Source organism: Cucumis melo, chromosome 5 (assembly GCF_025177605.1).
Source record: "Cucumis melo cultivar AY chromosome 5, USDA_Cmelo_AY_1.0, whole genome shotgun sequence".
Classification (NCBI taxonomy): Eukaryota; Viridiplantae; Streptophyta; class Magnoliopsida; order Cucurbitales; family Cucurbitaceae; genus Cucumis; species Cucumis melo.
In genome coordinates, this window is record NC_066861.1 from 5,944,921 (window position 1) to 6,017,009 (window position 72,089).

The 72,089-nt window shown below is 32.1% G+C and overlaps 2 protein-coding genes and 1 long non-coding RNA gene across 3 annotated transcripts; 2 read left to right on the plus strand and 1 right to left on the minus strand.

Annotated features, from left to right (window-relative positions):
* Positions 1-27,936: 27,936 nt before the first annotated feature.
* LOC103499442 (lectin-like) lies at positions 27,937-28,868 on the plus strand. The gene is made up of 2 exons (XM_008462451.3): positions 27,937-28,156; positions 28,332-28,868. Exons 1-2 carry the CDS (start codon positions 28,053-28,055, stop codon positions 28,690-28,692), a joined length of 465 nt encoding a protein of 154 aa, XP_008460673.2. The 5' UTR covers positions 27,937-28,052; the 3' UTR covers positions 28,693-28,868.
* Positions 28,869-32,454: 3,586 nt separating this feature from the next.
* On the minus strand, positions 32,455-33,149 carry LOC103499443 (uncharacterized). Its single transcript, XR_007821305.1, has 2 exons — positions 32,830-33,149; positions 32,455-32,736 (listed from the first exon to the last, which is right to left on the minus strand). It is a non-coding gene; the product is annotated as an uncharacterized LOC103499443 (long non-coding RNA).
* Positions 33,150-51,691: 18,542 nt separating this feature from the next.
* On the plus strand, positions 51,692-60,184 carry LOC127149434 (uncharacterized). Its single transcript, XM_051084938.1, is given in 11 exon segments — positions 51,692-51,777; positions 52,098-52,221; positions 53,097-53,159; positions 53,284-53,343; positions 53,439-53,540; positions 53,543-53,602; positions 59,009-59,082; positions 59,188-59,281; positions 59,417-59,553; positions 59,848-59,953; positions 60,104-60,184. Coding segments are annotated over 11 exon segments (987 nt in total).
* The last annotated feature ends 11,905 nt before the right edge of the window (positions 60,185-72,089 follow it).

Sequence of the window (72,089 nt, forward strand, 5' to 3'; positions counted from 1 at the left end):
ACTATTTTTTAAACATTCTTTGGTACACAATCGTTTAGATTTAACTATTTTGGTACATGATCATAAACAACGTTTTTTTCAAGATCTCTTATATTTAGTACACGATCTTGAATAACCAAATAAAAATTTGAAAAAAAAAAAGTAATCTTTTATATTTGGTACACGATCTTGAACCAAATAACAGTTTGAAAAAAAAAAAGAAGAGAAAGAGAAGAAAGGCGATGGAAAGGAAGTGCAAATCTGAAATATTAAAAAAAATGACAACGTTCGTGGGCTTTTTCATTATTACACGAACCGTGAATATTTTGCGTGGTTATATTTATAAAAATTTCTCTTTTTAAAATGATCATATTTACAAATTATTTATTTTCGAGACGTATTTATAAACACAAGAACCGAACAACCAAAATCTTATCTTTATATTGTATTTCAAAAAGGAAAGTTGGCCATTACAAAACAGGTTTTCTTAAAGTTGTGTAAACGTAATTAATATTCTTAAAGTATTATTTAAGGATATCCTAATTCTAGAATTAGGCCATGCTTCTACTTCCCTTCCACAAATGGAAGAATTCACTTCATCTCTCAAGGAGCATCAATTTAGAGAGAGAAAATAAGCTCTTATCCTTATTCAAGTTCTACACAATAATTTTGAAAGTAAAACAACAAACCTATATTTCTTCAAGTTTAGAAAGGAATTCAAAGGCTTTATCAGATCGTGGGGGAATTAGTGTGGCCCCCATGGTTCTTTCTTCCTTTACTTATTTGTCTTTTCTAGTAGATTTATCATGGATTTTGTGACGTTTGAGTTTGATGGATGTTTCTGTATTGTAACACTTATATTTATGCAATATACTTTCAATACTTTTAATCTTTACATAAAATTGTGGACCTCCCGACGCATACAATCTCGAGAGATATACAAAAAATGCATCAGAAAAAGATATCTCGACACATAAATGTGCGTCGGGATATGAGTCAGGCAAAGTGAATCGGAAGAGGATCTCCCGACGCCGAGAAATGTAGTGTCGAGAGATCCTAAAACTTCTGGCGTTGCATAATAGTGCATCGCGGGAGATTCTATATTATTTTTTTTAAAAAAAAATACCTTCCAAAAGTACAATAGCAGCCACCAAAATACCTTCCTTCAACAAAATCTTAACTACAACACCAAAAATATCTTTAGTGATCTCTCCCTTCCTTCCACCACCAATAACCTCTTTAGTTTTTCAAAAATATATACCAAGACAATATAGAAACAAGAAAATTTCAAGAAGATGACAAAAGAAGAGCATAAACTAGAACAAATATAAACATAACTATGTTCTTCTTTTGCTGATCATAACTCTCATAATCAATGAATAATGTTTGGATATTGCTTGTGGTGGTGGGGTTGTTGTCAAGTCTTCTTCCTTATTGTCTGCCAGTTCAGAAATAAATAAATAAATAAATAAATAAAACTAACCTTGATTCCCAAATTTGTTCAACTCATACAATAAGAAAACATATCTTAATGCTTTTAAGAAAATGGTCAGTATAAGACAAGATTTCCACATCTGTTTACTTTCCATGAATTCACACATATGCAAGCATCAAACTAATACAGCAGATATTAAGAAGTAACTTAAAAATTTCATGAGAATCAAGAAAAGTTAAACTTGTTGATACACCCACAAGTAGAGTAAAACAACCTACAACACGCAAATAAGTTAGAAATTTGAAAACCACCTTTAGAAACCATCATAATATGCTTATACTTTGTCGCCACGTACCCGAGACAACACGGAGCGGCCGACATCCTTAAAAAGGTTTATTTTTTTTTAAAAAAATAACAGGAGTCGCCATCAATCTTTTTTACGGTATGATTGGACACCGAAATAAAGTGAATCATTTTAAATAAAATAAAAACTGATCTACGAAAAAATTAGAGTTGAGTTCGAGAGTCATTTGTGTACGGGAAAGGTATTAGCACCCCATAACACCCGTTTCAGAAAACGGTGGCCAAATTTAATGTCTTGAATAAAATTTATTTTTTTAGAAAAAGAACTATGTCTTATTTCATTGCTCACCACTCCAATATTTGGAGCAATGATCCCATAAAATAAGTGGGATACACCCATTAATTAGACTATATTGGGGAAAAATCCTCACCTTAAGAGAATGAGAAATTGTTACAATTTCTCAAATTCTATTATAGGCTAGTCTTCGAATAAAGTTTTTTTTTAAAACATTGATTAAATATATTTTCTCTTGGGATCAAATCTCGGACTTCCTAAGATATTGATCCCTCACCTCAAGAATTTAGAAATAACGGATTCCCAGAAATTTCTAGATTCCATCGTAGGTTTTTTTTATCGAAATCGGCATGGTTATTATAAAAAAAATGTAGATTAGGAAACCTTACGAAATATCTATTTAATTTTGAGTTTTAAAATAAATAATTTTAAAGCAAAAAAAAAATTCTAAATGGTTTAAAGAGAAAAAAATAAAAAAAAAGATTTCAAAATTAAATACAATTATGATTAAAAGTATCTTAAAATTTTCAAGAAATTTTTAATGAAAGTCAAATAGAAATAAAAAAATATACCACACAATAAATTAGACAAATAATTTAGGATATCAATGTATGCATATACTAAATATAACAATAATAATAAAAAATAAATTAAAAGAAAAGGAAAAGAAAAGATACATAATAACGATAAAGAAAATAAGAAAAAAATGAAAAAAAGAACTAAATGAAGTAATAAACAAATGAATATGTAAAAAAGAAATTAAATAAATAAGTGAAGAAAAGAGGACATAGGGATGATAGTAAGTTAAAAGAGATAAAAAAAATTATGAAAGGAAATAACGATAATGGTATAAGAATAAAAATAGCAAAAAGTTTTTTTTAAAAAAATCATAAATATAAAAAAAAACTAAATAAATAAATAAATAAATAAAGTTATATATAAAAAATAAATATAATAATAATAATAATAATAATAATAATAATAATAATAATAATAAAATAATAATAATAATAAAATTACAAATAAAATTAAATCTAAATAAGTAAATAAAAAATAGAAAAAAAAAAAAAAGAAACAGAGGGCTGACAACAAGGTTTGCCGCCACCCTAAAAGAAAAAAAAATATAATAATAATAATAATAATAATTAATAATAATAATAATAAAAATGGTAATAATAGAAATTTTTTTTATAACTTTTTCTTTTTCTCTATTGTTTTAGAGAGAAGAAAAATGTTAAAAGACTTTTTTTTTTCTTTTAGCATGATGATAAAAAGGTAGTAAAAATGAAAAAAAGAATTTTTCCTTATACATTTTTTTCTTTCTCTCTACATTTGAAAAGAGAAGAACAAAAATAAGGATTCAATCCCGAAGAAAATTACTTGTTGTACGAGGTGCGGATCATTGGGAGTAAACCCTACCTAATGTAACCTCCAACTAAGTTTTTCCTTCCTTATGGGATTAGAATTAGGCAAATAAAAGGACGATATGAAGATAAAAATAAAAATAATAAAGCGAAAAAGCTAATGACCCACATTTTTGCAGAGGAATACGTTTCTTCAAATTCTCTCAAAGCACTCTTTTTTCGTAGAGATTCTCTCTAAAACAATTTTTTTCCTAAAGAATTTCTCTAAAACAATTTCTTCTCCCATTTTCCAAATGACAAAGGCTCCTATTTATAGACCCGGGGTGTGCCACAAATTAAGAAAATTTAATAAGTATAAAATCAAATTAGATATTATGTAATTTAATTTTCTTTTTTCTAAAATAGTAAAAATATGATATTGAAAAATTTTGTCCAAAATAAATTTGTTGCTTTTTCCTAAAGTGATAAAAATAAATCAAATATGGTATTAAAAGAATTTTGTATAAAATAAATTATTTGCTTTTCCTAATATGATAAATCAAAATAGATTTTGTATATTAATTTGCTTTTTTGCTTAAAGTGATAAGATAAATCAAATATGGTAAAAAAATTTGTATAAAATAAATTATTTTGTTTTTCCTAATATGATAAATCAAAATAGATTTTGTATACATAAATTAATTTGATTTTTTCCTAAAGTGATAAGTTAAAATGATTTGATTTTTTTTTGTAAATAATAGATATTCTCATTAATGACTTTATTTTTCATTTTAATAAAGAGATAAGAAAAAAACATAAGATTTCATATTATTACAAAAAGATTTTACCTTTTTCTTTTTTTAACAAAATAAATTAATGAAATATCTTAACCATTGCCGCAATTAATAATTTAAAGAATAATAAAAAATGTAGGATAAAATTAAGTGGCTACATACTTTGATCTCCAAAAAAGAACTAATTTAAAAAATGGCACAAATATGTGTTGAACATCTATCTATACCTTCCAAATTAGTTAGCAAACTATATAGAAAAGCGAGGAAATCTCACTGGATTTCAGTACTAGTGACATATTGCAGGGTTGAGGAACTCCTTGCACGGTGGTTATGAGCGGGATTAGATCTGCAAAGAAGGGTGCTGAGAGAGAGTAACCAGATGCTAGTAAATGAAGCACTGCTACTCAAATGGTTCAGTCACCGTCGAGCCTAAATGTGCTGCCATGTGAGAAATCGCGCCGACTAGGACCAAAACAAGCCAGAAGATATCCCCTTCCGCTTCTTTGCAGTGTCTCTCGTTTTCCTTCCCCCTTTCTTCACAGATCTAAGAGATAGAGATCTAGGGTTTTTAAAGGACAAGTTTCGATGCTGCTGTCATGCCCCACCCCAACTGTCACTTCATGCGACTAGATGAGGTCGTGCCGCCTAGACATCCTTCGCATACCTCTCCACTAGATGACGCGGGCGAACACCCAGTGAGCAGAATAACTCATTCTCACTTGTCTCCTCGGAAAGTTCTTTACTTGGACCTTAGAGACCTTAACTCTTTGCAGCAGAAAACAATTCTTAAACTTAGTTCCGTCGCCTAGTACCTAATCCTTAATTCTAAACAACTTTTAACTTCTAGGAAATAAGCACAAAAGATAATGCAGTAGAATAAATAAACTTCTTCTCTTTATTAACTCAACACTTTACACATAGTTTATAAATTACAAGTACATTCATTTTTCTTGCAAGTATGAAAATAAAACCAAGTTTTACACGCCTTTCTTCTTCCACGATGGTGCTTCTCTTTGCATCAAGATGTTCAGGAGTACAAGATTCCTTTTCTTTCTTCATCGCTTCAGTTGCTTCTTTGATGTGGGGTACCTAGAGGTGTAAAGTCCTCCTTCCCCTCTTCACCTCGGTCGCCCAACAACTCCAACTTATGAGACAATCTTTAGGGTTTCCTTTCTCTACCTTAGTTCTCTGACTCTTTTGCTCTCTGGATTGGCCTCACCAACCCAGTGAGCGATAAGTTTGCAAAATACCTTTTGGGGAATACACAACATCAGATACAACAACAAGGTCAAATCACAAAACATAAAGTTCTCATATCGCATCAAACCACAATCAATCAAACCATAATTGGAACACACGAGATAAGTTCCACGCGCTTAAGTCATCATGCAATTGAAACTTATCACTGGAACCTAGGATTCACATTGAACCAGCGTCAAGCGAGTTACTTTGGGATTTTCATTAGCGTCTCGCCACAATTTTTTCTCATACCTTGGATTCACATTCAACCAACGTCTCATACAACATTCCTCGCCAATATTTGGGATTCACATTCAACCAGCATCCAGCGTCAATAACACATCATAGCTCACCCCAACCTGGAATTCTCCCCTCGCCTGGACCTAGGATTCACATTCAACCTACATTGCATGAGTTACTTGGGATTCCACTAACATCTTGCGATATGTCTCATCTTTCTCACTTCATACAATCATTACAATCAGCAAACAGAAAGGTTAGCTATCTAGCTTCCTTGCATAAAGTCACAGTGGTAACAATATCATGTAATAACCATCAAGGAAGGAATACTTTCAAACGATCATCAATAGAATACATCTTTTACTTATCAAGGTCACATATACAACATTAACTATTCATGGAAATCATTCATAAAACATTTTTACCAATGATGAAAGATTCACAAATATTTTGTTTATGAAAGTTTACTATATGAAAAATGACCTACCACGACAGTTAAAGTCTATCGTATTTAAAATTCTTGATAGTATTTTTATAGTCATTGAATCACTTATAAAGGTATGACTGACTATGATAGATTGAAAAAGCTGTCACAATAAGTATTTTTATGACAAAAAATAAATGTCACATACCCATTATTATTGAAAAATAATGAATGTCATTATTTTATATTTTATGACAATAACTAACTATCATCAGTTCACACATATTCGAGTAAGTATATGTCATTCTGTGCATATCGACGATTGTTATAAAGCGTCACGAACTTATATAATTTGTCATTTTTTTCCTATCAAGAACATGCCAATCTTGACAATTGTTTTTAAAAAATGAAATGTCATATACTCTTCTATTACTACATTTTTTTACAAGAAAGTACATTAAATGACAATCCCTATTTTTCTTGTTGCTCTGCCATCATACAGACCACTTGAATTACAAAGTACTTCTAATACAACACACCCATATGGAAACAAACAGTCAACACACCCATATATATATCTATGTGTGTGTGCATCCAATGGATTCTTGCAAAACCTAGTAAGAAAATGAATCTTCATTCTAGAGTATGACTTTACACATCAATATAAGAATATAATAAGGTTTTACCCTTTGTAATATGCCAATACTGAAGAAATGGAATTCTCAAAGCGGAAGCGTATGAACGCCGTGGAAATGAAATTTAATTTGTAAAACCAAAAAATTCAGAGAAAACAAAACTAAAGCCTAAGCATACTTCTATGGAGAAAAAATGGGAAAAGAAACTAAGCTTTGTAGAAACTCCTAAAACTCTTCTTCAAATCATTCAAGAACACCATGAAGTCTTCCTCGTTATTCTCAGGGAAAGAATCACCAGAGTTGTGGGCTTCTCTAATTTGGTGAGAGAAACGTTTTGAGAGAGAATTCTTTTTCTTTTGGAACATAGAGAGGTCGATTAATAAAAAATAGAGAGAGCAAAAAAAAAAAAGAAAAATCTTTCTATTTTTTAAGATATAATCTTAACCATTGATGGAGAGGGAAGTTATTTGATAACTTCCTCCCTCTTTCTCACGTGGAAATTATTCTATTTATTTAAAACTATATTAATTAAAATAAAATAAAATAAATATAAATTTAATCTATATTATATCTCATATAATATAAACTTTATATCACATCATATATAATATAATCAATGATTTATATCTCTTATATGATTTATAGTTCTAATATGAATCGAATCCATATTAATTTTAACCTATAGTTTAATTATGAATTTTATTCATATTGTTATTATTACTTGAATCATATTCAAATATTAACTTCTCTCATAAAAACTTTATATTATAATGTATCAAATATATTATATTAATTGTATCATATGCAATTTATTCCCTTCAATCAATTTGAATAATTCAAATTAAACCAAAATAAATTCGATTTTCATTTATCCTTATTGAGCTAACAAGGGGACCTTATAGACCTACAGATTGAAGCGCCAATGATATGAGATTAATTAATTAAATTCATCTTTATTCATTAACTATTAGTCATTTCACTAAAGACTAATAGTTGCAATCTTGTTACTGTAGATATATTTTTGTGTTCATTAGATATAACCAATCAACAGTGCAATGACCCGTCACAAATTGCTCGTAAGTACAGATAGGCCAAAAAATACCATTTTGCCTCTGTAGTTACATCTAACTTCTTAAGTACCTCTGATTCCTTTAATGAAAAATAATTATAGTCCCACTATAACTGAACTCCTCTCGGGCCAAGAGAAGGTGTGACACCACATTGTTCAAGCCTTGGAATTAGCCCTTAAGAGAGCAATTTCTCTTCTTACTATATCTATAGAGAAGGAATGAATTCCCTCTTGTGTAGTTGTGTTCCCAACTCCCCAATCAAACGAATGCCCAAAATTGTAGGCATATTGAGTCGGCGACATAGGCTACTCTCACCCATGCAAATCAAATGACCGCCTTCATAGGCAGGAGTTCACAACTCACTCAGAATTCAAGTCAAGTCACCTATGGTCATCCCGGTGAAATGTAGTCTCAACTAATAACGGTGTTAATAAGAGAGACTATTTATTTCATGGTCTAGTCTTATACAACTATTTGTATAGAATACCCTCGCTTTAATCTCTCGACATGATTGATTAGGATCAGATCATTTGTAGCACTTTAGAACAATTGTAACAACTACAAAGCATGCTATATTCGTAGTGCATCAGGATAAGGTATCCAACCTTATCCATCTACTACAGACCATTTAGGTTATTACTTAAACATGATCCACTTGTATGTCTCCACATACATGTTTAAGTTACAGAAGATAACCTTGGATGTTGGTTTATTGGTTTTGTGGGTTAATGAAACTAAATGTCAAATAAAATAAAACACTTTATTTTATTAGATAAATAAAATGTTTGTATAATATATACAATTACAAATTACAAGACCACGAGATTTGGGGCATCATCCCCAACAAACATAAGGTACCAATTCTAGCCCTAGTTAAAATGAGAGATAAATCGAATCTACTCACCCAATTATTAGTTCATAATATATCTCAATATATCCACTCCACACCCTACACTCTCTCTTGACAGTTTTAAACTGTTAAGAATTATTATTCTTGACGGTTTTAGAACTGTCATTGAAGTCAGTGTTAAGAAAGTCAAAGTTCTTGACGGTTGGTAAAAAGTCAAGAATAGTGAACGTTGATAGTTTATAATCGTCAAGTATACAAATTTTCATGATAGTTTAAAATCGTCAAGAGTATAAGTATTCATGACAGTATAAAACCGTCAAGAATATGAGTATCCATGACAAAAACATCAAGAACATGAATATTTATGACATTTAATAACCATCAAGAGTATGCTTTTTCGTGATATTTAATAACCGTCAAGAAAGTGATTATTGATGACATTTAAAAACCGTCAAGAATGCAATTGTTTATGACATTTTAAAACCGTCAAGCATTTATATATATATATATATATATATATATATATATATATATATATATATATATATTAATTGTAATTCAATTATATTTTTGTTCATGTATTATGCTCCCATTTGTCCTGTATAGTAGTCCAACAATTATTCCATAAATACATATAATCGACAATAAATATAAAACCTTTCACCATATCATTTACAAAACCAATATAAAAAATTCCATCAGATTTTCAAGAATTCAACTCAACATTCTCTAATTAACTAACTTAACCCAAAAGTATATCATCTATATACATAAAGTTTCAGAATGGCAACCACAACAAAGTTTCAGAATGACTACCACAACAAAGTTTCAGAACAATTCAACTCTTATGAACAATTCACCTATCAACCCCGCTCCATATGAACAATTCACCTATATGAAAAATTCAACTCTTATGAATGTTATGTTCAGCAAAGTAAAAACTCAGCTTCCTTTAGAGCCTCATGCCATGTTTCATGCCAAAGTATGGTAACTCAAATCACAAGTTGAGCCTACAGGTAAACGTATGTATAGATCAATTATTAAATGAGGGCCAGCAGTAAAATAATATAAAATCTATTTTACTCTGAAATACCCTGATCAATAAGAACGCCACTATGTTGTCGAACTTTGTCAACAACTTCTTGAGCTGCAGCTCGTCGTAAATTGCTAATTGATTTACATGCTACAAGGAGAGGGTACATAAGCGCCTATTAAAATAAAAAGGTGAGATTTTAACACTTTCAAAAAAAAGTCATCCCATTGGACACCTTTCCATAAAAAAAAAATAAAAAAAATCAACATCCAAAGCAATCACAAGAGAGAATAGTAGGTGCAAGGAAAGACTACAGATCATTAACTAGCAGAAAGAACCTCATCCTATTGCAGAGCAGTCTATTTCTTTAGAAGCTTGACCTTATGTAGATTTTACCAACCAGTAGATTATGACAAAGAGATCAAGAATTATAACCAAGTTCAGATATCAAAATATCTTAATGACACGTAACAGTTTAATTAAATCAATGAACACTTGACTCTAGTAAACTTATGACTAAACACCTCCTTAAATACAAAGTAGCAAAAAAAGTTCTATGTCGACAAAATTTGATGTTACTGCTCCCAGTATGTGCTTTGATTTTCATTTTGTAGGTCTTTGATTTGGGATTTGGGAAGTTCCACTGCCTCTTGGATTAAGGACTTTTAGAAATTCCATATGGGATTCATCAGTTTAGTGCCTTTTGTTGCAAAAATGTTGTTTTAAGCTTATCCCCAAAATCTAAGTAAGAGTTATGCAGGATGCCTATTATTTTTTTTTTCTTTTTTTAAGGGAAACAAGCCTCTCTTATTAGATAAAAATGAGATTTAAGTTCATAGTACAAGAGAGTTATACAATGAGCAAAATAACCTAAGGATCAATATTCAAGATGCTTATTCAATTAACTATTATTATGAATTAAAATAAATAAAAGTTGTAAATTCCAAATTACACACAACAACCCAATAATTCAAATTTATATGAAGAGAAGGAAAATCTCATGTGCATAGGAAACCCTGATGTACCTACCCGAACCTAAACATAATGCAAAAGGATGATATAGGAAACAAACCTGAGGATGGCTTTGTCCAATTCTAACCAATAGTGACTGTATGAGTTCTCTTACTGCATGATTATTTGAATGTATCCTTGCAATTATCTGAGGTAAGACTACAAGCCACGTGTTGATATTTATATAAGCAAATTCTTTTTGTAGTGCCGTTTGGACATCTACAGTGACTCCATGGTTGAACCATAAAGTGAGAAGACAGAGGATATCCTAAAGAAGGTACAGAGAAGTTATGTGGTGAGTTGGAGAAAATAAGCACATAAACTAGTAAAAAGAGCTTAATCAAGGAAATGAGAAAAGCATGAGAAATGGTTCCTCTTAACATAGTATATGCTAAAACAAAGCTCGAATAAAGAGCTTTGCAACTCAAGATATTTAAATAATTAATTAAATATTTTTACTTCAACCCCAACTAAGCTAAACCGGGCATGTCTCCATATTTTTTCTGTAACATAATGAGCAAATACGAGGATAATAATAATGATGATGATAATGATATTCTTTCCCTCTATATTTTAGAGAAAAAAATAAGGGTTAAGAGTTGGGATTTTAAAAAAGAATAATGATAATAACGATAAATAAAACAAACATTTTCCTTATGTCTCTTTTTTTCTCTCTATTATTTAGGGAGAAGGAAAAGGCTAAAGATTTTCTTTTTTAAAAAAGAATAATGATACAAAAAAAAGTAGTAAGAGAAAAGAATAAAATCTTCTTTATACATCTTTTTCTTTTTGTCTACCTTTAAAAAAGAGAAGAACAAAAAATATGAATTCAGATCCCAAAGGAAATTATTTGTTGTATGAGATGTGAATCCTTGGAAGTAAATCTCTACCCAATACAACCTCCAACTAAGTTTGTCTTCATGATTAGATTAAATTGTTTAGAATAAAGAAAAAAGACAAAAAAAAAAAAAGTAATAGAGCGAATAAGTAAAATCCCACCTTTTGTAGAGAAATAGCAGAGGTTACTATACAAAGAATTTTTTTCTCTCTTAAAGATTCTCTATAAATAACTTTTTTAGATACTCTCTAAAGAATCTTTTTTTGTCTCCTCTCGTAGAGATTCTCTCTAAACAAATTTTTTTCTTCCCCTTCCAAATGACCAAAGGTCCCTACTTATAGACCGATGGTGTACCAAAAATTAGGAAAATTTAATAAGTATAAAATCAAATTAGATATTACGTGATTTTATTAATTTTATTTTTTCTGAAATAGTAAAAATAAATCAAATAAGATATTAAAAGATTTTGTCTAAAATAAATAATTTTTTTCTAAAATGATAAAAATAAATCAAAATTGATATTAAAAGCTTTTGTCTAAAACAAATTGATTTGTTTTATTTTAATGCTAGATATGCTCATTAATGGTTTTTATTTTTCCTTTTTATAAAAGAATTTTAAAAAATTATTATAAGTTTTTATGATATTACAAAAAATTTTCTTTTAAAAAATAAAAATCTTAGCCATTAGTACTATTATTATTTTTTAAAAGAAGTAAAAAATGTAGGATAAAAATAGGTGGCTACAAATATAATTATTTTTCTCTTCCAAACATTAATTATATACATTGATATATAATTAACCATAATTCCTTAAATCTCACCAATTTAATCAATCAATATCCAATTTTTAACAACACCAAATTTCGAACTTCCAAAATGAATTAAATATTCATCTAAAAGTATTTAATTAATTCTAATTTTCACAAACCAAACAATTCCCAATAAATATCTCAAATAACACCAAAAAATTTCAACTAACTTAATTAAATTAAACTAAGATAATTAATTGTAAAATTACCTTAATTTTTTGGGTGTTACAATCTTCCCTCCTTTGAGAAACTTTTGTCATAAAAAGCTCTAATCCTCGAACAGCTCGAGATATTAGGCTCTCATATTATCCTTTCTTTACCATGTGGCTTATTCAACATTGTGGTTTTGTCAAAGAATTTTAACCAATGCAATTCATTTGTTATTGAGCAGCTTGACCTTTCTTGCCAAAATTTCAACCGGTTGCTTGTCATAGCTTAAGTTCTCCTTAATATGCAATGACTCAAAGTCAACTATATGTGTTGGATCTGCTACATATTTCTTTAGCATAGAGGCATGGAATACAACGTGAACTGTAGGAAATGACTGAGTCAATGCCAAATGATATGCTACAGAGCCAATCCACTCAAGTATCTTAAATGACCCTACAAAATGTGGACTCAGCTTTCCCCTCTTCTCAAATCTCATAACACCAAACCATGTCTTCTGTGTCAAACTCAAGATCCTTACACCATACATCAACATAACTCTTCTGTCTGCTCTGTGCTGTCAACATACGGGCTCTAATCTTCTGTATGGTTTCATCAGTGGACTGAACTACCTTAAGGCCTAACATTCTCTGTTCACCACCTTAACAAATAGGGGATTTAACAACACTTACCATACAGAGCTTCAAATGGTGACATGTCAATGGTAGCTTGATAGTTGTTATTATAAGTGAACTCCATTAATTGCAAATAGGATTCTCAACTCCTTCAAAACTCTAGCACACAAGCTTGCAACATATCTTCCAACTTTTGGTTCAAATGCTCTGTTTGACCATCAGTCTAAGGGTGAAAGTTTGTGCTAAAATCCAATCTTGTGCCCAAGGCAGTCTGAAGTTATTCTTTCCAAAACTTAGAAGTGAAACGGACATCTTTGTTAGAAATAATCGATACGATCACTCTATGCAGTCTCACTATCTCAGTTAAGTACAATTGTGCCCACTTACTGGCAATATAAGTGGATTTTCGAGGGATGAAAAGTGCTGATTTCATGAGCCTGTCGACAATAACCCAAATAATTGTATGACCCTTTAAGGTCCTAAACGTTCGTATAATGAAGTCCATAGACACATTCTCCCACTTCCACTTTGGCACACTTAAAGATTGCAACAAACCTGTTGGTTTCGGTCTCAATGCCTTCACCTGTTGGCATACCAAACATTACTAACAATGTGTACCACTTCTCTGTTCATATTACGCCACCAGTAAACTCGCTTCAGGTCCTGGTACATCTTTGTGCTGCCTTGATGTATATAAAATAGGGAACTATGAGCCTCAGTCAACAATTATGTCTTAACTGCACTGTCTGCTAGTATACATAACTGTCTCTCAAACATAAGTCTATTATCAGAGGATATGGAGAACTGGTATTCGATTCTTAATGTGTTGCTTCAAACTTAGTGAGGTAAACTAAATTTCTTTTGTCATAATGTATAATTGATTCAAGATCATGACATACAAAATGCTCCTTGTGAATCTCTTGATTATGCATTTAGCATGATCATTGCATGCAAAATGCTCCTAATGTAGATACATCGCATTAAACCTAAGTCCTTGTCGTGTATAAGTTTTTCTATTGCTTGCCCAAGTATAATCGGAATAATAGGTTTATCTGCATGATCCAGAGTCAAACACAGGGAACTGATTTAAGAACTTAATTCTAGGGTTTACTCATCAATTAGGCGGTATAAAAAATAATGAATAATGAATAAATGAATGTAAGCAGAACTAAAACTACTTATGTACTCTAAACATTTTGTAAAGGGGAATTAGATGGATGAGAAATGGATATGCAAACTAACTTGTATGAAGAAGGGGTGAAAGAATGTCTATGCATAACTAGGCGAGTAGGCCATGAAAGCCTTGATGCGATATGACTCTCATAACTAGTTGATGATTAAGGCAAGCTCCTCTCAGAGTCTTTATACTTCACACTTGTTCTCCTTTCGGGGTACAAATGACTTAACCTAGTTAGGTGAGATATATCTACAAGGATCTACTTATTAAACCTATAGAGCTTCATGATTAAGGACAACAAATTCTCGACGCCTATTGCCCACACTTGTCCTCCTTTCGGGGTACAAATGATGGAAGTTATTTCGCCAAGGTGGAGTTTGTCTCCAAACTCCTCATGATGTGCGTTAGCCATATTCTTGCTACTTGTCCTCTCGGGTAGTTGGCGATAAGCTCTGGCTAAGTGATGAAAATAGTCAACTAACGCGGTAAAAGTTATAAGTAAAGAAATTTATCAAGAACTTATCACAAGGCTAAACTATAAATAAAATATTAACAGATGAACAGTAAGGAGATGAATGGATTGAAGAGATATGAAAATGTAATATATATTAAAGAATGTAGGCCTTTGGCTATTGTCCAATATAAACAACATATATTACAAAGAATACGAAAATGGGAAGAAAAGATAATGAAAAAATGTTTACAAGTTAGGGGAAGTGGGAAATGGACTTCCTTTCCTTCAAACTCTAAGCTCTCACTCATAGCTTGGTCGGAGAAGAAGAAGGAATCTCTTTACAGACGGCGGAAAGGCTACTCCTTTCCACCACTCTCTAGGTTTTGGCCTCTCTAGGCCTCTTGGTCCATTAATTTAGACCTCTCTTTCTTGGTGGTTGTCGCCACGTACCCGAGACGACGCGGAGTGGCCTACGTCCTTAAAAAGGATTTAATTTTAAAAACGAAAAAAAGGAGAGTCGCCACCAATATTTTTTACGGTGTGATTGGACACTGAAATAAAATAAATCATTTTAAATAAAATAAAAATTGGTTTCAATCACTAACACAAAAACGAGTACTTCATGCTTGATCTTCAATAGCTTCAACGATATTTGTTTTTCTTTTTTATCATTTATAACTAAGGATGTTGTTTTGTTGTATTTTCTTTTCTTATTTTACTAAAAAAAGGACAGGTCTTCTTCTTGTTGTTTGCATTTTTACCTCTTCTGTCTTTTTTTTTTTTTTTTTTGTATTGTGCTTCAGGTTATGAAATAGCTCTCCAAATAATGAGAGGGTCAAAGAATTTGAGGACCCACATGCAACAACTTGACCAATATTTGAAGAATTTTGATGAAAAGCTTCGTCACGGTAATATCTTTGTTTCTACTTAGCTTTGATATCTTTTATTATTATGATTCTCTAGGCACTATCTTCGTCGCGGTAATATCTTTGTTTGTATGAATGCAATTTTTTCTATATGTATTTTTACATGGCATGTCTACTTCTTCATCTTTTGAAGTGGACGTTAGTTGAAGTTTGACAAAGATTTGAGTGAAATCTTGAAGTCCTTGGAGTTACTGCTATAGAAGATAGGCTACAAGTAATTGTTTGTAGTTGCATTATCCAATTTCAAACTGTTATAGAGGAAAATGGTCATGAATAGTGGGTTACTATTTATCTTTCTTGTCTCTTTAACAATCACAATCTTCTTCTTTCTCATAGTCAATTGTTATTGTTTTATGTTGTGCAGTTTTCAGATATAAGTTCAAAAGCATCAGAACTGGGAGTTTGTCCATACACAGAGCAATGGTTTGAAATGGAAACCAATATGAGATGGTTGCCAAAAACATATACCTATAATATAATCTTAAACACTTATGGTGAATTTTGTTTGTATTTCAAGGGTTAACTTGTGTTGATAATACACACTTACTAAATACTTTATCTACCTTTGTATCATTTATAACACAACTTTATTTAAGTAAATTATTGAATACTTTATTTTGTTATTTTAATACATTATGAATGGATGAAGTTATTAGTATTTATTGTGCTATGGAGTATTTATGTGTGTAGCTTTAACTAAAGTTGAGTGCTTGAACTAAAATTTCTCAAAAATAATTAATGCTATCAAAATGTTAGATTAAATAGCATTATTATAGCTTAATATTACAATTATAAATACTATATTATAGTTTAATATTGTAGCTGTAAATACTTTATTATAGCATTGAGAAAATTATATTATATGTTAAAGATAACACATTATTTAAGCTATATAAATTTACTATAGCTCTAATGAAAAACGATATCCAATGTTTTTATAACATATATAAGCTATATCTTTATATTCTACAATATCACTCATTATAGCTTCAGAAAAACACTATAAAAAGCCTCGAACTTTTAATAACATGGGTTGTCAGGATATTCGAAAAAGGCTATAAAAATTTTGTTATAGCATTTTTTGTTAGCTATCATATATGTTATTTCTTGTAGTTGTGCCTCCTGTAAAAACTACTGTTGCCAACTCTAAATCATGTGTAGGGTACTTCTGCTCATGATTCTTCAGCTGAAGAGAAGTATAAGCAACCACCCTACCTTGTTGTATCAAGACACAACCCAGTTTCTTCTTAGAGGCATTACTATAAATCACAAAACTTCCAAATCCATCTAGCACTGTAAAGACTGGTGCAATAACAAGTTTCCGCTTAAGATTCTGGAAACTCGTTTCACGTGCTGGACTCCAAACAAAAGAAGTCCCTTTCCTGGTCAATTGAGTCAAAGGACTAGCTATACGAGAGAAACCTTCCACGAACCTTCTATAATAACCTACTAAACCCATAAAACTATAAACTTTACTGATTATAGAAAGTTGAGGTCAACTGGTAACAACTTCAATCTTTGCTGAGTCCACAAAAACTCCCCTGCTAGATACTACATGACTAAGGAAAGACACCAGTTTCAGCCAGAACTGACACTTTGAAAGCTTGATATATAGTTTATTGGTTTAAAAGGTCTCCAAAATCTAATGCAAATGCTCATTATATTCAGCCTCTGTCTTGGAGTAAACAAAGATATCATTAATAAAAACTATCACAAAAGTGTAAGAAATATGTAAACACACTGTTCATCAATTCTATGAATAGAGTAGAAGCATTTGTCAAGCCAAAAGACATTACAATGAACTCATGTTGTCCATATCTAGAACAAAAGGTCGTCTTAGGAATGTCACTGTCTCTCATCCTTAACTGATGGTAACCTAAACGTAAAACAACCTTAGAGAACACAGTGGCTCCTTGTAGGTGATCAAACAAATCATCAATTATTGGTAGTGGATATTTGTTCTTGACTGTCACCTTATTCATCTCTCTATAGTCAATTCACAAGTGCATTGACTCATCTTTCTTCTTGACAAACAATACTGGTGCTTCCCAAGGTGACACACCAGGTCAAATAAAACCATTGTTCAATAGTTTTTGCACTTGGACCTTCAGTTCTTTCAGCTTAGCTGGAGCCATTTTGTATGGGGCTCTAAATATAGGAACAGTGTCTGGCTCTAACTTCATAGTAAAATCGATCTCTTTATAAGGTAGAAATTCTTGAAGATCTTCTGGAAAAATATTAGGAAATTCCTCACCACTGGTTCAGATGATGAGGATACCTTGGGCTCCTGGTGTCTATAACACAAGCCAAGATACTTTAGGTACCCTGGTTAAGCAGTTTAATGGTCTTCATGACTGAGATAACTTGAAGTAGGACCATAGTCCCCGTCCTATTGTACTTAAAACTAGCCTCAAATGGAGGATTAAAAACTACCTCTTTGTGGAAACATTCTAAGCTTGCATGGTTAGCAAATAGCCAATCCATGCCTAGAATTACATCAAAGTCTCACATGTCTATAACTAACAGAATTACATCTAAAACACGATTCACTATTTTTATTTAACATGCTTTTATCTTTTCTTTTGATAATATAATCTCTCTAAAGTTAGTGGACACTGTAACATATAACTCAAGGGTTCTACTTTTGAACACATATGTTGAACAAAGACTGAAGATATAAAAGAGTGAGAAGACCTAGAGTCAAACAACACTAAAGCAAGGTGCCATAAGATTGATAGCATACTTATCACCACTGTGCCAGCTTTCTCGGTCTCTTGTCGATTAGTGGTAAATCTCTTCCCTGTTGTGGTGTGGAAGCCTAGCTCGAGACGATCTCGGACAATTTTTAGACAAATTGTCAACTATGTGCTTCGTTTGCTTACATCTGTAACAAACTCCACTCCTTGCTAAACAAAAACCTATATGAGGCTTCCCACAACTACGACGGATAGGTATTTCTCTTAAAGTCCCACTTGCCTCGACAATCTTCAGCCGGTATCGACGAAAAGTACCACCGTGACTTCAAATTTCTTTGTGGTATAGTAGGCTGCTACTCAGCCTTCCTCTTCGATCTTGAGGTTGACCATTTCCCTTAAGTCTTGGGCAGATCATCCTCCTCATGTGCACTTATGTCCACTACTAGGCACGGTGCTTCAGCTTGGGTAGTTGGCTTGAAAGCTCGAACAAAACCCTAGAGATCCTTCCTAAGACCTCTGACGAATTTATCAGTTCTAGCAGCCTCAGTCCCCACTAGCTCATGGGTAAAATGGGACAACATATCAAATTCCTGGTCATACTACTCTACAGTCATCTAGACCTACTTCAATTCCAAGAACCTCTAACGCTTTACATAGAGAAGAATTTAGCATAAAATATTTTCTTGAATTGCTCATAGGTGATCTGATTCATATCTCCACCTAGCATCCTTTCTGTGGTTTGCCACCAAACTGTGCCTCTCTCCCTCAGTAAGAATACAACACACTACACCTTCTGGTTGTCAATGCACCTTATGTAACGAAATATGGTTTCAACAGAAGTCAACCACATCTCTTCCTTTATAGGGTCTTCCAAATTCTGCAGTTTGTACTTCCTGAAATCCCACAGATGCTTCGCTTCAGCTAACAATTGATCTTGTACATTCTAGGGTAACTAGGGACTAAACAAGGTTTCGTTGGGTTAGCTGGGCTAGCAAACATTGTGCCAATGTCTCTGTTAACATATCTCTAAACCTTTCCTCTATTAAAAGAAGGTTTGCATGTGTGACAGGTGTAGTGGGGTTGGCAGCTTGAACAGTAGGCTGACCTTTAGGCTGATTATGTCGGACTTCTCTGTCTATCCTACCACCTCTACATAGGGACATTTTTCCTTAATTACACCACCAAAAAGTTCTTCACAATTAAGACATAACATTCATACTAGTCTAGTTTAATAGAGGCAAAGACATGTGCATAATCGTATTCATGTATCATAAAAACATATTTGGCGAGTGACGAAGGACCATAGTAGCCATAGGGACAAAAACCAACGACTTATATTATAAGTTAGTCTACATAACCTAAAAACTTATGTTTTATCAACAAATATAATGACCCAACTCTTTTTACTAAGTTAAGGTCATTACTATTGAAATAAATAAAGATTTTATTATCTAAAGTGAAACAGAACTAAATTTTCAATGAATAATTCCAATTACTCATTTATAAATCATAATTAAAAAAACATAGAAATAAAAGATAAAAGATAAATCTTAGTTCGTGCCTTATCTAACTTTCAAAGAAAAATAACATAGTTTTAATTCATGAGTTTGATAAATTCAAATAAAAATATACTGAAAATCAAAATACTGTAAACATAAAGCAAAAGCATCAAAACTCCCCTATGGCAAGTCACGACCCTTCTTGTCATTCGTCAGCTTTTCTCTACCGCTTTACCCTTGCCTAAAACATTAAACATAGAATGAGTGAGTATAAATATATACTCAATAAGGGACCCACTACTAATTCCGCTAGGTGTCTATTAACTTCCCATTAGAGTCCCGTAAAGAAATTCTAAAAACTATTGTGCTCTCAAACACACACACAATCTAGTGATCTAATAACATGTAGAAATAGAAGTTATTATGGTCTTTTAGGTAGAACACTACTACACAAATTGGATTACTTGACGTTAATACAGTGTCAAGTAAACCTTTACTTGACGTTTTTAAAAGCGTCAAGTAATCGACTGTCAAGTACAATCAGATTACTTGACACTTAAAAACCGTCAAGTATACCTTTACTTGACATTCAAAATACGTCAAGTATATCTTTACTTGACACTAATAAATCGTCGAGTATATGTTTACTTGACACTGTATTGACGTCAAGTAATCTATTGTCAAGATCGCATACTTGACACTATTTACACGTCAAGTAAAATTGCATAGTTGACACTAAAAAGTTGTCAAGTAAAATATTATATTTGATTCAAGTAAGATCGCATAGTTGACACTATTTACATATCAAGTAAAATTGTATAGTTGACACTAAAAACTGTCATGTATTTAACATTATGTATATTGTTTATTAATATATTAAATATACAAATTTTCTATTTTCTGTTTCCTGCATTAGGTACATTCCTTTCGAAGCAGTAGTTACACAACAAAAAAATCACAAATAAACTAGTAAACCAACAATAATTTCATTATTCTCAGCAATGTCATCAACAATTACAGAATTTCAATCCAAATATAACTGACTAAAATTCCAAAATTAACAATAATAATAGCTATCTTATATAACTAAAAACATGTGTTGTATACCAAAACTAAAGTCTATCCCCTTGCATCTATTGCCTCATGTATATAAGTATAATGACTATGAACAAAACATTTACACAAAAAAAGTTATGGGCATTCTCATATGTAGCCATTTACAAAATTAAGATCATATCTAGGTGTCTATCATATTTACCGAGTTAAAAATTCAGCTCATTCCACTCGTACTTCATCCAATACAAGCTGTGAGTATAAGTTTCTCATATCAATCTGTAGAACATAAAAAGTCGAGTAGACATTTTATAACATTACAATGTAAGTAGTTTAAAAACATACCGCATCAGTAATAATGCTTGTGTCCTTACTCACGATTTCGCGCATGTATCTCATGACATAATATCCACATTCAATAGTAACTACTTGTAAAGAACACTATAACACAAAATCAAATAACAATTCATATTAGATTATGTGCTAAATTAAATTGTAAATAATTTTATAAATATATTTACCTTTATCGCTTTCCAAAATGTTGTTGTTCTAGTCTTTTTCAAATTCTTTTGAGATTGGAAAATCATCAAGGCCCTACGTTTCCCAAAGTATAACATAAATCAAAATGAACTAATTTCTTAAGCAATTAAAAAAAAGAAAAATAAACATAGTTAGCTTACATATTCGTTACGTATTTAATATCATCTCGAGAGCTTATTCTCAACGAATCAAGGTGGTACACCATATCATCATATGGATTAATGACTACTAATGACCAATGATCCCTAAATGAAATATATATGCAAGTAATTAGTATTTTGGTACTAATGCAAGTTTAAAGAAAGTATCATTTTTTGCAATGTTTGATCAATATTATATTGTGCAAAAAAAAAAAAAAAAAAAAACCAAACCAAAACATGAAATGAAACAACTTATGGGTAAAAATAAAATTATTTACCTATTCAACCACAAAAATAAACGCCTATTTTTATCAAGTACAAGCATAGGGTAACAGAAAATCCATATTTAAAGCCAAAAAACAAGTCCAAAGCCATAAACATAAATCAAAACAACAAAGTGAACCATAGATATGGAGGAAGAAAACTACCAAACGTAGCAAAATTAGAAGGAGATCGACAAAATCAAAGCACATTACAAACACATAAAACAAGTAACATCCTTCGATCATCATCTTCATTAAAAAAAAAAAAGTAAATAACAAGCAAGCTTTTACAATTACAATTTCAAGACGAAGCTCAGTTTAGATCAGCAATGAAACAAACAAAAACAGAAATTAAAGAGAAAGAGACTTGGAACATGAAGTGAGCTGATGCAAGAGTAGGAGGAAAAGAAATTAAAGGTTGAAGTTTGAAAACCTAGAAAGAAAGAGGAAAAGAGGCATGATATAGAGTAAGAAGAGAAAGTGAGTAGTTGAAGTTAAGTTGAAGGGAAGATCAAAATCAGCCATGGATGTGAAATATAACTGAATAATTTTACATAATTGATATTTTCATATAATCAATCATTTATTTATAGAATCAGCTAGTTTCTAGAACCTGAAATATAACTGAATCCAAAGCATGCACACAATACCTCAATTTATACATAGACAAAATAATCTTACATAATTGATATATCCATATCCTCAATTTCTTGCTCAGAGCGTTGCTCATTCTGTTTAATTCATTAGTCATGCATTCACAAATGTAGCAACATTCTTGAAAATCCCTAAACACATATATGCCACCATAGAGTACAATCATAGTGACGGTACAAAGGAGACGATTAAATGATTTTGGAAGAGAAACATGCCAATAACTATTGATCACCAAAAAATCAAAAGATTAAAAAGAAAGGAGATGCAACGAGAAACATACCCATAAGTTTTCATTATCAGAGAATAGTTAGCTCAAAAAACTCCACTCACCAAGTACCAAACTCCAAGTACAACCATTGTAATAAATGAAGCAAATTTTCATCGTAATAAATTGCACTTTCATTCACTTGATAAAGAGAGATTTTTCATTTCCACTTAAACAATCTATATATAAAAACCCAAGTAAAACCAAGAAAACCACATCACAATCATAAGAAGAGAGCAAAAACCCAAGTCTATCCAATGCTTAAATTTGGATGCAATTGTGCATTTGATTACATCAACAATCAATCACAAATTTGGTAAACTAAATCAAACAAACAATGAAGAGTGAAGAACATAAAGATAGATTCAATAACTAAGAGAACATACTTAATTATATGTTCCACGCAAGCTAATGTGCTATTAACGATTATGATCTTCCTAAAACTCCAATAACACATATTAGAAAATCAAAGTGAAAGGATCTATAAATGCAAGCAAACTACATTGCTAAAAGTAATTGTAATTGGGAGTACAAAGGTAAAGAAATTGTCTACTTGTCCCTCTGTACAAAGGTAAAGAAATTATTGCTCTTCATTTCTGCCGACCAAGTAAAAGAAAATAGTACTGTAAATCTAAATTTCTTGGACACAATCTTACAGAATTCTTGTTTTAATTATTTTTTTAATAATACCTTTTATAAACTAAGGACCCTTATCTTTAACTAACAACAAATAATGAAAGCACAAAATAAACCTTCAAGCTAAGGAAAAAAAAAAAACAGAACAACAGACACTTAAAAATAGAAACAAAAGCTATAAAAATCAACTAACTAACAACTAACTCATTACCATCAAATATATGATGAGTATTTTCAGTAATCAAATAAGAGCATGTTTAGAGGAAATATTGAAAATAGAAATCAAAAGAATACGGGAGGAAATTTATCTTGATCATTCCCGTTGTAATGATGGTCGTACCCTTTCACTAGTAGTATAAACTATTCATGCCATTCCCTATTTCCTATAAAAATAAAGATTATGCAGTGGAAGGACAGTCAACAAAATTAACATAGGATCTGATAAATGGGAAGATTAGACAAATTTGATGTTCAAAAAGCTTCCATCAATATCATGCTAATGAAACTAACTAACACAAGCTTCCAAGAATAAAAGATTACAAAATTATCATTTTAGCTATTTTTGCAGTTAATTGAAAATTTGTTTTCATTTTCAACTAATTACCGATAAAAAGATTGAACTAAGAAGCGGAGAAACCTTTGCAACCCAATTAGCAAATTCTTTTGCATTTGGTACAGTTGCTGAGAGGAAAACAAATCGAGCATTTTTTGGAGTCATGACAATGCTCTCTTCCCTAACAACACCTCGCTCCCAATCACACATGTAGTGTACTTCATAAAAAATAATCCATGTCACTTTTCGTGTAACCTCTGATCCCTTGTACTTCATCACTCGATCATGCTTGCACCTGCGAGTGTTTTCGTTTCCTTTCACTTTTCAGAAGGCAATGCACGCGTACTGCGCTCAACATACTTTACTCTTGCCAATCGACACAACACGACATAGAAGAGAAATCGAAAACACTCGCAGCTTCACAAAAACTAGAAAAGGCATCAAGAAAGTGAATTCTTGATGGTGAAGAAACATACTAACGAACAAACCAAACAAGCCCTAAGTCAAGATATTAGGTATTTAATACAAAAACTAAACCAGTCCATCGATGTAACAAACTCGAAGTTCATATGGGTGAAGAGACATACCAACGGAATATGCCGGCGCTTGGCGTTTTTAGCGTCTGTGTGGTGCAAGTTTAGCGTCTGGAGAGGAAATGGTTTAGATAGAGTAACATGGAGAGGAGAAGTAGTCTGCGTAGAGTAGTGTGGAGAACGGACGGCTGGCGTAGAGCAACGTTCTACGGCGGTCGGTGGCCAATATGGAGAACAGGCAGCCGGCGTAGAGCGAATGCGCCGACGTACAATGATGTTCTTCGGCAATAGATAAGATGGAGGAGTGAGAGATCAATGGATTTGGAAGAGAAAGGGGGGAGACAAGATGGAGGAGTGAGAGATCAATGGATTTGGAAGAGAAAGGGGGGAGACGTAACGGGTTAGGAGGAAAAGTTTTAATAAAATAATTTATTTGAATAAATTTTTTTATTAAAATAATTTTTAATAAATTTATTTTAATAAGTTTATTTTATATTAAGTTTATTTTAATAAATTTATTTAATGAAATGATGGAATAAATAGTATTTTTATACTTTTTATTTTTTTATTTTTTATATTTAACATTTCCAAAACATTTTTAAATAAAAATGTAAACTATATTTCACGTTCTTTCTACGTCAAGTAAATATTACCTATACTTGACGCGACCACAACGTCAAGTAAACTCTACTATATTTGACGCGAAGGCAGGCATAGGTGGAGACACAAGCAAAGGCAGATCCCGTTAGAACTTCATAATCCCGGAATCCGTTCCTATTACTTGAGAGACTAACGTGAACATTTACCCATAATCTGGGAACTACTTCTACATTCATCACCGGTGACAATTTCTTCCTCCGCAATTTGACATTCTGTTTTTCTTATCCTTCTTTATGGTTCTCTATATTTTCTTCTTTCTTCTGCTTTTCTCTTTTACGATATTTACAATTGTTTTAGGTTTTACTTGATCAATTGTCTTTAGTGATGTTCTTTTTTCTTCTTCTTTAATCAAATTGAACACCTCAAATTCAAGTGAGTAATTTTGGTGCAATGATTTGAATTTGGTGGATTATTTGTTTTCCCTTTTCTTCTATTTTTTATGGTATTTGAAATTGTTTTAGGTTTTTAGGGATGAAATTATCTACATCTGCCTGTAAGTGGTCCAATAATGATATCATTTAATTAAGGAAGATAATTATTTATTAATGAAACAAACAAACAACATATATATGAACAATTTAAGCTATTAATCAACCAAAAATTTTCACTTTCCTAACAATGTTTATATATCTTGAACGTATATAGTGCCAAATCCTGCGAAAAAAGAGGAAAAAAAGAAAGACAATAAAAAAATCGCAATAAGGAGGAAGACAGACGAAAGAAATCGCAGCGAGGAGGAGAAGAAGATGAAAGGGCAAACCTAAAATATTTAAAAGACGACTAACTTCATACGCTTTGTTACACGACGAGCCTTTGATGTTTTATTACATTTATGAAAATTAATCATTGCATTACTTAAGAATTAATGGTTATATAAAATGATATTTTATTTTATTTATTTATTGAGAAAAATGATATTTTCGTAATTGTTAGATGCTTTTGTTTTGTTGTTTTTTTCTTTTCTTTTGTGTGGACATGTCTAGAAATTGGAATGTCATGGTCGTTTGAAATCAATGGATTAAAGGATGCTTGTTTTGTCTTTGTTTACTTTGTTGAAGTGGGAATTTTTTTTTCAATAAGCAAGTTTATTTTTCGATTAAGAAAAATGGTGAATTGTAGCAAAATGAAAATGTGAATTTCTCTAATAAAAATATTGTGGTTAATAGGATGATTTGATTATCACACCCTATTTTAGGTTTTTCTCCTCTAATCTAGATCATGGCGTGATTCTACACTCTTTAAAAACATTTTTTTTCTAATGTAAGATTAGTGAAAAACTTTTTTTATTAAAGAAGATAATCATTTATTAACGAAACAAACAAACAACATGTATATACGAACAATTTAAGCCATTAATCAACCAAAAAATTTCACTTACCTAACAATGTTCATATATCTTAAATGTATATAGTGTCAAACCCTTAGATTTGTCTCATGTTAATATAAAGTTCATAAACAATTTCCAAGTTAGGAAACTATCAACCCCATATATGAAAGGAATGATCAGACATATATCTAACAAATTCTACATAATACACAACTATAAATATCAAGTATCCCTTATGATCAACACACCCGTTTCAAAAATTGCAATCTACATACCACAAATGAAGGTTCTATACCCATATACTAACAAATATGTCAATCCATTAATGATATAATTAAAATAAAATTTCAACGTATATGCCTAGCACATATCTTTGAAAATTGAGGACTCTTATCTTCATGACATGAGTTTCAAAAAGAATATAAACGTCAAATCGATAAAGTCTTTGATACTCTATGGTTCATACTCAATAGTAACTTCTTTTTAATTTCCACATATTTTATCCATAACCTATACTCCAAATATATTGTCAAGAGAATAAATTCTCATAAATGTTCAATGCTTTCATTTTTTTTATTTTAAAAATTAAATAATATAAAGAGAGAATGAGCAAGAGATGGAAAAAGAGACTAAGAGAAGGAATAATTTATTGACGATAAGATTGTCGAAAATAATATTTATTTGAATCATATAGAAATTAGAGGATATTTGTACTTTGGAAGACCAATAGAGCTATTAAAGATAATAATAATAATTAATAATAACAATAATATATATAAATATTATTTGTGTATTTATTTATTCCATCGTATAAACGCATAAATTTTACCTAATTACATTACTTAAGAATTAATAGTTGTATAAAAAGGGTTTTTTTAAAAATAATATTATATCCATATATGTATAATTTAACCAATTACATGGACCAGAAGAACATTTTTAATTGAATAATCAATTATGATGCATATAAATATAAAAGTTAACTAATTTATATTACTTTTAAAAAAAAAAACTTTGATTGTGTATATATTTATTTTAGAGGCTTTTTAAAAAATAGTGATAATAATAATAATAATAAAAACAAATCCTATACCGAAAAAACTACTAAAACACAAAAATCTATAACACTTAAATTTTCTAATTTATATTTTATCGAATACACTTCTAAAAATTAATTTAGTATTTGTTTGAATTCATTAAATGCATAAATGAGTTGTTGTTTATATTTATTAGTAGCGAAAGGTCTTAATTTATTATTTTATTATCAAAGGGTCTTGTTTTTATATTTTGGATGATGATAGGTGTCAATTAAGCATTGGAAATTATAAAATAATTCAAAGTAATAAAATAAAAATAATATATAAAAATGAAAGATGTTGAAAAAATGGAATAAACAAAAGAGAGAAAGGAAATTAAAGTGCTTGCTTTTAGAAAGGTCTAAAATACCCTCATACATGGGTATAAAAGAACAAAGACATCCCCTACTTCAACATCTCATCCTCCATACTTGTAACCAATCAAGGATCTTTATACAACATTTTCCCATTCTCATCTTTATTTCTATATCTCTATCTCCTTCATCCAAATACTATTTTAATGGCAGGCCAAAGCACACACTATGTGGCATATCCAAGAGCTGCCTCAATAACATGGAGTGATGACACTCGATACTGGAGTTGGGCCCCTGTGGATTTTTGCGGGTATAATAATTTGTTCATTAATTCATATCTCATGCATTTTCATCTATTACTTTTGTTTTCATTCATAAAAACATAAACTAGTTATTAGATTCAACTTTTATGAATATAGATTATGTTGTATTAATTATATGTTATTTTTGTTCTCTCTCACACCATGGCATTTAAAACCTTGCAGCTACCCAATTGAAGAAGCCCGGCTTTTGCAAGTATCTTGGCTCGATTGTCGTTGGACCATGGATTCATCTAGTTTCAAACAAGATGTTTGGTACAATGCAAGCGTTGATGTAATGATGACAAACACCGCGTCTGGATGGGATATTCCACTGAACATTGAAATCGATATGCCAGATGGGAGTAAGCAAGAGTCTCAAATAGTATTGGCGGGCAAACAACCAAATGTGTGGTTCAAGATTCCATTAGGTAAATTCATAATAAGTGGTTCTGTGACTAGTGGGATAATTCGATTTGGCTTCTACAACCATGGAGGACATTGGAAAAGAGGGTTAATCGTGAGAGCCCTTCTCATTCAAGCTTAAAGATGAGTTTGAAATGATATGTTCACAGAGTAATAGCATAAAACACTAAATAATAAGACCTTTTGCTCTACTTGCAAAAACTTTAAGTTTAAATGGGTTCTATTTTAGCTATAGTAAATGCTAAATATAATGCAACACAACATAAAAATAAATAAATAATGACATTTTGCATAGTAGCATTAAGGTCAGTTTAAAAACTTTAGCATGTTTTTCAATAAAGTATGTACTGTGAGTTTATTCTAATTAAATCTAACCACTCATGTTGTGATTATTGATCATTTTGTACGTACATTAATATAACTAGCATATTGGAAATTAAAAAGAAGAAATGAAAACAAGTAAACACAATCATAATTTCAATCTTATATTATTTTATTAAAGGAAATGAATGAATAATGAGTAATATGATTGGTTAATCGATTTATTATATATAAGAATAGGGTTATCTAATCTTACAACAAAACCAACAACTATCTAGAAATGTTGGACAAACTCTCTTATCGTAATGAATTAATCTTAGACAACAGAATCAATCTTAAACTAATTAAGGAGTTCGGAACAATAACGTTACATGTTGGTTTGTAAGACGTTACATGCACTACAAGAAGTGGGGAGATTTTCAACGCACAAAAACTTGGAAAAGACGTCGGAAAACCAATTTTCGATGCAGAAAAGAACGTCAGGAAGACCATCAGAAGAAGATGAAAACTAATGTTTTGAAAAAATTACCTAATACAATTTTTCTTTAAAAAATGGGAGAAGAAATACATTATTGAAAGTTAGTTTGGAGATAATAACAAATTTAAGATGAAAAATATTTTAAAAAATGATAATTTTGCCATATTTACAAAATGTGCCATGCTTCCTTTATATTATTATAAGAAAACTACCCACTGCAATTTCTTATTAGTTTAAGTAGTATTTTCATATTCATAAATAAAATAAACTTCATTATTTGATATTTTCACCTCCAAATCTCTATTTCACAAATTCAAATCTTTGATATTTTCATCTCTAAATCTCTATTTTATAAAATATGAATCTTTAAATAGCTATTATCTAGCTTTAAAAATTTTACTCGTATCTTTTTTTCCTTCCAATTTTTATCTCCAAGGTAATGATTATATGCAATGAATTTAATAACAAATACAAGGTATTTTGTATTCATATTTTACATTTTTTGAATCATAAAGGATTTTTAATAAGGTCCTTTAAAAACTATAACAAAGTGGCAAAATATTTACACTGTATATAACAATTTTAAAAACAGAAAAAACTCTGATATCCATAATAAAAATATCAAAAATATCTTGTCAACCATGCTGTCAACAACGTGCATAATATATTTGGTACATGATCGTTTAGATTTGGCTATTCTTTGGTATACAATCGTTTAGATTTGGCTGCCCTAAATTAAAACGTCAAGTAAAGCTAACGTAAAATAATTCAAAATTTTTGTTTTTCTTCAAACTATACTTGATGCGTTATTCGAGTTAACACGTCAAGTAAATGTCCATTATACTTGAAACGGATACAACGTCAAGTAAAATCTCCTTTATACTTAACGCAGAAAAAACATCAATTAAAAGCCAACATAAAATAGTTCGAAAATTTCTGTAAAAACTCCTTTTTTTTTAGACTATACTTGGCATTTTTCCTTTAGAATGGTTAATACTTGACGTTTTTTTTAATAAAAACGTCAAGTATGTAAAAGTAGGTAGTGTCAAGTAAAGTAGATTTTGTAGTAGTGGAACAATTGAGCCAAAACGCATGATAAATGTATCAAAAAGCGTAGCTTCTATCACTAATTCGTAACTATGAGAGAATACAACATGCATAAGTCTTCATGCTTGTTTTACCCTGTTCTTTAGTATTTTATTGCAGGATTATAAAGAAAAGAAGAAAAGTTAGTGAATTGCAGAGGAGCATGTGCTATGCGATAACAAGCTTGTCTGGCGACCAAACATCTCCAAGCAAGAATCCACATCAGCACGTGAGGAAGATTCACTAGAAAATAACAATGGTAATTGGAGTTGATGTGACTTGATAAAGGCTGCAGTCAGCATTGACATGATCAGAAGAATAGAAGTTTCCTACCGAATGTAGCCTATAAAAGGACTCCATCTCTACCAAGTGAACAAGCAAGCCTAAGTGAGCTAAACCCTAGAGAGCTCCATTGGAGCCAGTGGACAGGATTAGTCTTTTTGTCCTTTGTAAAAGATCTTACCTTCTTCTCTGATCAATCATGTAATGAGAGCTTAGAAAGAGATTAAAGAAAGATTCGACCATTTTCCTCCCCCTAACTTGTAATATTCTTCATTCACTTTACTTTCCATTTTTATATTTCATTGTCATGTATAGTGTTTATATTGTACAGTGGTCTGCCTACATTCTTTAATACATTACATGTTTATACCTTTTCAATCCAGCATTCCTTTACTCGTCATCTGTCAAAGTGTTATAAGTAGTTTAGGCTTCTGATAAGTTTTTGATAAGAAGCTTAGCTTATAAGGTTCATCGAATTAGTTGAGTAATAATCACCACTTGGCCACCATCTATCGTCAATTACTCGAGAGAGTAAGCATCAAGGATATAGCTCACACATGCAAGAGGGAATTTGGAGACAAACTTTACCTTGGCAATTAAACCTCCATCGTTTGTATCCCAAAAGGAGAACAAGTGTGGTGACTTAGTGCCAAGAGGTTGCTACCCTTAAAAGAGAGGTAATATAAGTCTTATAAGTAAACACTTCTAAATAGATATCGCTTAACTAAGTTTTATCATTTGCATCTCGAGAGGCGAGCAAGTGTGGCGTTTAAGGAACTGAGAGGTGTTCGGCTTAATCAAAAGCTAATTAACTGATCTCCATCGCATCAAGGTTGTCACATGGCTTAATCCCTTAGCAACGCAGACATTCCTTCACTCTTTCTGAATACAAGTTAGTTTACATTCTCAACTATCCACCATTCTCACCACCTTTTATAGAATCTCTAGTATAGATATTAGGTTAGCCTGGACACATTTACTTTATATTGTATAGACAGATACTTTATACCGCCTAGATGAAGAATAAGCCTTATAACTAAGATTTGATATCAATTCTCTGTGTTTGACCTTAGACTTCCCAAGAAACCTATCGTTTCGCTTATATTTGGGAAATCGATAGGAAAACTTGTATTTAATGAGGATTCAGTAACTACACGAGGATTAGAGACACAGTGCGCATCTCGCATTCAATGACCATGACTCGCCACATAGAGAGGTTTGCGATATGAACATAGCTCACATATCCTAATCACACGAAAACTCATACAATAAGACTATAAATGGATCACACACTGAATCCCTTAATTGAATATAAAATTCCCAACAAGCATGATCTTGTAGAAACATATCTGGTTTATCGGTGAACCCGAAGGAATACCTAAGGCACCGGATTGTAAGTGACCTCGTCGGACCACTCATAAAACATGTCATGACAGACTGGTCGTTCCGTCGAACTCACATAGTCATAAATCTATGAAAGATGGTGATTTTGAGGGATACCCATGTAGGTACAACCTTAATAGCCAAAGTTAACATATCATAAATATCATAACATGGCAAGAATATCAATCATGTAGTCCTTAACCATGTGATTAATATATCATGCTTCATAAACATAACAGTCGTCAATATCAATCCTCTATATTAGTCATCAATATCAATCATCCATATCAGTCATCAAAATCAACCCATTATGCTCTTAGCTACATCAATGCATAATGAAAAAAACACATGCAAGCTCTTAATTTTATTTTTGAGGTCTAGTTGTAGAATCTCTTACTTAAGAAATTAGGTAACAAACAATCCTTACTAACAGTTAAAGTTTCCAATGAACCAATACTAAACAGTAATGAAAATTAGGGGAAAAACAATAACTTAATGAATAAAATTGGCTATTGTCCCCAAAATTCTTTCAAATCAACTTACTCAAACTTGAGGTTGAAACCAATTCAACATTGATCGGACAAAATTGTAAAGATTAAATTCTTCCATTTGAACCTAAAAGAACATCAATTTTAATTCCAAAAATAGTCCAAATCTCACACAATTTATTAACAATATTAACCAAAAACAAAAATATAAAAGTCTTACCCTCCAACACACAAATTTTTGGTGGCAGATCAACCATGGACAGGCGGTGCGACTTAGAGCTTGGCAGAATCGGCGAACGGACGTGGATGAAGGAGATCGGCGTGGCTAGGCGTACGACTTCGTGTGTAAGTAAACGGAGACCACGAGTTCGTGTCTGCAGACGAGAAGATAGGTAATAGCACGCGAGTGGAGTCTTCGGCTTGTTGTTCATTAGTAGAGCATGGTGGAGAGGTGAATCATTGGCGGAAGGTGTAGCGGCGGTCTAGGGTTTGCAAAGGAAGGAGAATTTTTTGGAGAAGATGATGAATAGATTTTTTGAGGAGGACCTATTTAAAATAATAATATTATTATTATTAATAAATATTTCAATTATTTCCTTTTTTCTAAACATTTTCCTTTTCCCTTTTCAAATTACAAAATCTTCTCTTTCCTAATTAATATCTCATCACATCCAACTTTCTCTTTTCCCAAAATAATAGTATTTTCCAATAATTATGTTATCATTAATATAATTATTTTTCTCTTCCAAACATTAATTATATATATTTATATATAATTAACCATAATTCGTGTAATCTACAATTTAATCAACCAATATCCAATATTTGACAATACCAAATTCCTAAATTCTAAAACTAATTAAATATTCATTCAAAAATATTTAATTAATTCTAATTTTAACAAATCAAACAATTCTCAACAAATATCTCAAATAACACCAAAATATTCTGACATAATTAAATGAAATTATGATAATTAACTTTAAAATTACCTTAATCTTGGGGCGTTACATAAATGTCTTGTGAAGATGACTTGATGCCTCGCTGTAGGAAAGGAAACAATGGTGACTTTTTCTAAAGAGAAAATGGCAGTCGAACAATTAAGAGTTTGCCTCCTCGAAGAGATAAGGTGTGCGCTCAAGGGAAAGTCTAATCACCGCTGCCAATTAAACTACGTATCAAGTTGGGCTTGGTGGCATGACACGATTCGTTAGTAAGATGACACCTGTAAAGCGCAGAAGTGATCTTTGAATGTAAAAGGCCTCTATAAACAAGACCGAAAGGCAAAAGAAAAAGAAAAATTTTATCAAGACTCTAGATTTTTCCTGATGAAAGTGAGAGGAGAAAGTTCTAGATACTGAACAGATAATGCCTTCGATCGCCCGACAAAACAGAAAGCCAAAAGTCGAGGAGGAAGATTTGAGGCTAAGTATCTAGTGTGAGTGATAAGTTTCATTTTATAAATGTTTCTATGTTTGTTTTATAATTTTTGGTTGTGAATGGTGAAATATGTTTTATAAGCAATGTTTCTGTGAGTAATCTTTGTAAAATCAATGTTTGTGAATAGCCAAATGTTTCAATATTTAAATGTAAGTTATGAATGTTCTTTAGTGAACTCATATGTTTTCCAAAAGCATGAATATGAGTATTCTTCTGAAAGTGATAAAATATGATTTATAAACAGGTGTGAATGAAAAATCGGCTTTCGAATGTAATTTTTACACTTTTGTTTATGATTCTCATCTTGGAAAAAGATCATGTTTTGTAAATATGAACTGTGAGTATTCTTTCCTTTGTGATTATCTTTATGAAATACCTTATTAATTTGTGATAATCTATGCTAAGAGTAAGTGGTAAGCTATTACTCCCTTATTGTATTAGCGTGTTGGTGAGTTGTGATGTATTTGTAAGACTGGACGCTAGTGAAGATCCTAAGTAACTCCCGTGATACTAGTGAGAGCGAATCCCAAATTTAGGCGAGGGGAGAATCTCAGGTCTCAGTGTGGAGCTTGTTGTGAAATGAACCCAGCGTATGGCATTGTAGTGCTCGCTATGCATAGTCTAAGCAAGATGGTGATGAGACGCTGGTTTAGTGTGACTCCCAAGTTTGAGAATGATTGAATGTGGTGGGACGCTGGCAAATTCCAAGTAACTCGCGTGATACTGGTGAGAGAAAATCCTAAGTCTAGGCAAGAGGAGAATCCCAGAAAATAATGTTGAGCTTGCACTAGTACAAATTTGGGTTTTAACGACACTACAAATCAAAACATTGCGTCGTTAAAAAAAAAGGGTAAGGTAGGAGTAAAATGTGTTGTTGAAAATAGAAGTGACACACTATTTTTTGACACAATTCTATTGTCACAATTTAATTTTTCTTGACACATTTAAAGTATCGTTAATTAATGACAAATTTTTTGTGTCATTAAATAAACTTTGAAATAAAAAAAACCAAAAATTTAAAATTTTTCAATTCCCTCTTCACACGACATTCAAAAAGAGTTTTACAATTTGCTCAACATTTTCTCTCTCTCCCTACCAAAAAACGGGAAACAACATAACTCATCTCCAAATCTAAGAGACTGTTGTCAAACCCATTAATCTCACACCGTCGAACAAGCAAACATCGTCGAAAAAGCAAACATTGTCTAAGGGACTACTGTCGAACCCACCAATCTAAGAGACTGTTGTTGAAGAATCTTGGCCGCTTCGATTTCTCTTCTTCCTCAACTACTAGAAAAATGGGTTTTAATGATACTACTAATCAAGATATTGTGTCGTTGAAAATAAAAAAGATGGGGTGATGTACAATTATGTTGTTGAAAATTATTTATTAACACAATTCTATTGGCACAATTTAATTTTTCTTGACACATTTAAAGCGTCGTTAATTATCAACAAATGTTTGTGTCATTTAAAAAATTTCGAAATAAGAAAACCTCAAATTTCAAAATTTGTTAATTCCCTCTCTCACGCAATTAAAATTATATGACAATAGCATATTTTCTCTCTCTACCAAAAACGTGAAGGCCTAGGCTCTCTCTACCTATATCATGCATATATTCATTATTTTTATAATTTTAAACAGAATTAGAATCTAGACTCTATTACGAACCCAATGCAATGAAAAACACTTAAAACGAAGTCCGAACAAACAAAAATGAGTAAATCGAAAAACATAGACCAATTGGTAATTAACCAAAAAGATTCCGTACTTCCACGCGCGTAAACACCTCAAGGTCGTGAGTTCGAATCCCAGTCGAGCATATTCTTTTATTTCCCATTTTCAAAAGACTTCACGTGCGCACTTTCTCCACTCTTCTCCTCACGCACATGTCTTTGATGTCCAGTGTTCTAATCACATAGCCCTTTCTGTCAAATTGAGCGCACACCTGACCCTGAAGTTATGAGTTCGAAACCCATGAAGCGGTTGTTTTCATTTCTTTTTATATATAACTCATTTTTCTGTAAATTTTAATCAATTTTCAATTATATTTGATCTATTCATAAATACAACTTTAATTTTCACCCAAATTCTCTTTAAATATCATTTTTTTTAGAATTCTCCCATCTCATTCTGTCATTTTTTTCTCTAGAAAATATTCCGGCAATCTTTTATTTCAGTGGAGAAAAAATTCCAACAAGATATTCCATCAATCTTTTATTCCAATAGAGGGATTATCTTCTAAGAGGTAAGAGGATCATGGATATTCAATTTATTTGAGAGTTTCTTCCATTTTTCTTCTAATTTAGCATGTTAATTTTTTAATTTTTGTTCAAGAACGAATTCAATTCCACGTGATCTTTATGCAACAATCTTTTAACTTGCTATTGATTGTTTAATTAGTATGCAAGAACATTTTGTTTAGAAAATTAAAGTGCAAAATTCAATTGATTATCTTTGTCTACAAGAAATATTTTTTGATCCAATGGGGGTAATCTTCTAAAAGTTGTAGATACAACATTTTGTCATTTTTTTATTATTTTATTTTATTTATTTACTTTATTTTTATTTTATTTTGAAAGTTGGATTTGAATTTGAATTTAACTTTTTCTTTTTAAAAACAAAAACAAAAACAAAAAAATGAATATCAGTCTCTTCCCTATTTTCCTTCAACTCACCCAATTTTCTCTGCCACTCCCACCTTTTCCACTCTCCTCTCTATTTTTCCACAACTAACCCAATTTTCTCTCTCACACCTTCTCCACTATAAAAATAAAGGAGTATTTTTTTTGGAGAGTACGTTTGACAGATCAATTCCAAACTATTATGTCAAAGGTATTTTTTTTTATTAATTTCCTCTCTTCCCCTCTTGAAGAAAAAGCTAAGTAAAACTATTCTGTGCTCCCACCTTCTCCACTCTTCTCCCTATTTTTCCTCAACTAACCCAATTTTTTCTCACTCCCACCTTCTCCACTATAAAAACAAAGAGAATTTTTTTGGAGGGTATGAGATCAATTGGAAGGGTCGAAAAAAAGAAACTATTTAAGGTAATTTTTTTTTAATTTCCTCTCTTTCCCTTCACTTTTTGAGGGTTGAAAAAGAGCTAAGTAAAATTATTCCGTCAAATTGGTCTTCAAATTTTTTTTTTTTTTAATTTCTTCCCTTTTGAGAGTGTGATCAACTATAACGATTTAGTTTTTCAAAATTGTTTTTGTCGTAATTTTGTTAATTAATTTTAAGGTGGTTTACTATGCTTTATTGTTACTCCAAATTTAGACCAATCGGGTTTACTGTGTTTCTATTGTTAGTTCAAATTTAGGTCAATTGAATTTATTGTTGTTTAGGTCAATTAAATTTATTGTTGTATCAAATTTAGCCGAATTAGACCAATTAATTTCAATGTGCTTCTAATTTGTTAGCAATGTGCTTCTAATTTGTTGATTTAGGTCATTTGAGATTTTAATTTTTTTAGGTTAGCCAATTGAATGTATGGTTGCTTCAAATTCAGTAGATTTAGGTCATTTTATTCTATATTCCCAATTGATTTAATTTGGCTATTGTTAATTTGTTGGTTTACATTTTATTAATTGATTAGACTTATAAAAGACAAAATAGTTTGTTAGGTTTGATATTTATTTCACAAACTTGTATATTATATTAGTTATATTATTTTATATTATATTAGATATATTATTTTATATTATATTAGATATATTATTTTATATTATATCCGATATATTATTTTAAATTATATCCGATATATTATTTTACATTATATCCGATATATTATTTTACATTATATCCGATATATTATTTTACATTATATCCGATATATTATTTTACATTATATCCGATATATTATTTTATATTGTTTCCAATATATTATTTTATATTATTTCAAATATATTATTTTATATTATTTTCAATATAATTATTCTCAATCTGTATATTATTAACAATATAGTATTGCGTATTTTATATTATTTCTCAACCTTTATTATTTGTCAACTATATTGTTTGTTGTATTATTTCCAAATCATTTACCGACCTGTATTATTTCCCAACCTATATTTGTCATATTTCACATTGTTTTGCTATTATTATTATTATTATTATTATTATTTTATTATTATTATTATTATTATTATTATTATTATTATTATTTATTTTTTAATTTCTATAATTGCAAAATGTATAAAAAATTTATTTGTTTTTTGCCATATAGATATAAAAATTTGAGACGGAAAAAAATAATGTTCTTTTATGGATTTTATGGTTCTTGGCTTGCAACTAGTGTATTATATTTTCCAATTAGTAAAAAGATTTTATTTTTCTCACTTAGATGACTTTTTTTGCTTTTTCGAACTTCTACCAAAATATGAAGTATCATGCTATGTAAGTTTCATTATCATCTAATTTTAACATTTATGAATAGTGATAGACTAAATTAAAAAACTATAAGAGGATAAGATACATAAAACTAGGACTTCTCAATTTAAGCCATTAAAGATTTGCTCATGTGTTGTATGTCAATGATGATGTTTTCTTGTGCTATGGTTCCCAGGAAAAAACAAGGATTATTTAGATCAATATATTGTCTACTCGATTTTTTGGGTTGAATTTGATAGAAGAGGAACTACAAGAGATCTTTGATAACAACACTTCCCAATCCTCATGGTAAGAAAGTTTTGAAACTTACTTATTTTGCAATTGGATTTTATATATTATTTGGATTTTTGGAGTATGTAAAATTTTAAAGTTTTTGTTATTTGTTACATTATTTCTTGTTTTCTCCTAACATTGGTTGCAACTTTTGTTCTTGGATCAACTTTGAGAATGATGTTAACTTAATTTATCATAAACCCCGTTAGGGATCAAATAATGAGTTAATATATTGCATATGAAACAATAATTGATAGCTTACTTAGTTTACTATTCATTATTAGCGCTTCCGAACTTGCAAGAAAGAAGAAGCCTCTATGGAGGGTAATCAAGATATGGGGTGGAGAATTAGTAAAGGAAAGAGGTAAGCGTGCTTTATGTTTTGTAACGTAACTTAACTATTTTATTTTAGGAATCATGTTAACATGTACTTTGGCATGTTGCTTTAACTATCCTGCAGTGGTAGACATTGAAAATTTATTTTGTGCGATCCGCTTAGATATATGTTTTAGGAATCATGTTGACACATACTTAGGAACTTGATACTTTATTGTGTTGATTATTCTGCAGTTATGGTAGTCATTGAAAAGCTATTTTGTTCAATCCGCTTAGACATATGTTGTAGGAATCATGTTGTTTTGTATTTACTTTGGAGGAGGGGGGAGCTAAGGGTTAGTTTATGTTAAGTTTCAACTTGATGCAAACTAGAACATTGCTTAGTTTGTAAAGATTGAATCGAAACTTACATTTGCAACATTTATATACTATGCTTACGCCTATGCTTATGTAGTCGGTGTTTTTTTTAATCTTTTTCATTCCTTATGGGTTTTTTATTAAAAACCTTGGTTGTATGAACTTTATACGCTTATTTTGAAAAGTTTATTAGTCTGCTTATTAAGAAGATGATTTTTGTTTGGCATGTACTTAATGTTTATGCTTATGCTTATGCATTTTCTGTAATGAATGTTGGCTAAGGTTCATTTTTTTTCAAATTTGCAGGTAGTTGAAGAATCCATGGACCATTGTATCGATCAAGTTCTCATTTATGCGTCGTTTGATTAGATTAGGTCACACATACATGTAATATTACAGTAAATTTATCTTTTGGATTATTGTAAAATCTTTACCGATAATGTAAGTTATATTTTTTATTATCAATATAAATATCTTTTCAAACATATGTGGGTAATGCTAAAATTTAGTATTTAATTTTTTTGAAAGAAGAAATATATGGCAGAAAAATATGTGTTGCGAAAATGAAGAATAACGACACCAAACATGTGTCGACATATAAGCCTTTATTAAACAGAAACAGTGTCGTTAAAGCACATTTCTTGACAACAATTTTGTGTAACGAAATATATACAACGACAATATATTAGTGTGAAGTTATATTGAAAGGTGACACACTTAAAGCGTCGTTATAAGAGTATTAATGACAATATATTGGTGTCGAGTGATAGATAACGGTGACATATTTAAATTATCGATGTAATAGTATTATTGACAATATATTGTGTCGAGTGATAGATTACGGTGACACATTTAAAGTGTCAATGTAAGAGTTTTAATGACAATATATTTGTGTCAAGGTATAGATAACGGTGACACATAATTTGCGTCAATATAAGGGTATTGATGACAATATATTGGTGTCGAGTTATAGATAATGACGACATATTTATTGCGTCAAGGTAAAGGTATTAATGACACAATTTTGGTGTCATCTAAGCATATTCAATGACACGTTTTTCAAAGTATCATTAAATAGTCTTTCTTGACAGTGGCTTCAATGACGCAAAAATTGTATCGTTGAAAGTCTTTATGATGCAAAACTGGCGTCGTTAAAACCCATATTTGTAGTAGTGTTGTTGTGAAATGATTCCAGCGTATGGCGTTGTAGCGCTTGTTGTGAGGTTGTTTAAATTGTTATGGTTAATGCAATGTGCGATATGGCTTGATGCGATGTGATTTGTCTAATGACCTTATTACTTGTGATTTTTATGTGTTTTCCCTAAAAAGGTTTTTTCATAAACTCATCACTCACTATGTTCGTTTTACTTATGTATTAAGTTTTTCCCTCCCCAGGTTGTCGGACGTTAAAGTCTTGCCAATGTTGGTTCTGAGACACTGTTACCTAGTTAAGGAGGGAACACAGAGCTACTCCACCCTTACACCTCTAGGTACTCGCAACAAGAAGTAGTGTTTAGCGGTGAAGAAAGAAAAGGAAGACTCTGGTAACTGTCCTTGAGATGGATTGTAGATGACAAAAAGGAAAAAGGACGCGAGTAGAGTTTGATGCCCCCAACCTCCTTACAGAGAGCAGTATAAGCGGTGGATGAAGAAAGGTGTGCAGCATGAAAGGATGCAACTTGGTGGGAAGAAGAAGGATGTGAGAAGATTAAAGTTGGTTTTATTTTATGCAAAACAAAAGTTGAAAATTGTATTTTGTAATTCTGAAAGTGCTAAGTTAATAAAGAGAAGGAGTTCTAAATTATTCCATTGTGTATGTGTTCTTTCTTTGAGTTGTTTTTCCACAGCAAAAGTTGTGTAAGTCTCGATGGCTCAATGGAAAAGCTTCGCGAAGAGACAAAGAGAAGAGTTGTTCCGCTCACTATGTGTTCGGTGAATTATCTCGCGAGATATATACGTTAAATGTCTAGGTGGTATTTGGTCGTGTGGTGTGACATTTAGGACGGGGTGTGACAATTATAAGACTCATAGTTAAGACCCACAACTAAGACTCATAAATAAGACTCGTAATTAAGACAAGTAGTTAAGACATGTAGTTAAGACCCGTAGTTAAGAGAAGAAGTAAATATTTGACTGAATGTCCTAAATAAATGTTTTAGTTAGTTCGTGATAAAGGTTACGCGAGAATAGATTAGTTGGTCCGTGAGAAGAGGTTGGTTAGTCCACGAGAAAGGTTATGCGAGAAGACTTTTGAAAGGTTAGGCGATTAGAGTTCTTTGCGAAATGGAACTTGGCGAGAAGAAACAAAGAAACTTCTCAGAAAATTTCTAAATTTCCTAAATTTTCTAAATGGGCCATGTGTAAAGATTAAATTAAGCATTGTTAGGCTAAACCTTGAGCTTACACATCTACAAGAGGTGGCGACTTATCAAGAGCTTAAGAATGACTAAGATTGTTTAAGGATTAGTATAAATAGGGGTCTTCAGCCAAATTATTAGTCATGGCTATTCTGAGAATTTGAAGAGAAAGTTTAAGTGTGGAAGTGCTGCCAAAGTGTCTCAGCGAGAAGATTATGTGAGAATAAGAAGAAGAGAAGCCTTCGAAGTTTGAGTAGCTAAGTAGAGTGAGTGTTTTCTTTAAAGTCATTGAATGATTTTAAGCATTCTTATAAATTTTTTTATGGTTAGAAATGATGATTTCAATTTAAATGTTTCTTAAACAGATTTACGTGGAAAACTTATGTTTCAAAGTATGATTTATGTATTCCAAAGCATGATTTGTTGATAAATGGTGTTCAAACCATTAGTTACTTCCTGTCCTTAAGCTAACTATTGTGTGCACATTTATGCAATCTAGTTCCATCATTGTCCAATAATAACCAGATCTAAGTATCTGTCTAGACATCATATGTTCATTAACATGTGTTCCACATACTCCTTCATGAATTTCTGTCATAATTTGTTTGAAGAAGCATTATATCATGGTTTCTTTCATAAAGAACTTCGTCACTTAAAAGTTTATGGCCAACCTTCTTATTGTGCGTCTGTCATTCTCCAAAGTTCCATATGAATATTCTCTATACTTTATGTACTGCTTGGTGTCAAAATACCATGACTTATTATCATTTTCAATATTCATGTAATAAGCTGATACATCTTGCTTTGTAATTTGGATTGGATGTTCACATTTAAGATTAAGATCAAACATCACTGCCAAGGTGGCTAATGCATTGGTCATTTGATTGTCCTCTCTATGAACATGGTCAAATGAAAGTTTCTCAAAATTGTGAGATAATTTTGTAACATATTGGCTGTAAAGCACCAATTTAGAATCTTTTGTTTTCCATTCTTTCCTAACTTGATGTATTACTAACATTAGGCCACCTAAAACCTTCAATTTTTTAATACTCATGTCGCTCTTATTGCTTCAAGTCCCATAATGCAGGCTTTATACTCAGCTATACTGTGAGTGTACTCAAAACATAACTTACTCGCTGGGGGAAGGATTTTCCTTCTGGAAAAATTAGTACAACTCCAATCCCATGCCCTAACTCTTTTGAGGTACCATAAAAAAGCATAATTCATGTCTTATGATCTGTAGCATCATTTTCAACTAAAAATATATTTTCATCTGGAAAATCAACCCTCATAGACTCGTAATCTGCTACTGGTTGGGTAACTAAATGATCAACAAATGTGCTTCCCTTTATTGCTCTTTTACTAACATAAACAATATAATACTCTAACAACAAAACTTGCCATTTTGTAATTCTCCCAAATAATGACGGTTTCTCAAAAATGTATTTTATTGGATCCATTTTTTAAATAACTCATGTTGTATGGTATAACAAATATTGCCTTAAATGATGAGCTGTCCATACCAAAGAAAAAGTTTGGTCTAACATTGAGTATTTTGACTTATAATCGGTGAATTTTTTGCCCAAATAATAAATGGCATGCTCTTTCTTCCCTGGTAAGTCAAGTTGTCCTCAAACACCATCCATAGCACCTTCTAATATTGTCAAGTATAGGGTTAACGACCACCCTGGAGCTGGAGGTATCAGTACAAGTGGGATTTGAAATATTGCTCAATTTTGTTGAAAGCTTCTTCACATTTCTCATTCCATTTTCCTAGGTTGTTTTTACGTCAAAGCTTGAAGATTAGTTTGGATGTTGGGGTTAAATGTGAGATCCATCTAGATATACAGTTCAATCTTCAAAGAAAGCCTCAAATTTCTTTATCTGTTTTAGGGGATGACATTTCCATGATAGTTGTTGCCACGTGCCCGAGACGACACGGAGCGACCGAAGTCCTCAAAATGGGTTAGTTTTTAAAATAAAATAGGAGTCACCACCAATCTTTTTTACGGTGTGATTAGATATCGAAATATAGTAAAAACCTTTTAAATAAAATCAATAAAAAATGGTTTACGAAAACTAGAGTTAAGTTCGGGAGTCATTTGTGTATGAGGAAGGTGTTAGCACCCCACAACACTCATTTAAAAAACAGTGGCCTAATTCCAAATCTTGAATTGAAAGTATTCTTTAATTTTTAAAAAAACTAATGTCTTATTTTACCCCTCATTACTTCAATATTTGAAGCAATAATCTCATAAAATAAGCAGAAAACATTCCATCAACTAGACTATGTTGAAGAAAATCTTCTCACCTCAAAATCTGTCATAGGAATAGTCTTCTAATAAAGAGAATTTTTAAAACACTAATTAAAATCATTTTTTCTTGGGATCAAATCTTTGACACCCAAATATGTGATCCCTCACCTAAAAAATTTTAGGAAATCAGATTCCCAAATTTCCTAGATTCCGTCGTAGGATTTCGTTTAGGAAAAATAGTATAAGTTATCAGAAAAGATTGATTAAGAAACCTTATGAAATAATATATTAAATTTTGAACGTTTGAAAAACATAAAAAAAAATTGTAACTTTAAAAGAAAAAAATTCTAAATGATTAAAAAAAATTAGTTTTGTGAAATGTTTTAAAACTTGGATAATTTTAAGTCAGAAAGATTTTAAAACATTGAGAATTTTAATTACAAAGAGTTGAAAAGTTTAAATAGGAAATAAAATGAGGCTTATAAAGTAGAAATAAACAAGAGTAAAGAAGCATCATAATAAATTATGCAAACATAAAATAACATATTGAGATTTTAATAAAAACATATTGGAGATCGATCTCAGACTTCCAAAGAATCGATTTCCTCACCTCAAGAATTCTAAGAAATTAGACTTCTAAATTTCCTAGATTCCATTGTCGGATATTTTTAAAGAAAAAGAATTTTAAATGTTAACAAATTTAAACAATTATTAGTAATAACATCTTAACTTGATCACAAAAGAAGGAAAAAAAATAATATATAAAAGACAAGAACATATTAAAGAAGCAATAATCAAGGTGAGAAAAATATTAAAGAAGCAATAATCATGAGAAAATAGTAATGAAGCAATAATAAATGCTATAAAAAGAAAAAAATTTAAGTAAATAAAAATGCTAATTATGGATTAAAAAAGAAAAGAAAAGAAACAATATATAGAAAATAAGGCTTAAGAATAAATTAATAAATGAAGGACACAATAATAAATAAAAAATAGATAACAACAAAGTAGGAAGAAATATGTAATAAATAAAAAAAAAAAACTATAAAAGAGAAGCTCACAAGATAATAAATAAATAATTATAAGAGAAATACTTGTATGTTGAGGTGTGGATCATTGGGACCAAAATTCTACCATACAACTCCAACTAAGTTGAAGCTTTTTGTGTGTTGGATTATTGGCAGGGAGAAAGCTGAAGATTTAGAGGTTGCTAGAAGAGAAGATAAAATGGATGTTGTATATTTTTTTTTTTAAGAAGGTATGAAAGTTAAAAGAAGTAGGGGGTATGGAAGTTGGAGATTTAGATGAAGAAGAGAGGATGTGAAGGTAGTAAAAATTTCTAGGTTTTTTTGTGTGGCCTTTTCTTTATGTTGTGTTGTGTGTATGAAGAAGAAGAGATTATTTATAGACAAAATCATTTCTTCAAATGGCTAAAAATTCAAAATGGTGGAATTTTTTGCATTTGAAAATAATGCAAACTTTGGCATACAACTCAAAATGGCATGGAGCCTTTGTTAACAAAACCAAATTCAAAAAAGTTACCATATCTTAGTTAGACTAACTAATTCTAACCATACTACCCACAAAACTTTAAAAGTAATTAAATAATACTTTTTTTTTTTTTAAGAAAAATGTAGTTAGTTAATAACAAAATTCAAGATAAGCCAAATTAAGGTAAAAATTAATCTAGCAATTAATTTAATTTTAAATAAGGTCGAACAAAATTAGATGGCTACAATAGCAATAGTTTTGTGTCCCATCACTTTATCCTGATCTACTTTGATCCCTTCTTCACTAACAATGAATCCCAACAGCTTTCCTGAGGTTGCTTCAAATGTACATTTGGATAGATTTAACTTCAATTGATACTTTCTCAATCGATCAAATAATTTTTGGAGTCTGGTTGTATGATCTTCACTTGCCTTCAATTTCGTAATTATATCATCAACATACACTCTATTTTTTTATGCATCATATCATAAAAAAATGTATAACCATTGCTCACTAATATGTTGCCCCAATATTTTTCAAACCAAAAGACATTACTTTGTAGCAGAATGTTACCCAAAGGGTTATGAAGGTCATTTTTCCTTTATCTTCTTCAGATATTTTTATTTGATTATATCCTAAAAAACCATTCATGAAGGAGAAAGTTGAGTATCCTACAGTGTTATCCACCAACATGTCAATATGAGGTAAAAGAAAATTATCTTTTCAACTAACTCAATTTAGAACTCTATAATCCACACATTTTCACATTTTTGTCTTTTTTGGGCACTAAAACAATGCTTGCTACCCATTCAGAATATTTGGAGACGATGAGGAGCCCTGCTTCAATTTGCTTTTGTACTTCTTCCATAACATCTTCATTCTTAACAATTTTGAGGATATCCCCATAACGTCTTCGTCGTACATTCCTTATTAGATTCCATAGTGTATATTAAGGTATCAATGGTAGAATTGAAATTACTAACATATTCATTCTTATGAATTTATGAAAGGGTTTGAACTTTTGTGTTTTATTTGCAAATGAAAGAAAGGAAGCAGAGAGAAGAACAAATTAGAATAAATAGAATGAAAATGTGGAGATTTTATTAAAAAACAAGAAAACAGTACACCAATTGCTGTAAAGCAAACAAAAATACTATGGCCTTAGGTAGAGTCACTTGAAAATAAAAACAATTTAACAAATAAAAACTTAATCGTTACTCTTGAAGTTCTCTTGAAAATATAGGTAGATCTACAATATTCCAATTGTTAAGCTTGAAATCAGGTGGATATGCATAAACTGTGTGGTTTTCAGTTGATACTTCTTGTGCCATTTTGCTGCAATAAATAATCTTTTCATCTTTGTTAACAGACAATCCTTCGAATCAGAGTCATGTGATGAGTAACTTATACCAGCACTCGTGAAAGTATCATATAATGTTGGTATACATTTTAAACTTGGATCAAACTTCCTTATCTCTAGCTTTGCCAAATGCTATTTCTTTCCTTTTTCTTCTTCTTGAAGCCTAATCTTATCATATATGGATGACTTATAACCCAAACCAAACCTCTCAATTATTGCTCGGTGTTTTTAAAAGTGTCTCTAAGTTTTGATTTAAAGAATATTTTCCACCTCTCATTAACCCAGTGGTCATAACTTCAACTGTAGGCCTATGTGGCTTTATCACTTCATCTACAATTGCTTCCATTATAGTTGCATGAGTAATTTCAAAAGAGTGAAAAGAACGCTCTAATGCTTCTTCTGTTGCCTCTACATATAGGGTTGAGATTGGTTTTGTTACCAAGAAATCTTTCGCTCCTGACAAACAAATCATCTTATTCCCAACAACAAATTTCAATTTTTTATGCAACATAGATGACATCACTGCTCTGGAGTGAATTTAAAGACGTCCTAATAAAAAACTATATGCAGATGTTATTTCCATGACTTGAAAAACTATATTGAAAGTACATGGGCTAACTTTGATTGGTTATTCAATGTCACTCATTACTTCTTTACGTGGTCCATCAAAAGCTCTCACAACCATAGTGCTTGATTTTATGTGTGACATGTCCACTGAAAGCTTCAATAGTGTAGATTTAGGCATTATATTAAGAGCTAAACACCATTATCCTCTAAAACTATTGCTATGACGTAGTTTGATCTGCACTTTACTTGAATATGTAGTGCTTTTGTAAGGCCTAAACCTTCAGGAGGAATTTTATCATCCGTAAAGACTATGAAATTTGAAGATGTAATGTCACGTCCCACTCTAAAGGTTACTTATTGCAACCAGTGGGGACGTGCTGCCTAGACATCCATTGCGTACCTCTCCGCGAGATGACGTGCGAATGTCTAGTAAGCAGACCAACTCTTTCACTCGTCTCTTCTTTTAGCTCTCTTCATATTGAGCATTAGAGACTTTCACAATTCCTTGCAACAGAAAACATCTCTTCAACTTAGCTTTGCCGCCTAGCTCTTATCACTTGAACTCAACAACTTGTAGGTGATAAGCATAAAGATATAAACAACGAATTAATAAATTAAACTTCCTCTCTTTATTAACTTAACACTTTTCCAAAGTTCACAAATTACAAAGTACAACCCTTAAACTTTGTTTTGCATAAAATAAAACCTAGTCTGATATTCACATTGTCCTTCTTACCAAGGTGCTTCTCTTCGCGCCAAGGTATTCCAAAGTATCAGAACCTTGATCTCAACTATTTTCCTCGAGTTATTCAACAATCTAATTCAAGAACAATCTTTAGGGCCTCATTTCCTTTCTTCACCGTTAAACGTTGCTCTTTGTGGTGTGTACCTAGAGGTGTAAAGGCGTTGCTTCATCCTTCACCTTGATCGCCCAATCACCTCTCTTAACGAACCCTCTTTAGGGCTACCTTTTTTCTTGACTTAACTCTTTGTCTCTCTAGCTTCCCGGGCTTGGCCTTACCAACCTGGGTATTGCACTCACCTTACTTCTGATGTGGGCCATCTTCGCTAAGGAGCGATGCGCTTGCTTGGCCTTACCAACATTTTTTAAAGAATAAGAATGAAAGATAAAAATGTAATGACTTACCTCTTTTACACATTTTTCAAAGTTTCCAGCAGAGTCGCCAAGCTGTTGCAACTTGATCGCTACACAAAGCAGTTGGCATCCTCGTTATTTAATCTTAATAAATAAATAGGTTTGAAGTCGCCACCAACCATATTAAGGTGTGATTGGTCACCCAAAATATAAAAAAAAACATTGGTTTAGGTAAATTCAGATTTAGCTTCGGAAATCAGTTGTATGTAGGGAATGTGTTATCACCCTACAACACCCATAAAAATGGTTACCAAAATTTATCTTTAATTTAAATTACAAAGGTTCACATAACAAAGTTTTGAATTTTTTTTTTCAATATCTCATGGTTCTCAATTCACATCTAAGAAAAAGCATGAATTGATAATTATGAGTGACATAAGAGCCATTAAAAAAATGGAGTTCATTTTTGTTTAAAAGGATGATTTCATTCACCTAAAAAAATATTAAAATATCAAACATCATAGGTGTTTAATGAAAAATTTCATGTATCTAAAGAATTATCAAAATTCCAAAGAAAACACTATTCAGTCCCATTTTAAAATATAGAATTATTTTATACTTTTTAAAACAATTTATTAATTAATTTTCAAATTGAGAAATTTCATGTATTTATGGAATTTAAATCATAAAACCCCGACTTAATTAAATTTTTATATTCATATAAAATTACTAAATAACAAATAAACTTTTTGTAATGTATTTTGTATTCATGGAAATTGAAAAATAAATAAATAATAATAATAACAAAGAAAAATTAACATCATAAATCACAGATATACATTGGAATCAAAATTCAAGGTATATAAAATGTAGGCAAATATAAATAAGATAACTTGAAATTTGTCATTATGTTTAATAAAACTGGACTCCCCGGAGAAAAAGAAAAAAAAAAAAAAAAGAAAGAAAGAAAAATTGGCAAAACACTATGTTTGGTGAAATACAAAATGTGAAATAGAGTGATAAACTGACGATCAATTAACTCTAATCAATTAATTAACATAACATAACCAATTAATATCAAATCCAACAAATTTAATGAAAACAAAATAAAACTAAAGTCAACCAAAAATTTATTCAACTAAAATAAATCTGATACTACACCGTAAACCATGAATCTAATAAATTTGAAGCCAAATTAAATTCAATTCAAGAAAATTGAAAGAAAAAAACCAAATGTAACAAATAGTAATCAAAATCACATTAAATTGGAAAAAGAAAATAAATGCAATTTATAAAAAGGCAAAAAGAAATACCTTAATTTGGGAGAAAATTTTCCTCTCTTCTTTTTACAACACTCGCAATTGAAAGCAAATCGACCAAGAGTTTGTTTTTCTAGAGTGGGGGGAAAGCAAGGGATGGTTCTGAGACTGTGGTGAAAGTGAGAGAATGCTGAAGAGGGAAACAAAAGTAAAGAAAAATGGTGGGAGAAATAGTGAAGAGAGAGGGAGGGAGTAGTTGAGGGAAAACAAGGGAGAGAAATCATCAGATTTAGTTTTTTTTTCTATTTTGTTTTCTTTTCTAATTATTTATAAAAATGAAAAAGGTTAAATTTAAATTTAAATCTTAAATTCAAATCCAATTCCTTTTATAAAAATAGTAAATAAATAAAAATAATAATAAAAAAAGGACAAAATATGCCATCTACAGTTTGTATTTCAAAACCAAGCTGAGGGTTGGAACCAATAAATAAACTCAAATGGCAATAAAATTAGATAAAGCCATGACAAGAGTTGAGTTGTAAAGCAAACAAATTCATACAATGTCCTCTCTCATTCTATTCTCTTTTTAATTATTTAATATTTTTAAGTTTGAAAAAAAATTAAAGTTTAAATCTAATTGTCAATTCTTTGAGGTTAGATTATTGTAACTAGGAAATTGCAACAAATTTAGTAATTTAAGTGTTGAAAAGATTAAAAAACTGAAAAAATGATCAAAGTTGAAGTTTAGAGGGGGAAAATACCAAAAATAGGATTATTTGTAAGGGTATAAAGAGTTATGAGATGGGTTTTTCAAAAAGATCATTTTTAGGACAAATAAGCTAGGAAAAGTCTATATTACCCTTTAGTTAAAAAACCTAAAAATAAACTTTATGTGAGATCCTTCTCCTTCTCCTTCTCCCTCGCTTTCTCTTCTTGCATGTGGTTGGCTACGCACGAACTATGGGACAGAATTGGTGACTTCGACGTGGTTTGACGACTTGGGTGCAACTAGTTCATCCCTTTATTTTAGGAGCCATGCCAAAGAGAAAAATTCTAAGGAAGAAAAAGAACTAAGAAGCCATGTCGAAGAGAATGATACAGTTTAGAAAAGTGAAGGAATTCGGATAAAGGCGGCGCAATGTGACAAAGGAGTTTAAACAACGTGGTAAGGCAACTTTCTTTTAGTTACTGAACTTTTTAGTAGGTGATAAGGTTTTAGTTTGTGTGAAAATCTTGTTTATTGATTTTTGCTTCGTTGTTGTCTAGAGATTTTGTGTGAAAATTTGTTAGAAAAAATTCTTTCCATTGAAATTGGAATTATATGAGATTTGCAATATGAAAATTAATACGCCTCCAAATTACAAAGACAATCAACTTATTGTTGAATAAACTACATCGAACACACCTAAAAAACAACAATCGAATCAGCCAACAAAGAGCAGTAAAAGACAGAAAACATACACCCAAATCAATCGTAATCAAAGGCAAAAAAGAAATAGTTAAGCAAGTCAAGATAGCAAATTCATAATTGAATATCATTACATATAATATTAATTAAACTTAATTATTTATTTTAATTAATATCCAAAATAATTAAATAAACATAAATTAATTGGAACAATAGTAATAATTTTTTATATAACTAGTTAATATAATTAAAAATCGGTAAATGCATTAGTTGAAATTTATTAGGTTTAAATTAATATTATGTATATATATTTAATAATGAATCAAACTTAATAGCAATGATTAATTTATATTATTTTATAAATTAACTAAGCTGTATTCTTTACTAATCATCTCATAGGTATAAAAATAAACAGTGTATATAGAAGATATTAAAAAACCTGTATCTGGGGAATATTAAAAGTTCCGAAGATAATAAAATTTTATGACAAAACATGTGGAACACTAATTTTGTCTTTTGGCAGATTCATATAGCCAATAGAGATGCAAACTCTTCGATTGCAAAACTAAATAAGAAAAGGTATTTTTGGTATATATAGCAATCTTGAAAGAAATATATTATACTAAAAGAATTGTTTAAAAAAAAAAAAAAGAGTATTTCCATTCGAAAATTTTAAAAATTTCATTATAATAGAATTTAGTTAAAATGTTGAAAATTGGGATATGTAATTTACACGATAAGTGACTTCGAACCAAGATTTTTCTACACTTGATTTAAATTTCAATTTTCAATCAAAATTTTACTTTAATTATTGGTTTTAGATATTTTTAATTTGCTACCAAACGAGTAGGTAAGAGATTCAAATCAACCTCTTATATTAATTTAGTTTATTTTTGCAGGGGATGGTGGACACCTCCATTATTCACAGCTAGTATTGCCTATGCAAAGTATTTCTTTCGACATACTTTAAGACAAAATACTATTACTCAAGCTCGAAGAAATATCTCTCAACACTATGATTTGGTAATTAATTAACTAAAGCCTAAAATATATGCTTTAATTTATTCCTTAATTAACATCTATATATATATATATACATCTCTTCTGGATTTAGTCTTCATTAGCATTTTTGTATGTTACATCCATCGTAAACTTGCATGACATAATTATACTTGAGTTAGCAAAAATTTAAAGAATGAAAAAAGTAATTGAAAATAGTAAGTTTGTTGATTCATTGAATTCAACAAATATGTGTATGAAAAATGGACCTAGGTTTTATTTTTGAAAATTAGTTGGTTTAGAGTACTTTTTTTCGGTAGTTATTCATTTGATATTTTCTATTTATTAAATTTATAGTAAGAATTTTGTATTAGAGCCATGTCCTTAACTACTTAACGATGTTGGTAGGATCCTCACGTCCAAAACAAAAATATAGTAGAGTCTCAAAAATAGGTTACAGTAAGATTCGTGGTTGAACTTTATTGAATAGACAGTGTGCTTTAGGAGAAGTTAGCTTAGATAGAGTTAGACAGATGGATGATTATTTGAGAGAGGGCTTAGTGTAGTACTTTGTTGAAGAGGAAGATTGCGACTAAAATCCCATATAGGTTAAATACGGGAATGATCATAGGTATGTAAGTGTGAAAGCAACCATTTTTAATTGATATTAGACCTTTTAAGTAAAACTAAAAACAAAGTCATAAAGGTGTATATCTAAAATGAACAATATCATATGATTGTAGAGATTGGTAGAGGTTCGTTGTTCCAAATTCACTGGCTAGTTAGGAGAATTCAAATTAATAAAGCCCAAGCACTTCCACATATATATTGTTATTTCACACACATTATTTTTTCCCTTTGGCTGACAAAGTATATTTGAATTGGTGATTGCGTTTTAGAGCAATGAGCTATTTTCTCTTTTCTTGGATGACACAATGACATACTCATGCGCTATCTTTAAGGTTTGTACATTTATTTTTTTTTTCTATATTACATTTAAACATTTAATAAATTGGTATTTTAAAAAAGAATCACTTTTTGTACTATTTTGTTGTTTTATGTTCTTTAATTTTCTTTTTTTAATAGACAGAAGATGAAGATTTAAGGGTTGCACAACTGAGAAAAATTTCTCTTCTTATAGAAAAGGTGATTATATTTAAATTAAATTACAAATTATTAATTTCCAATTACCACTATTTATAATTTCATTCACTCAATATGTTATTCAATTGAATTTGTAGGCAAGAATTGATAAGAACCATCATGTCCTAGACATTGGGTGTGGCTGGGGAAGTCTTGCTATTGAACTTGTCAAACAAACTGGATGTCACTGTACTGCCATTATACTTTGTCTAAAGAACAACTAAAATATGCCGAACAGAAAGTTAAAGTTCTTGGCCTTCAGGTATTAATTATATATATCTTGTAGGGATGAGATCAAACTTTTAACTGACCTTAAAAGAGTAGGGATTGGAGTGTTGAAGTTAAATTAATCTAAACTTAATACATGAATTTGCATTATTAAATATGCATGAATATGTGAGATACATGGAATAGTTAATAATCACTAAATACATTGATATATGAATAGTCACATGTATTGATATTTATTGTTAATATACTTTTCTACTAGTATAAATATGTGTAAGGTTTCTCATTTGTAAATAAGAAAGAAAGTAAGAAATTCAAGTTTAAGAAATATTATTCAAGTTCTTTCTTCTCAATTGTGTGAATAAGAGAACAATCTTCTTCTCTTGTTTCTTGATTTGTATTGTAAGGGTCTATTACGTTTCCAACAAGTGGTATCAGAGCTCCGGTTAGATATGGCTTCGAATGGTAACATGTTGCAACCCCAACTTCCAAGGTTCAGCGGAAAGAATTTTAATCAATGGAGTATTCAAATGAAAGTGTTATATGGCTCTCAAGAATTGTGGGATATTGTTGAAAGAGGATACACTGAAGTTGAGAATCAGAGTGAGCTCACAAATCAAAAACTTGTTGAGTTAAGAGAAAATCGTAAGAAAGACAAAAAGGCTTTATTCTTTATTTATCAAGCTGTTGATGAATTTATTTTCGAGAGAATTTCAACAGCTACTTCTGCAAAGGCGGCTTGGGATATTCTAAGATCTACCTATCAAGGAGAAGATAAGGTAAAGATGATAAGGTTACAAGCTCTCAGATCCGAATTTGATTGCATTAAAATGAAAGAAACTGAAACTATTGAAGAATTTTTCAATCGTATTCTTGTAATTGTCAATAGTTTAAGATCAAATGGTGAAGAAGTGGGCGATCAAAGAGTTGTTGAAAAGATTCTTAGAAGTATGCCAAGAAAATTTGAGCATATCGTCGTTGCAATTGAAGAATCGAAAGACTTATCTACGTTGTCTATAAATAGCTTGATGGGTTCTCTTCAATCCCATGAGCTAAGATTAAAACAATTTGATGATAACCCCGAGGAAGCTTTTCAAATGCAAACTTCATTTAGAGGCGGTTCACGTGGAAGACGTGGTGGTCATGGAAGACGAGGAGGTGGAAGAAACTATGATAATAGAAGCGGTGCAAATTCTGAAAATTCACAAGAAAGCTCTTCTTTATCTCGAGGAAGAGGAAGCGGAAGAGGAAGAGGCTTTGGCAGAAACCAAGGAGGTGGTCGTGGTAATTTCTCTCAAATTCAATGCTTTAATTGCGGAAAGTATGGTCATTTTCAAGCAAATTGTTGGGCACTAAAAAATGGAGTTGGAAATACCACCATGAATATGCATAAAGAACAAAAGAAAATTGATGAAGGCATTCTATTCCTCGCATGTAGTGTTCAAGACAATGTTGTAGAGCCTACATGGTATCTTGATAGTGGTTGTAGCAACCACATGACAGGAAATAGAAGTATATTTGTTACTTTGGATGAATCTTTCCAAAGTGAAGTGAAGACTGGTGATAATACCAGACTACAAGTCAAAGGCCAAGGTGATATTCTTGTGAAGACAAAGAAAGGGACAAAACGAGTTACAAATGTGTTCTATGTTCCAGGTCTAAAGCATAATCTTTTGAGTATTGGCCAACTGCTTCAACGAGGTTTAAAAGTTTCATTTGAAGGTGACATATGTGCAATCAAAGATCAGGCCGGTGTTCTTATTGCCAAGGTAAAAATGACTGCTAATAAGATGTTTCCTCTTAACTTTACATATGGTCAAATATCTTGCTTCAGCAGCATATTGAAGGATCCATCCTGGCTTTGGCATTTTAGATATGGTCACTTAAACTTCAAATCACTATCTTATTTGTGCAAAAATCATATGGTGAGAGGTATACAAAATATCAACCATGAGACAAATATTTGTGAAGTGTGTATTCTTGCAAAACATCATCGAGATTCATTTCCAACTGGGAAAGCTTGGAGAGCCTCTAAACCTCTCGAGTTGATTCATACAGATTTGTGTGGTCCTATGCGAACAACAACAAATGGAGGTAATCGATATTTCATAACCTTCATCGATGATTTCAGTAGAAAGTTGTGGATTTATTTTTTGAAAGAAAAGAGTGAAGCACTTGTATGTTTTAAATCCTTCAAAGCTTTTACTGAAAATCAAAGTGGTTACAAGATAAAAACTTTGAGATCTGACCGTGGTGGAGAATATATAGCTTTTGGTAATTTTTTCAAGGAGCAAGGAATTCATCATCAAATGACAGCTCGAATGACTCCACAGCAAAATGGAGTTGCAGAGAGAAAAAATAGAACAATCATGGAAATGGCGAGAAGTATGCTAAAAGCAAAAAATCTGCCAAACGAATTTTGGGGAGATGCTGTTGCATGTACTGTTTACATTCTAAATCGAGCTCCAACAAAGAGTGTTCCAGGTATGACTCCTTATGAAGCATGGTGTGGTGAGAAACCATCTGTTAGTCATTTGAGAGTGTTTGGGAGTATAGCTTATTCTCATATTCCAAATCAGCTAAGAGGCAAGCTTGATGATAAATCTGAAAAATGCATTATGGTAGGTTATAGTGAAAATTCTAAAGCTTATCGATTGTATAATCCTGTGTCAAGAAAAATTATTATCAGCAGAGATGTGATTTTCAGTGAAGATGAATCATGGAACTGGAATGACGACGTTGATGAAGCTAAAAGTCCATTTCATGTTAATATTGATGAAAATGAAGTTGCTCAAGAATTAGAGCAAGCAGAAATTCAAGCGATGGAGTCATCTTCGTCCTCAACGTCATCTTCCACAAGTAATGATGAAATCTCACCAAGGAGAATGAGGAGTATTCAAGAAATTTATAATACCACTAACAGGATTAATGATGATCATTTTGCTAATTTTGCATTATTTGCTGGTGTTGATCCTGTAACTTTTGATGAAGCCATCCAAGATGAGAAATGGAAGATTGCAATGGATCAAGAGATTGATGCGATAAGAAGAAATGAAACATGGGAGTTGATGGAGCTTCCGACAAACAAACAAGCTCTTGGAGTAAAATGGGTGTACAGAACAAAGTTGAAGTCAGATGGTAATGTTGAAAAATACAAGGCAAGACTTGTTGTAAAAGGCTACAAGCAGGAATATGGTGTGGATTATGAAGAAATATTTGCCCCTGTGACAAGAATTGAGACCATTCAATTGATTTTGTCATTAGCTGCTCAAAATGGATGGAAAGTTTATCAAATGGATGTAAAATCCGCTTTTTTGAATGGACACTTGAAGGAAGAGATATTTGTTGCACAACCTTTGGGCTATGTGCAAAGGGGAGAAGAAGAAAAAGTGTACAAGTTGAAAAAAGCTTTGTATGGATTGAAGCAAGCTCCGCGAGCTTGGTACAGTCGTATTGACAGTTTTTTTCTAAAGACAGGATTTCGAAGGTGTCCATATGAGCATGCACTCTATGTCAAAGAAGACAAGTATGGCAAATTTCTCATCGTTTCTCTTTACGTTGATGATTTACTTTTTACTGGAAATGATAAATTTTTGTGTGATGATTTTAAGAATTCCATGAAAAATGAATTCGAGATGAGTGATATGGGTCTCATCCATTACTTTCTCGGAATTGAAGTTAATCAAAATGAAGGAGAAATTGTCATTTCACAGCAAAAGTATGCTCATGATTTACTAAAAAAATTTCGGATGGAAAATGCTTCACCTTGCAACACTCCCATGGATGCAAATTTGAAATTGTGCAAGGATGATATTGGAGAAGCAGTCGATCCAAGTTTATATCGAAGCTTAGTTGGAAGCTTAATGTATTTGACAGCAACAAGACCTGATATTTTATTTGCCGTAAGTATGTTAAGCAGATTTATGACAAACCCGAAAAGAAGTCATTGGGAAGCAGGAAAAAGAGTTCTTCGTTATATTCTTGGCACCATTAATTTTGGAATTTATTACAAGAAAGTTTCAGAATCAGTGATGTTTGGTTTTTGTGATAGTGACTGGGGTGGTAATGTGGATGATCATAAAAGTACATCTGGTTATGTTTTTAGTATGGGTTCAGGTGTTTTTTCATGGACTTCAAAGAAACAATCTGTTGTTGCCCTTTCTACAACCGAAGCAGAATATATCTCGTTAGCTGCAGCTGGATGTCAAGCTTTATGGCTTCGGTGGATGTTAAAAGAATTGAAGTGTATTCAAAAATGTGAAACTGTTTTATTTTGTGATAATGGATCTGCCATAGCATTATCAAAGAATCCAGTTTTCCATGGAAGAAGCAAGCATATTAGAATCAAATATCATTTTATCAGAGACTTGGTTAAAGATGGAGAAGTGATAGTAAAATATTGCAAGACTCAAGATCAAGTGGCTGATATTTTTACAAAGGCGCTCAAGTTTGACTTATTTGTTAAATTCAGAGGAAAACTTGGAGTTGCTCAAGTTTAGATTAAGGGAGGATGTTGAAGTTAAATTAATCTAAACTTAATACATGAATTTGCATTATTAAATATGCATGAATATGTGAGATACATGGAATAGTTAATAATCACTAAATACATTGATATATGAATAGTCACATGTATTGATATTTATTGTTAATATACTTTTCTACTAGTATAAATATGTGTAAGGTTTCTCATTTGTAAATAAGAAAGAAAGTAAGAAATTCAAGTTTAAGAAATATTATTCAAGTTCTTTCTTCTCAATTGTGTGAATAAGAGAACAATCTTCTTCTCTTGTTTCTTGATTTGTATTGTAAGGGTCTATTACGTTTCCAACATGGAGTGCATGTCATTACTATTGAACTTATTAAGCTTGTTCACTACAAGAAAGTTTACTATTTTCAAAAACCACAACCTTCCCAAAAAAACCCTTAAAATCTTTGATATTCCTTTTTCTAAAAGGTCATCCTTTGAAGAGCTTTGAAATAGATCCCATAGAGAAAACGTTTTCAAGAATTTCTAACATTTGAAAATTAACAATGATAATTGTCAAATCAAAAGGTTTAATTATCCTTCAATAATTATTACTTCGAAAATTCTCATGGTTTTTGATAATTATTGTCAAATCATTTGTTGATAATAATTTATTATCAAATGGTCTTTCTTGAAAGAGCTTTCACTATTTTAAAAGGTTTGTAATGATATTTTCAAAGATTTTAAAACCAGCTTAAAAGATACTTGTATTTATCAACCATCGTAAATCCTTCTAAAAACTATCATCGGACTGTCTTGAACACAATATTTCTTTCCATAACTACATCAAGAAAATATTAAATATATGTTGCTATAGAAATTAGTATATACATATATATGTATATGAACACAATATTTTTTCCTAAAGCAACATATAAAACATTAACAATATTGATTATTATTGATTATCAGGATAACATCAAATTTCATCTTTGTGATTATCGACAATTGCCAAATACTCACAAATATGATAGAATTATATCATGGTGAGTTGAATTAGAGGACGAAATACTTAATCAAGCAATATTCTTGAGATATTAGCGAAGTTTTAATGTTAATTATTCTTTGTGGTTTTTGCTTTTTACATTTAGCGGGCTGCTGGAATCTGTTGGACACGAATTTATGGAAGATTTTTTTGGTTCATGTGAATCCGTATTAGTAGAAAATGGTCTTCTAGTTCTACAGGTCAGGAAAATTTTATATGACCTAATTTTAGTGAATAATCGATCTGATCCGAGTATATATAGTTTAGTGGATAAGATCAATGTAGAATAAAGCTCCAATAATATATGGTTTCTTAATATTCTTGGTTCTTGTTAGTTCATATCGATGCCAGATGATCGTTATGATGAGCATCGACTAAGTTCAGATTTTGTGAGGGAATATATATTTCCAGGAGGATGTCTTCCATCACTAAGTAGGGTAACAACTGCCATGGCTAAAGCATCTAGATTTTGGTACGTGTTGATAATAAAATATACATGATTAGTTATATATATTTTGTTAGAAGATTAAGGAGTATTTTCCCTAATTAAATTAAGTACTCTTAGTGAAATAATATTTTATTTAAATATGCAGTGTGGAACACTTGGAAAATATTGGTATTCATTACTATCAAACATTGAGGTGTTGGAGAAAGAATTTTGAAATGAATAAGAGGTATAAAGGATCAAAGTTGTATAGCAAAATGGATTGATTTTAAATTGAAATTTCAATCACCTTTCAAGGTAATTTGTGTTGTTTTGTTTCAGGAAGATACTTGAACTCGGTTTTGATGAAAGTTTTATAAGGACTTGGGAATATTATTTTGATTATTGTGCTGCTGGTTTTAAATCTCGCATTATCGGAGATTATCAGGTATTATACACATTATATAGGATGTATTTTGTTCTTTTTATCTTTTTTTTCTTCGACAATTATTTTATATTGGTAATTCATGTAAAATTAATAAATTTTATCGGATTATATATCAAAGTTGTAAAGAGATGTGATGTGTGTTTATGGCAGATAGTATTTTCAAGGGCTGGTAATGTTACAACATTCAACAATCCATACAAAGGAATACCTTCAGCAAATTCACTTTCTTAATTTACTCCTCAGTACTTTATAATAATATCTCACAAACTTCAAGTGCTACAAACATTTCTCCCTTTTTATATATTAAAATTAAACTTTGGCTAATATTGTTGGATATAATTTGGTTGCGTTTTGCACCAAAAGGTCTATGAATATAACCTTATTGCTAGAGATTTTATCCCTACACACTTCAAGTATTCGTTAAAACCCTCTATTTCCTTTCTTTTCTTTTTAAAATAAATAACTTTATCAACAACAAAAAAAAGAAATACCATGATGATGGAAGTGAGTTTGGTTCGATAATAGTTTAGGATATCTTTATTGAAATGATAAAAAATTTATCATCAATAAATTATATATCAATGATAAACCTAAAATTTTAAAAAATTTTATATATTTAGAAATTATTTATGGGAAATTATAAAAAATAGAATTATTTGTAAGGGTATAAAGACTTTTGAGAGGTTTTTTTCGAAAAGATGATTTTCATGACAATTAAGCTGGAAAATAAATCGTAATTAAAATAACCTCTAAAATATAAAATATAACCGTGTTTGATTGAACTTTCCATTGTAAAATGAATTGGGTCCTCAAACTTATGGTAATTATAGAAATTGGGCACCAAAATGATAAAAATCAACCTCTCACCTAAATATGATCCACAAAACCAAATTTGTCTGTTGCCTTGAATACTATCAAGCTCGTTTGAGGCTTTGAATGCACTAAGAGATGGAATTGGATGGCCAATTGAGGATTTAAACAAGATGTCTCTTGGCTCTTGTTCTGGATTAATAGTCACAACTTCGACGGAAGGATCCAACTTCCAACTTATGCCAAGTCCGGCGACGATTCTGGAAGGTTTTAATAAGTTCAATATGAAAGATGAAGATTGGGAGGAAAGGGATTTGAGAGTCGTAACTGCAAGGCTAAATTTGATTAAAATTAATTTCTTGCAAATGTGCATGGAATTTCAACAGCCAGAACAATCGATATTTGAGGTGCTTTATAGTTGATACATTTATTTCAAGTTTCTTCCATAAAGCTCTTTGCATCTGGGCATTCCAATTAATGACATCATTTTTTAGCTGAAGGTGGGTGATCAAAGCGAAGGTAGCTGATAAAAGATAAGATCCTTTGGCTCATCTTTTGTCACTTCCCCTTCTTATCAACATATATACGAAGCCAATTTTGATGTATGAGAAGAAAACTTTAGGTTTGACCGAAGATATTAGCAAGTTTTAAGAGGAAAGAATACTAAATAATGAAGGGCATATACTTCACAAGAGAATCTAGTGCTAGCAATTGGAAGTAAGAAAAAGTTTGTATAAAAAATCGGTTGTTGAGAATGTGGATAGTTGTTATACTCCAAAAATTTACAAAACTTATTATGGATATTAGGTTAAATGAAACTGGAAGTTATGAAATTTATTTGATGTTAGATTAATTAAAGTTAGAAGTTAAAGAAATTTATTTGATGTAAGGTGTTGGATTAATTAAGTATATAAACGTGGATATGTATATTTAGTTAAAACTTCTATAATTTGGTGGAAAATGTTATTAATTATGACATGAGAGCCGAGTATTCCATGTTTTTCGAGGATTAGAACTTTCGAAGACGAAACTTTCTTAAATGAGAGAAAAGATTCTAATGCCCCAAAGATTAAGATAATTTTGGACTTAATTATCTTAATTTTTTTAATTAGATTTAATTTATTGGACGTTATTTAGAATTCATTTAATGAAAATTATAATTTGATTTTGTGAGAATTAAAATTAATTAAATATTTTTTGGATGACTATTTAATTAATTAGAGGTTTTAGTTTGTGGTGTTGAGAATTTTATTAAATTAAATAATTATGGATGTTATTTAATTAAATTGTAGGGTGAAAATTTTGTTGGAGATTTGATAATTATACATATTGTGGATATATATAATTACTATGGAAAAGGAAAAAATAATTATATTTGTTAAAATATAATTACTTAAGGAAAAGATAATTGAATTTTGGAGAAAAAATATTTATCAAGGGAGATTATTATATGGTGGAAAAATATAATTATTTGTAAAAGGATAATTATTTTGGGAAAAGAATAAAGATTAATTGTTATGGAAGATGATTAATTATTTTGGAGAAAAAAAAATATTGATTGAGGGTAGAGAGTTGATTTGATTGGATGATAAAAGATTATATATTTAATTAGGAGAGAATAATGATTTTAATAAATATATATGTTTATTATATACTTTGGTGAGAGAATAATAATAATAATATAGTATTATTATTATTATTATTATTTGTTATAAATGCTTAAGATTTTGTGAATTGATTAAGAAAAAAAAAAGAATGCGAATAAAAATATATGTATATAATGGTTAATATATATTATAAAGGAAAAAGGAAATAATAATGATTAATATTATTATTATTATTTTGATTTATAAATAGCATTGTAATGTTTAAATTGAAAAGAAAGAGAAGAAAAATAGTTCTTCATTTTCTTCACTAAGATAACCTTCTGCTACCGTCTCACTAGTTTTGGTTAAAATTGGTAACTTAAGTGAATGTTTTGGATCTTTATTGTTGATTTTAATTGACTGAGACTCTAAATTAAGTTATTATTAGAATTGACTTTGGTTGCATGTCTTTGGAAGGTTTCTTTGGCAAAGCTTTGAAGATTTAAAACGATGAATTTTTCTATCAAGGTTAAGGGAATTTTTCAACCTTCATTTGAGTAAGTTTGGTAAACTAAGGTAATTAAATTAGTAATTTATTGAAAAATATTGTTAATTTAATTCTGGTTATGTTTAGGTGGAATTAGGGTTTGAGAAAAAAACTTACCATTACCTAAGTTAAGGGTTCTTCTACCCGATCCCCAATTGAGGGTTTGATTCCTGTTTAGCCATAATTGATAATTTATTAAGTAAAATTATTAATTATTTTATTTATGTTTAGTTTAATTTGTGGGTTTTGGATATACCCATCAATTGTTAATTATTGGTTCGATGATAAATTTAAATTTTGGATTTAACTTGGAGTTTTTGTAATGTCCCAAAATTTAGGAATTTAATTTCATTATCTTAAGTATAATTTTGAGATTTTGGGTGTTATTTAGATGTTGAAGATTTTATCTTATGGAGATTTGATTCTATTAGATAATTGAAAATATCAAATTTTTGTTAAGTTGGAATTTATGTTTGTTTTGGTTATGTATGTTTGGGGGGTATTTTTGGACTTAAGATTTAACAATTGTATTGTGATAATAATGTAATGATATATGAAAATATAGTTTGATAAGATAAAGATGATTGGTTGGTTGATGAGAGAGATTATGTGATTTATTTGGGAAAAGAAGAAAAAAGAAGATAAAAAAGAGAGATTTGATGGGTTTTAAATGAGGAGAGAGAAGATTTGTTTTATTTTGGTTGAGTTTGGGGAAAGAGGAAAATGAAAAGAAAAATAATAATTAATGTTATTATTTTGTTTAAATATGGCATATGAAGTTGTGTCATCTCCTTCATTGGAAAAAAAAAAGGAAAGAAAAGGAGAAAACCCTAACCCTAATTCCACCGCCGCCACCCCCCTCTTGCAAACCGCCGCCACCGTCGTCAGGCCGAGCCGATCGGCTTCATTAGGCGCATCGCCTCTCTCGTTTGAAGTTGCTCGCCGACGTAGCTGAACCGTGCGCAAGCGTCAGTCGTCATGTGAAGCACATCACGCACGACGACGCTCCATCAGCGTCACCTCCGTCTTCAACCATTCGCGGCACGTCGAGTCGTCAGCCTTGCAGCAGCAACATTGTCACCGTCTTCGTCGTTGGTCTTCTCCGTCAACAAACCATCAGCAGGCGTAACCCGAGTCGACCCGGCAACAGCCGTTCGAGCCGCGTGTGCAAGTTGCGCCTCCAGCCGCCCACAAGCGCCGAGCCAAGCCGCACGTGCGTTGTTTTGCTGAGCCGCGCCTGGAGTCTACCCGAGTCGACCACACGCGAGTCCTTAGTTGAGCCGACCAGCCAGTCCTTTCCTCCAGCTAAGCCGCCAGCCGATTTTCCCCTTCCAACCGAGCCAGTTGAGCTGCCAAGCTTCTTTTAACCCTATTTTTTACCCATTTTTCTTGGTAAGCCTTGGTATGCTTGATTTGGTTTAGTCTATCCAGCTAAGATTTATTTTGACCCTAACTAAGTTAATTGTTGGATTAAATTGACTATAGTTAACTGGAAGCCAAGCTGGGAATTTGTCCAACTAAGTCTAAACTGAGTTAGGCCTTGATCTTGGGTAAGTTACTTTAAATGGATTTTTGGACCCTTAATTCTTTGAGGGTTAAATTATTAAATTTGGTTGTTTCTAACTATTTAGGACATCGCTGCTTGGAAGGCATGATTTTACTGTTAGATTTTGATTAAGCTAATCTCCAGGTAAGAGATTCTATTACTAGACGTACGAATGAAATTAAGAGTCGCATATATTTTTAGTTGTGCACATTGATAACTAGATTGCATAACGTCATGGTAATTAATGATGATATGACATGACATGATGTTATGATATGACTTGATGATGTGATGATGATTTGTTACGTGCATGTTATGGTTAGGATGTATGTTAGCTTATCCTATTAGAGTCATACCTGCATGGGTGTCCTTCGGGATCACCACCTTTTTAGGACTGCACAGTCCGACGGGACGGCCAGTCTGGCATTGACATAGACATAATTCGAGTGGTTCGACGGGATCGCTCGCAGCCCGATTGTCTTAGTGTTTCCTCCAGGTACACTACAGACCAGATTGTCCTAGGGCGTTCCTTTGGGATCACCGAAAACCAGTTATGTTCCTCCAGGATCACATGTTGCACGTGTTCGGGAATGTGCTAGTTCTTAGGTACCACTTTCAGGATTCTAATAGAAAGTTAACAGGTACCTAGTGTCACAATCGTAACTTCTCAACACGATTGTGCGGCACTTGCTTAGCTCGATCAGCAAGTCAGCCATTCGAAAGTCGGAATCCACGGACAAACTCGCGGTATGACGTAGCCTCCCTCCCCGTTCTTGGGAAAATGTTTTTATAAAATGGGAGAGAGAAAGTAAATAGTTGAAAACATCATAAAGAAAGCATTGAATACTGTCAATTGCAAGGAAAATAGCTTTACATGCAAAGAGTGCGACAAGGCTTGGACGGGGGTCGGACTAATCATGTACCCCCTATAGTACATATTGAGAATTTTGGCCTTGGCAGGCTTGCATATGAAAAAGCCGAAATGTCACATTGTGACTCGGCGACACCTAAACGAAGGAATTAACCTAAACTACTTTCAAGACATAAAGATAAAGTTATTTGGGGGTATTCGGGCATAAGGCCATCGGTAAATAATACCTTGGACAATTATGCCCTTGACATTCTTCCCCACTTAAACGGTTGATGTCCTTGTCAACTGGCGAAGCTGGAGCTCTTTGGTCTTCTGCATCCACACTTCAAGGTCTTCGACAAGTCCTTTCTTGTTACCTCCACAAGGGCTTCTTTCGCTTCAACAGGGATTTATTTGTCTCCCTCGTGGGCCTTCTACCAGTCCTTACTCTGTCAGCAAGGACTTCCTTGACTTTTCTGTCTTCCTTCAGGTCCAGGTTGACAGATAATCCTACGGCGTTGTTGCACCGTCAATTGGAAGCTTGGTCATCCACTCGAACTCGAGAGGGCATCGCTTTGGATCTCCCCTCTCCTCCATCGGCCTTGAAGCTTCTTCATGTCGGCCATCTGTTCACATTCCTCTCCAACTCGGTGGACTTGAGGGCGGTCCCCTACATAAGGGCCATCAGTGAGGGGCGGCAACACAGAATGCCTCTTACCTTCAATCTCAAACGGACTCCTCTTGATCAACGAGTTTGTCTGAGCACTATGACCAAATTGGGTTACATTCAGCAGCTGAACCCAATTCTTTTGTCTGCCATCAACACAATGATGCAGGTATTCTCCGAGCGCACAGTTGAATTGCTCGACTTCAACTTTGGGAGTCTTGGTCACCTTGACGACCTCAAGACTTGGCCCCTCGATCATAGCTTGCTTCAAACCATTGAAGGCGACCTGACACTCGAGGTTCTCGCTCCACTAAGTGTCTTCTTCTCTCATCAACCCACTCTGGTGGCACTCCCCCACATGATCCGACACGTTTTTCTGGCTCTGCACAGAGTAACACTCTCCTCCCTTCGCATCGGTAAGACTCAGTGGCGCCACGGGGAACTCGTATGCTTCATGCCTAGTGACATAATTTTTCTCGAGTCCCTTTGCCTTCGTTGTTCTTACTCGATAGTACCTCGGTCGGATGTCTGACTTCTGGAGATACTTCACCCCACGTGGGTGGTCCACCTGCCTCGTGAGCATGGGGAGTGGATATTTGCGCCGAACTGTGAGCTTACTCTGGATACGGCGGTCAACACACTGTTGTGGGCTTCTGTCCTTCTTCTTTAGGGAAAGGACGTGGGCTCCATACGGAGCTTGTACAGGTATACTACACCCTGTATTCAATAACACCTCTGATGGTTCCCGAAGTTTGGTTAACTCCGACGGCGCCATGCGATAAGCATTCTTTGCATACGCTTTGGCCTCTGATGGCGACTCTACCCCATGGTCGGTTCTCCTTTGCATCGACGAGGACTTGAGCCAACTACTTGGCATCACACCATGGCACTTCTCTGGGACACACAGAGTGTCCTTGGGGACTGTCTCCCCCGACTTTTCCAACGCCCCAAGCAGGATCTCCACATATGGTGGTTCCTCTTGGGCGCGACTCTCGTCTAGTTGCATGGCCGATATCATTTTGAACTCTTTAGGCTGACGAATATCTGCTTGTACTCCCGTGGGGAAGGATCCAGTAATCGCTAGACATTTGGCTAAAGGCATTGGAATGACTTGATGTTCAAGGAGGAACTCTATTCTCAGTACTACATCAAAGTCGTCCATCTTTACAACCACAAAGTCTACGGGGCCTCTCCATCCTCCCAACTTTATCGTCATTCGCTTCACCAATCCGACGATAGGTAGGGCAATGGAATTCACGGCTTTCATCTTTCCTGAATCCCTCTCCCAACGGAGCCTTAGACGCCTAGCTTCTGCCTCTGTAATAAAGTTGTGGGTTGCACCAGAATCGACCATAGTTCTCTTAGCCTGCTTTTGGTTGATCCAGGTGTCAACATACAGTAAGCCCCCTTTTGTTGGTACGTGTCTCTCCCCTGACTTTTTCTGGAGAGATGACATGTACTTTATGGCCCCTATTCGAGTCCTTTTGCCCCCATCTATCAGGCCCGCTTCATCCTCAGCATGATTTGACTTATCATCTGAATTCGTGATTAATGAGGCCTGAAACGCATGGAAGTCGACTTTATTCGGGCATTCTCTCGCCAGATGTAGCCCCTGACATATGAAACAACTGAGGGGACGCTTGGTTGGACTTCGATCATTCGGCCTTCGCCATGCATTTTCGGTGGTTGACTGGTAAGGTCTACGGTCTTTACCAGAACATTTGTCTCCCTCGACAGCTTTGGGAGAACTCAGGCGACTATTCCTATTCCTTCCAAGTGAGGAACTTTGGTGACGCTTCACATCTTGAGAGTCACCAATCAAATCAAACAACCGTTCGGCTGCTGCATACGCTGACGTGAGGTCTTGGACCCTTTGTTCATATAACTTGGTCTTGGCCCACGGTTTCAGCCCTTCGACAAAACAGAAAACTTTGTCTTTCTCTGACATATCACGAATGTCTAACATCAAGACGGCAAACTGTTTCACGTACTCTTGGATGCTGCCGGTGTGTTTTAGATCACGCAATTTTCGCCGAGCCAATATTTCCACGTTCTCGGGGAAGAATTGCGAATGAAGTTCTTTCTTCAAGACGTCCCACGTATCTATTGTGCAACGCCCTTCCTGTATGTCCATGTATTGGGACCTCCACCACAACTTGGCATCCTCACACAGATACATCGTCGCCAATGTCACTTTGGCTTCTTCGATGACTGTGTTTGTGACCTTGAAGTAATGTTCGAGGTCAAATGTGAAGTTCTCTAAGGCCTTTGCATCCCTCACCCCACAGAAGGGTTTGGGTTTCGGAACCTTCACCTTAGTAACAGGAACTGCTCCTCCAACCGGAACTTGGTTTGCCATTGCTCGCATTGTGAGACTCAGTCTTGTGTTCACATCTGCGATTTCATTCCTAACGACATCGAGGGTGGCTCGAAAATACTCTGACATGTCGTTTATCATCTCTAAGAGTATCTTCTGAGAGCTATCTAGCTCGCTGACACGTTCTTCCATGTGGGTAGCAAAGCCCGATGAACTGTCTCCACGCTCGTAGTTAACAGTTCTTCCGACGTTTGTGTTTGCTTCCAAGGTGTCGACTCTTGCCAACAACTCTTGTATCGGCAACGCTTCGACACGGCCAGCTACCGCATCGATTGCATCAGTTTTTTTAGAAATTTCATCGAAACGAGACTCCAAGTAGCGGATAGAGTCTGGAACTTCGACTAGGTAGAGCATCTGCTCTTCCAGCTCTACTAGTCGGTCTTTCTGAGCCTTGCCCAATGGATTCGACGACGACATGTTTCGGTCTTATCGTCAATTAGCCAACTTGGCTCTGATACCACTTGTCACAATCGTAACTTCTCAACACGATTGTGCGGCACTTGCTTAGCTCGATCAGCAAGTCAGCCGTTCGAAAGTCGGAATCCGCGGACAAACTCGCGGTATGACGTAGCCTCCCTCCCCGTTCTTGGGAAAATGTTTTTATAAAATGAGAGATAGAAAGTAAATAGTTGAAAACGTCATAAAGAAAGCATTGAAGACTGTCAATTGCAAGGAAAATAGCTTAACATGCAAAGAGTGCGACAAGGCTTGGGCGGGGGTCGGACTACTCATATACCCCCTATAGTACATATTGAGAATTTTGGCCTTGGCAGACTTGCATATGAAAAAGCCGAAATGTCACACTGTGACTCGACGACACCTAAACGAAAGATTAACCTAAACTACTTTCAAGACATAAAGATAAAGTGATTTGGGGGTATTCGAGCATACGACCATCGGTAAATAATACCTTGGACAATTATGCCCTTGACACCTAGCGGGACTAGTAGCGGGTCCCTTACTGAGTATTTTATACTCACTCTTTTTCCATTTCTATTTTTTCTTGCAGAGGCAGAAGTAAGGGTAGAGGCAAGCTGGCGAGCGATCAGAAGTGACCGTGGCTAGCCATAGGGATCTTTTGCTTCCGTTTTATGTCATAGTTCAGACTTTAATATTTGCATTTTAGTTTATTCTTTATTTGATATTTTATTTCTTTAAAATTAGATAGAGCTCGAGTTAGGATTTTATTTTTATACTTATCTCTAATCACATTTGTTTATGCTTTTAAATGAAAATTTTGAGGTTTTGTTTTATTTTTATTTTTATCCAAACTTTACAAATTTTATTTATCTTTTAAATTAGTAATGGCTTCGACTTAGTATAAGGAGTTGGGTCGTTACAGTTTTTCCTTCACCCATTGTATTAAAGTTAAATTAAATGTTCAATTTGCTAATATTTTAAAATTTAATCTTGGAATTTTTTCCAATTAAGGTTGAATTAGTTTCAACCTTAAATTTTGGATAAGTTAAATTGGAAAATTTTAAATACTAGTCATTAGTAAATTTTATTAATTAAGAATATTACCTTATTGTTTAGGATCTCTGCTTTAATTGAGAACTGAATGTGAGCGAATGAATATTTTTAACTAATCTCAAGTAAGAGATTCTACTAGTAAACCTTTGAAAATATATTAATTATGAGCTTGCATGTATTTTCCATTATGCATTGATGTAGCTAAGATGTATAATATGATTGATATGGATGCATCTTATGATCGATATTTATTATTATTATTTGGGTTTATAAATAGCATTGATGTAGCTAAGATGCATAATATGATTGATATATTAATCATATGATAAGGACGGTATGATTGATATTCATGTCATGTTTTGATGTTTATGATATACTACATGCTATTACCTGTGGTGTTTTGATAACTTTTTTATTAGAGTTGTATCCATATCGGTGTCCCTCGAGATCACTCCCTTTTTATGACTGTGTGAGTTTGACGAGACCACCAGTCTGTCATGATAGGTTTTATGAGCGATTCGACAGTGTCACTTATAGCCTGATTCTCTAAGGTGTTCCTTCGGGTTCATCGATAGACTAGAAGTATTTCTACGAGATCACTAGATTGTGTATGTTCGATAGCACGATAGTTTTGGGATACTTCCTTATGGGACCCTAATGGAAAGTTAACAAACACCTAGAAGGACTAGTAGTAGTTCCCTTACTGAGTATATGTTTAAACTCATCTTTTTCTTATGTTTAATATTTCAAGCAAAGTTAAAAGTAGAGGAAAGCTATCAAGTGACAAAAAAGGTCTATGACGTGTTATATGGGAACTCAGTTATGCTTCTGCATCTATGTATCAGTTTTTCAATATTTTGTTTTTAGACATTTTTTAATTAAATTTTTATCTTATTTATTTAACTTTATTTTATTTAAAGAATTGCTAGAACCCTCGGGTTACATTTTCAAGTTAATGTTATTGGTTTGTCGATTTATGTCTTTCTAACACATTAATTTTATAAAAAATTTAGTTTTCCTCTTTTCAAAAAATTGTTAAAATTATTATTTATTTTTAAGGTAATGACCTCAGTTTAGTATAAAGAGTTTGGTCGTTATAATAGTCTATATGTACACATGAAAAAGGATTATCCTAACATAGCAGGTTCATTAAAGGGCTTTGAGTCAGATGCAAAACATCATCTGTAAGACCAACACTTGAATTAAGAGCAAAGAAGTAAATTTTGGCTAAGTGTTTTGAATTAGGCGTTTTGAAGTACGAGTAGGTGAGAACAATGGAGGACCAAGGTAGTTTGCGAGAATGATTTTTAAAGTCTAAGTGTTTCTATGCGATTAAGGCATTACGCGAGAAGAAGGACTAGGCGAAAAGAAGTAAGGAAACTTTTCAGAAATTTCCTAAGTCATGGGCCACGTGCAAATATTAGGTTAAGCATGTTTAGGATAACTTTTTAGCTTACACATGCACCATTATGTGTAGTAGGTGGCAAAAGGATAAGAGTTTAAGGGTGACTAAGCTCGGTTGAAAAGTAGTATAAATAGAAGTTTGAGGTCAGAATATTGGTTATTGTTATTCTGGAGATTTAAAAAGAAAAATTAAAGTGTTGAAGTGTTGCCCAAATAGCTACACGAGAAAAGGAAAGAGTGAGGTATTTGAAGGTTATTTGCAAAGCTATGTTGTGAGTGTTTTCTTTTAAAATGTCTAAATGGTTTGCGGTTCTTATTTATGTTTGATCTTAACTAATGATTTTCATTGCAAATGTTTTAAAGAAAAATGATTATGAATTGTTTCCAAACCACATTGGCGTTATTTCCTTTTCAGTGAGCTGACTTTTATGTGCACATAAAGAGTAAGGGCCACCATGATGTGTACAGGGCTACATGGTGATGAGATTCTAGTTAATTAATGCATTAAAAGGAGTGTATTAAACTTAGCGGCCTGGGAAATAAGGACGAATCTGAATATCCTCGAATTCTGTTGTTACAGTAGTCTAAACGCGAAGTTATATGACCTAGCGTAGAGGATGATTCGGGATACTTGGCAAAGGGAATGTTGATAACTAATGGGTGTTATGCGAAATGTAAAGTTTAAATATAAAATTGTTATGTTAAATGTATGTGATTTGATATGCTTGGTGAAATGATATTTATAAATGGTATTTCACAAAAAGGTTTATTCATAAAACCTCATTGAGCTTGTAGACTTATGTTTTAAAATTCATTTTTGAGGAAGCGGGCGTTAAGGCCAAGTAAGGAAGGTGGAGGAGCTTGCTAGACGAGAAG

Bases quoted from the DNA above. Each gene is read 5' to 3' on its own strand.
- LOC103499442 (XM_008462451.3), top strand. From the start codon at position 28,053: ATGGCAGGCCAAAGCACACACTATGTGGCATATCCAAGAGCTGCCTCA. The intron at 28,157-28,331 runs GTATAATAATTT...AAAACCTTGCAG, and splicing joins GCCCCTGTGGATTTTTGCGG to CTACCCAATTGAAGAAGCCC.